The sequence below is a fragment of the Lampetra planeri genome, chromosome 27 (assembly GCF_965212315.1).
Source record: "Lampetra planeri chromosome 27, kcLamPlan1.2.h2, whole genome shotgun sequence".
Classification (NCBI taxonomy): Eukaryota; Metazoa; Chordata; class Hyperoartia; order Petromyzontiformes; family Petromyzontidae; genus Lampetra; species Lampetra planeri.
The window spans coordinates 5,499,910-5,571,998 of record NC_136133.1 but is presented as its reverse complement, the minus strand read 5'-3'; the positions used below and the strand labels follow the sequence as shown (position 1 = coordinate 5,571,998).

The following is a 72,089-nucleotide window of genomic DNA, read 5'->3' as shown; positions in this document are numbered from 1 at the left end:
ACGGCTGACATCGACGGCAAATGATATCTGACCCGTCCCTGACGAGTCTCCCCCCCCCCCACATCACCCATCTCCCATCATCTGTGATGGACATCTATGAAAAACAGCTTGATAGCTCATCGGATTCCTTCAGGATCAACAAAGACTCTGATTCCGATCAGGACACATTGACCAGCGTGGTGAAGTATGGTCAAACAACGTCCACGACCAAGACGAGGGGAATACACCTTCGTTTGTGGTTTCGGTCGATGGGTGACGTAGCTTTTTTGCCGTGGAGCTCCCAGGCTATGGAACTTTATACCCATACTCTTTGGTTCTTTCGGTAAAGTCACGTAAGTATAAAAAAAAAATCACGACGTTTCGGGCGCAACACGGACGCTTGTGTTGCGCCCGAAACGTCGTGATTTATTTGATTCTTTCTCCCTACGCGACTTTACCGAAAGAACCAAAGAGTGGATTCCTGCAGTCACGAAAGCTTCAAATCAAGATCGTAATTTCTAGTTTACGGTTCATAAAGCGTTAACGACAACCGCGCAGTTATCTCTAAACGTAAAATTGAAATTGGTGATATGCTTGAATAATAAAATGAGGCAATTAGGGCAAGTAATATGAATGTTCACAGCACAAAGGTAGTGTGACAGCTGATACAAAGGAATATGTAACAAAATACAATAAACGTTAACGAGATCCTGATACTTGCGTTGTGGCCGAAACGTCGTGAGAATTATTTTATTATGTTTTATATTTTATTATTTCCATTCTACGTGACTTTACCGAAAAAAACAAGAAAATGAATCCCTACAGTCACGAAAGCTTTAAATCGAAATTTAAACGTTAACAACTTTAATCTAGGATTGAAGCTTTCGTGACTGTAGGAATTACTATACTCATTGGTTCTTTCGGTAAAGTCACGTATGGAGAAATAAAATAAAATAATTTAATTTTTAATTTTATTTTATTTCTGCATAATTTTATTTTTAATTTTGTTTTATTTCTACCTACGTGACTTTACCGAAAGAACCAAAGAGTATGGATTCCTGCAGTCACGAAAGCTTCAAATCAACTTTATACCTCTTCCACGAAGTATCAGAGGTCAAGGTCTATCTCAGTCTGTGGGCATTTAAAAAATGCGCCTTGAAACTTATTTGTACCCTATTCTTAGGTTTTTTCGGTAAAGTCACGTAGATAAAAAAACTTAAAATTCATAAAAGTAAAATAAAAAAGAAAATAAAAATCGCGACGTTTCGGATGCAACACAAGCTTCCGTCTTCAGGTGGAACCGTCACAGCACGACTGCTGAATCAAGTAAGTAAGTCTTATTTTATATTTTATGTTACTTTTATCCATTGTAATTTTATTTTTTTACCTACGTGACTTTACCGAAAAAACATACGAATATGAATCCTTGCAGTCACGAAAGCTTCAAATCTAGACTTATTTGTACCCTATGAAACTTTCAGTTCATTTCGTAAATTATTCTTTAAAAAAGTATTTATAATATTATGTTCATGCTGAGTGACTGCTGCTGCCGCTGCTGTGTCCTGGACAGCGCTTTGAGATCTGTGATATCATGCGTTCACTTATAATAATAATAATACGATTATCATCATAGTGATCTTATCCAACATTGTATTCAACTCTGTCTCCTTTATTGGACCCAAGGCAGATTCCTTTCACTTTCAATTCTGAGAAGGCGACCGGATGGTCTCGGTATTCAAGGGAATACATTTGGAATTTTAACATAAATAAGCAGTGTCGATCCATTTATAGATACCGTGTTAAAAATAAAAAAGGGGGAGATCGTCCGAAGAAAAAAACCCCGCGTTTTAATTAAAAGCCTGCACGTGTCCTCCACCAATCTCCATACACTTCATTGAATCTCTAACACTCGTCGCCTCCCCAAGATATGCAGAGCCATTGCGTTCACGAAACTGAGAAGAGAAGGGGGGGTCATTATAAAACAGTGGGGTATCTATAAATGGACCGGCTTGGATATTTTTTTTCATTTTGTAACGGCTCATGGACACCGGGCGCACAACGGCTCAAGTTTTACGAATGACGCCACGTGCGTTGTGATCTTCTCACGTTCACCGTGCAAGCGGCGCGGTGAACGCTGCTTTGGCAATTTCTCCGCCCTCTATGTATCCCTACATCAACATCGGCCATTCCCTATCCACTGCTGGATGGCCGGTGGGGGGGGGGCGTGGGATGGGGTCGCGTCGCAGCCGCGTGCGGCTGTAGACTGCGGAGAGGCGGGGGTCGTGGTGGTGCGTCTGGCTTACAATGTCCACCCCCTCGCTGTCTCGCCGCCACCAGAAACAAAGCTCCCCCGTGTAGCCTTAACAGACTGTTGGGGCACGTGCTGTTAGCGAGTAGCACCTATGAAGACCGGTACGAGGGGGTGGGTGGCCACCACCACGCCCGGCCCCCTTTGTCTCCCCCAGTGGCGATGTTTAGGCAATCGCACCAGGTACTCATTTGAGGCTGGTGGTGTTGGCCGTGAGCGGGAATCGAACCCGGGTAGCCAGGTTCGTGCGCAGTGCGCGAACCGCTACCACCAACACCATCAACCACCACCACCAACCACCACCACCACCACCGCCACCACCACCACCACCGCCGCCACCACCGCCACCACCACCACCAACCACCACCGGCAGCCTTTCTTAATCCGCTCTTCCAACCCCCCCTCCCCCCGCAGTCTGCGATGTCGAACGCATTTAAAGAGCGGGGCATGAAACGGGCGCGGCCGATAGAATTCAACTTAAAGGGCGAGAATTTCACCGAGGATTCCAAAAAAAAAGTAGTTTTATTTTTTTTAAAAACATGTATGAGAGAGAGAGAGTGGGGGAGAGAGAGAGAGAGAGTGAGAGAAGCGGGAGATGGCGAGAGGCAGGCGAGGAGATCAGGGGGCATGCAGTTTGCAGGCCTCGCTCGCACGAGGCTTTGTAGCGGTGAAGGAGCAGCAGCAGCGGCGGCGGCATCTTTCTGAGAATTTCCAGGAACAATGGAGGCGCCACCAAAGCCCCCTAGGGCGTAAACGTGCACCCTGAAAATCCGGGCAGCATTTCAATTCGACTTTTGTACAATGTAATTTATTATTACTATTATTATTGAAATACTGTACGCCCCCCCCCCTCCCCCCCTTTGTATTATGTAGTCTCGTTACAATTTAGACGGGGAAATGGTGAGCCTGCTTCGGGCGCTGGTGCACAAAGCACAAACTAAAATAAACTAAAACTAAACTTAACACTATGTCAATGAACCATTCCGCTACCTTAAAGTATGAGTGGGAAAAAAATGTAATGATCGGTCGTGGTTTCTGTTCTATGGCCCCGCTTCATTAGCAGGCATCAAAATCCATTGCGGAAATATTATAATTAGTATTATTTTAATAATCTGTATTATTTTTATTGCTGCTGCTGCTGCAGAGACATGACGGAAACTCTCTGCCACGAAGGCGGACCATTTTATAAAAAAATAATCACCGCATTTCGTTTTCCTTTCAGAGCACAGGAGTGGAATTGAAGAAAGTTTCTATGAGCGAAAAAATAATGACGCAACATTGCCTTCATTTGGACAGCTCGAAAGAAGAACATTGCACACGAAAAAAAAGGACAAAATTCCACGTTCGATCTTTCCATCGATTTGTGTTTGTTGACGCGAGTAGAGAATCATTCAGCCGCACGCTGTCGTGCAGCAATGTCCCGGCGCAGACATCGCCTCGATCTCACCCAGGTAAATCCTACCGATGATCATACCTCGGTGGGATTTACCTGCTAAAATGACAATAGTTGCTTTGATGTCGTTTGAGCGATGCGCTTACCTTGCCTACACTTCGCACTCCTATCGTATCGTTGCACTGTTTGTTGTTGCTGCAACGTTCTCACCCCGTGCGTCCCCCCACCCACCCACCACCTCCACTGCACATCTTTAAAGAATAAAAAAAGAGTTAAATTTCGATTTAAAGCTTTCGTGACTGCAGGGATTCATCTTCTTGGTTCTTTCGGTAAAGTCACGTAGAAGGGAAATAATAAAATAATAAAACATAATAAAATAATTCTCACGACGTTTCGGCCACAACGCAAGCAGCCGTCCTCAGGTGAAGAACAGGTCTGTCGGAAAAACCTGAGGACGGCTGCTTGCGTTGTGGCCGAAACGTCGTGAGAATTATTTAATAATGTTTTATTTTTATTATTTTATTATTTCCCTTCGACGTGATGACTTTACCGAAAGAACCAAGAAGAAGAAAAAAGAGCTTTATAGCTCATCGGATTCCTCCAGCATAGATACATATTTGTGTTCCTCGATGGCACTCACGTGCCCTTCACACTGCGCTGTCCTCTTTGACGCTCACTGCCGTTCTGTGTTCGCGTGGGCAAAGCGCAACCACGGCTCCGAAAAGGGGCCACTTTAGCTGGGCAGATTTACGAGCTCCCCCCACCAGAGTTCAATGCCTCTGGGGTCATGTGTGAGAGTGTGTCGCACTCGGTGGCAACGATTAGCGAGTACTTCAACAGTGCTTGTCATGTTCACATCACGGGGCGGTGACGTCGCATGACGAACCGTCAGAGACTGCAGCGACTTGGAGAGGCCTTCAAAGCCGGCCAGCGAATTTGTTTGTGACCGACGATAAATATTGCTCTGGTCCGCGCCATAGGAACGTGGAATTGGCCAATTGTCGCAGTGCGTCCTTGTTGCCGATTCCAAGCGAGGACGATGTGTGTCTGTCTAGCGGGGAGCGGTGGTGCAGCAGTTAGCGACACGGTGCGCTTCGAACCCGGCGACCCGAGTTCGATTGCCGCTCACGGCCACCAACACCGGTGACGATTATCTGAACCGGTCCTGGGCCTCCCTCAGGGCGACTCAGCCTCAAATGAGTACCTGGTGCGGTGTGTAAAACATCGCCACTGGGGAGACAAAGGCGGTCCGGGCGTGGTGGTGGTGCCCCCCCCCCCCCGTGCCGGGCCTTCATAGGTGCTACTCGCTAACAGCACTTGCCCCAACAGTCTGCTAAGGCTACATGGGGGATCTTTGTCTTGTGTGTAGCCTCACGGGTGTGGGCTGAGTTGAAGTCCGGGTTAAGCGCGACCTCTCCTTGTCGCCCTGCCCCCCACCCCCCATCTCCCTCACTCCCCTCCTCTGCATTCCCAGCCATATATTGGCTCAAGAGACGTTGCCCTGTGCCCAGCATCGGGAGTTTTAGAATGTTGGACGACACCCGCTTTGTTTACTTCAACAACAACAACAACAACCAAAAAAGCAATCAACGACAAAAAATGGTCACATTCGACGCCACGATGTCAAAATGGTCGTGGCAAGGCCATTGTTTCCCCCACCGAATGCTATTTATCAGCCCTCGTCCCCCACCCATGCCACCCTCGCCCCCTTATTTTTCTCTCTCTCTCTCTCTGGTATCTCTCAAGAGAGCTCTGGGCACACACAAGTATCTTCAATGAGCCATTGTTTAATCAGGTGAAGGTCCATTGAAATTTCAAATCGGCTGCGACGGGAGGGCAGGAAAACAATGGTTGTTGTTGTTGTTGTTTTTGTTGTTAGTATTGTTGTTGGGGAGCGGCAGTGTAGCGGTTAGGGCGGTGCGCTACGAACCTGGCCACCCGGGTTCGATTCCCGCTCACGGCCACCAACACCGGTGACGATTATCTGAACCGGTCCTGGGCCTCCGCCAGGTCGACTCAGCCTCAAATGAGTACCTGGTGCGGTGTGTAAAACATCGCCACTAGGGAGAAAAAGGCGGCCGGGCATGGTGCTGGCCACCCACCCCATCTTGTACCGTGCTGGCCTTCATAGGTGCTCGCTAAACAGCACTTGCCCCTACAGTCTGGTACAGGCTACACGGGGGATCTTTGTCATTGTGGTTGTTGTTGCTGTTGCCTCCTTTGCATTTAAAAGCAGGTAGGCGACAAGCCCCAGACTGAGACTCACCACCAACGCGCTGTTATTTCTGGGTTCAAATGATAACGCATTGGACGTGACTCAAAAATGCCGATTAAAGTTTATTTGTCAAAATAAAGAAAAGCGTTTTAAGTATGTGTATCTACATAACTGGGTATTTTTGTTGTTGTTGAAAACATCTTCAAATCACGTTTTTTGGAAGTTTAACTGCATTTTGTTTTATTCGAGGAAAGTAAATTACACCCAACTCCCACCCCCAACCTATTTGAATGGAACTGGTGAAGTTAGGGGTGGTTGATTGTGGAACATGCTCCAAGGATCGTTGGGTCAGCTCTCAGCGGTCGCATGCATCAAACAACTTAAGTGGAACATTTCACTCAGACGCCCCATTCGAAATTGAGTGGCGATGTCCACTCAAGGTGCGTTCTGCGTGCATGAATGTGTGTTGAACTTCTTTCGCACCGTACGTAGCCAATCGTGCGGGGAAGGACGACACACCAAAAACAAAAAAAGCAGTTAATAAAAAAGAGTTCGTCAATGTCGGTTACTTAAAAGTGCATAGCACCAGTGGCTTCCTATTATCGGAAGGAAGAGCGCTGTTATGCAACTGACCATTAAGCTAGGAGTGAATATTCCACATGAACCAACTACGCTCTCTTCTCCTATAACGCGGCGTTAGTTGCATTCCTGAAGCATCTCGAAGCATCCAGCAGCATCCCGCCCTGTGAGATGCTACGCCGAGGCAGCCGGACAACCGCTCATTACGACCTCGTGCAAAAGTAGTTTTGTTCACTCGATCGCGTTCTATCCGGTGGCTCGGAGAAGTAAGGACGGCCGATTAGCACGGCCGGATACGTACGGTGCGAAAGAAGTTCAACATACACACGTACATACGGCCAAGACATCAGCGGAACGAATGGATTGTTAGGTTTTCTGGAGGCGATGATGAACAGAGGGTCGGGCGTGAGAAGGGGGGCACATTCGGGCGCAGCAAGGTGCAGAAGTCGAGACACGGGAGACATGGAGACAGCCAAGAAGACACACACTGAGACACAAAGACAAAGCTACCTCGTATAGGTAGCTTTGTCTACCGCTCCTCACACAGATACAGACGTGGAGACAGACACACTGAGACACGGAGAGAGACACGGAGAGAGACACACACTGAGACACGGAGACAAAGCTACCTCGTGTAGGTAGCTTTGTCTACCGCTCCCCACACAGATACAGACATGGAGAGACACACTGAGACACTGAGAGAGAGACACACACTTTAGACATGGCGAAACACACAGATGTCCAGTCGCAAGAGCTTTATAGCTCATCAGATTCCTCCAGTATAAATAACTATTCTGATTCTGATGTCTCCATACCTCAGTCTGTGTCTGTCTCCGTGTCTAAGTGGGTGTCTCTCTCCGTGTCCGTCTCTCCATGTCCAGTAGACATGGAGAGACAGACACCACCACCCACCCACCACACCCCACACCCACCCACCAACCCCCCACACCCACTCACCACACCCCACACCGACCCACCACACCCCACACCCACCCACCACACCCCACACCCACCTACCACACCCACCTAGCACACCCACCACACCCCACACTCACCCACCCACCACACCCACCCACCACACCCCAACACCCACCCACCACACCCCACACCCACCCACCACACCCACGACACCCCCACACCCCACCCACACCACATCCACCCACCACACCCACCCACCCCCACCCCCACCAGGCCACCACCCCCACACCCACCCACACCACACCCACCACACCACACCCCCACACCCCACTCCCCACCCACACCACACCCCACCACACCCACCCCACCACACCCACCCACCCCCACCCACACCCCACCCACCACACCCACCCCACCACACCCCACACCCCACACCCACCTACCACACCCAGCACACCCCACACCCACCCACCACACCTCACATCGACCCACCACCCCCACCCACCTACCACCACACCCACCCACCACACCCCCACACCCCCACCACCCCTCCCACACCCACCACACCCACCCACCACCCACCCACCACACCCCCACCACTCCCACCACACCCCCCACCTCCCTCTCCACGACGGCTCGAGCGGTGACCGCGTCCACAGGGGTCGCTGTGGCGCCGCCGCCGCCGAGTATCGCAAAGTCAGCCGCGGGCACCAAAGACAAAGATCCCCCGTGTAGCCTGTGAACAGCGCGTTGGGGCAAGTGCTGTTAGCGAGTAGCAGCTGGGAAGGTGCGACACGGCACACGAGGGGGGGGAGGTGTTGGTGGCCAGCAACCACGCCCGGCCGCCTTTGTCTCCCCGGTGGCGATGTTTACGCATTGCATTTGAGGCTGAGTCGACCTAGGGGGAGGCCCAGGACCGGTTCAGATAATCGTCACTGGGTGTTGGTGGCCGTGAGCGGCAATCGAACTCGGTTCGTGGCGCTAACCGCTGCACCACCGCTCCCCCCGGTTACACGCAAGCGGCAAGAGAGGACTTTTAGAAGGCCAATGAGTCGATATCAGCGGTTCTTCATGTCTACTGCAGCCTCGTACCCCTTTGATTTTCAATCGTGACAAAAAAATGCACGATGTTGATAAACACGGAGGGGTTTCATGAAACGAAGCAAGTTGTCATTTACGTGGGCCGTGCTTACGTTGTGTTGTTTCGATGATTTATTTTCGAAGCAAAAATCGGGCCCATGTCTCGCACCCCCCTGGAAGGGCATCTCGCTCCTCCATCGGATGCGTGCACCCCCAGGTCAAGAAGAACCACAGCGGTGGACATAGAGCAGCGCTCTTCATGGCAAGGCTCCTGGTGGCCTTCAGTGCGGCCCGTGACGCGAGGCCACCCCGTCAAGACACAAAGAGTGACAACACCACCCCACATCGTCGTCGTCGTGCTGCTGTAAAACCCCATACAATGGTTTACACTATACACTACACTATACACTACACTATACACTACACTATACACTACACTACACACTACACTATACACTACACTATACACTACACTATACACTACGCTACACACTACACTATACACTACACTATACACTGCGCTACACACTTCGCTACACACTACACTACACTACACACTACACTATACACTACGCTACACACTACACTACACACTACACTATACACTACGCTACACACTACACTAAACACTACACTATACACTGCGCTACACACTTCGCTACATACTACACTACACTACACACTACGCTACACACTACACTACACACTACACTATACACTACGCTACACACTACACTAAACACTACACTATACACTGCACTATACACTACACTATACACTACACTATACACTACACTATACACTTCGCTACACACTACACTACACACTACACTACACACTACACTATACACTACGCTACACACTACACTATACACTACACTATACACTACACTATACACTACACTATACACTGCGCTACACACTTCGCTACACACTACACTACACACTACACTACACACTACACTATACACTACGCTACACACTACACTACACACTACACTATACACTACGCTACACACTACACTAAACACTACACTATACACTGCGCTACACACTTCGCTACATACTACACTACACTACACACTACACTATACACTACGCTACACACTACACTATACACTACGCTACACACTACACTACGTTACACTATGCTACACTATGCTACACTATACACTGCGCTACACACTACACTATACACTACGCTACACTACACACTACACTACACCAGTGTTCTTCATTGCAAGGCCCACGTGCCCCCCTGGTGGCGTTTAGCGCGGCCCCCCGACAAGACGCAAAGAGTGAAAATACCACACCACACCCCATCATCACACCACATCACACCACATCATCACCACACCACATAACACCACATCATCACCACATCACACCACGTCACACCACACCCCATCATCACCATCAACGTCGTCGTCAAGCTTTGGAGGGGGCAGATCACGTTAAACACCTGGGACACGTCCAAACCACGTGGGCTGCGAGGTGGCGAGGGGATGGCGGTACAGCGGGTGGGATTGGGAACCCATCTGTACGGAGCGTTGTCCCGTGCCTGTGCAATGAATGTTGTTGTTGTTATTGTTGTTGTTGTTTCTTACTGGGGTGTCTCCAGTTTCATCCCCACCACTCAAAATATTTTTATTCTTATTATATTTACATATTTTCTCCGACATCTCTTTCGTTAAATGGGAAAATAAAGACAAGTTCCAGGAGCGCGATTGTGGCCATGCAACTCAAACTATGGACCGATATAGTAACCCCGCATACAAACACACACACGCACAGATATTATAGAGACACAAAGAGACGCATGGAACGCATGAGACTCATCGAGATACACAGAAAAGCTCACGGTGGCACATTCAAGGCAACCCGCAGGAGCGCGATTGTGTCCATGCAAACCAAACTTTATGCCCGCATCGTAAACCCACTGCGATCTGCTCTCCTTCCACGGCGGCGGAGGAGGATGAGGAGCGGCGACACGACACGAACTCTCTCTCTCTCTGGCTCTGATGAAGCCCTCGCGTCGTGATCAGCAGCAGCAGGACCTCGACATTGGCACTTAGCTCCTGAACCGCATTGCTGCTGCTGCTTCTTCTGCTGCTGACATCGCGCGCGATAATAGAATAATGAGCGCTATTAATGCACGAGGATCTTTCCAAATTGTCGCGTTTTAAAGTTCCACGTCGCGAAGTCTTCGGCGCGCGACAAAAGGTTTAAAGCAAACACTAATGGATCGTGGGGCAGAAGGGGGTGGTGATGGTGGTGGTGGTGGGGGGCTTTTGGGGTGGGACATTGTGAACAAAAGGAAAACAACTTGAAAGTGGGGAAATGTCATTGCGGGCTTGCACCCGTGCCGCACACAGAGGATTATCCTTCTGATGTCCCAGCCCTGTGGACACTGCGCACTGTGCGCGCACACACACGCACACGCGCGCGCGCACGTGAATATTCGCTTACTCGTTAACACAAAGGCAGGAACAAAGGTCCCCCGTATAGGCCTCGGCAGACCGTTCGGGCAAGTGCTGTTAGCGAGCCATCTCGGCACGGGCCACACAGCCGGGGCGAAGTGGCTAAACACCACGCCCGGCCGCCTTTGTTTTCTCCCCAGAGTGCTTGGTGTTTCATACGCACCGTGACAAGCAGTCATTTGAGGCTGAGTCGACGTAGGGGAAGCCCGCCCCCCCCCACCCCCCCCACTCCCGACAGGTTCAGATGCTCTCCTGCGTGATTGTTGATCGTGAGCGGGAACGGAACTCGAGTCACCGAGGTTCGTAGCGCATGGTGCTAACCACTCCGCCACCGCTCTCCACATCACAACGACAAAGATCCCCCGTGTAGCCTGTAGCAGACTGTTGGGGCAAGAGCTGTGAGCGAGTAGCACCTACGAAGGCCGGCACGGCACGCGAGGGGGTGGGTGGCCAGCAAACGCGCCCGGCCGCCTTTGTCTCCCCAATGGCGATGTTTACGCATCGCATCAGGTACTCATTTTAGGCTGAGCCGACCTAGGGGAGGCCCAGGACCGCCTGGGGAAAACGTCACCGGTGTTGACCGTGAGCGGGCAATCGAACTCGGGACGCCGGGTTCGGAGCGGAGCGTAGCGCTAACCGCTGCGCCACCGCTCCTCACACCACACCACACACACACCGACTCTCAAATACATAGACTCACAACCCGCCTTTCCCAAACCCCGTTGCGGCAAGCGCTGTTAGCGAGCACCCATTAAGGCCAGCATCGTGCACATCGTCACATAGTCACTTTAAGATGTTTTCTTGTTCATGTTTTTGTTTTTTGTTTGTTGCGGTTGCACCCGATTCAAGAGCCGAATGGCTCACAGGGCTATACCTAATAAATGAAACTGAAAACTGAAACTGTGTGTCCGTGTCTTCCCCAGAACTGCGCCCTTGATTGCACATCGCTCCACGTCCAGAGGCGTAGCTAGGGGGGCAGGGGGGTACATATGTCCCCGGGCGCCAAGGTAAAGGGGCGCCAAAATGAGGCTTACAACGTCACATTATAACTTATTGCGGCGGGCGCGGCAGCCTGAAACTACTGCACAACCTAAAAGTTTATATATCCTGCCACACACAGCCTACATGTCATGTAATTACATTTTGGTATGTGATTAAACGGGGGGGGGGGGGGGGTGCCAATTTTATAGTTCGTCCCCGGGCGCAAAATATCCTAGCTACGCCTTTGTCCACGTCTCTTGCTCCGAGTCCGAGTTGGACCCAGGGAATTCTCCAGGAGCGGTGGCAGACGATTTTCGATGTTGACCGCGGCCGGGGAATCGAATTTGGCTCGCCGCATTTTTGTGCGGCCTCTAGTTGCGAAGCAACTCGCCACCACCGTGAGCGTCAAACGTGAACGGATGGGCGAGTTAACGAGTGAGAGCGGGAATGAGTGGATTTAGAGAATGAGTGGCTGAGAGAATGGAGTGAATGAGAGAATGGAGTGAATGAGAGAATGGAGTGAATGAGAGACTGAGTGGCTGAGAGAATGGAGTGAATGAGAGAATGGAGTGAATGAGAGAATGGAGTGAATGAGAGAATGAGTGGCTGAGAGAATGGAGTGAATGAGAGAATGGAGTGAATGAGAGAATGGAGTGAATGAGAGACTGAGTGGCTGAGAGAATGGAGTGAATGAGAGAATGGAGTGAATGAGAGAATGGAGTGAATGAGAGAATGGAGTGAATGAGAGAATGGAGTGAATGAGAGAATGGAGTGAATGAGAGAATGGAGTGAATGAGAGAATGGAGTGGATGAGAGAATGGAGTGAATGAGAGAATGGAGTGAATGAGAGAATGGAGTGGCTGAGAGAATGGAGTGAATGAGAGAATGGAGTGCATGAGAGAATGGAGTGAATGAGAGGTGTTTAGTTTGTTGTCCTTTCCGTGCAACTGCAATGAGCACGGTTGGCTATGGACAGTGCGAATGAAGTTGAACATAACGTACAGACACACACACACAAAGCGAGAATGAGTGAATTGCGGAATGAGAGCATTAGATGAGTGGATAAGAAAACGAGTGAATTCGAGGACGAGCGAACGTCGTGAGCGAGCCAGTGTATCGGTTGAACAAAGAACGAGCGACAGGATCGATGTATGACGGAGTGAACGACAGGTCACTTGCCTCCCCACTCTTTTTCCCTCGCCACCCAACAAACTCCACCAAAAGAAAGACGCAAAACGAGAGAGAGAGAGCGAGAGAGACTCTGCCGTTTGTGGCAATAGGAAATGTGCAAGCTGTGTGGTCTTATCTGTTCACGGGAAAGTCAAACTCGGCGAACTGGAGTGACATGTCAAACCAAACAGCGCGTCTCCCTCTTAATCTCCTGGCCTGTGTGTGCCAAGCCGGAGGGGGGCTGGGCTGGGGGGGTGGTGGTGCTGGGGGTGAGGGTGAGCTCAGAGGGACCAGGGTTGAGAATTGTGGACTCGAGGTGTGTGTGTGTGTGTGTGTTGGGCAGATGCGTGGCGAGAGAAAACATTCGCTTAGTGCGTTCGCTCGCTGTGTCTCCCCCCCTCCACACCAATAATTATATTTTACTTATTTATCAACACACTCAGTCGTACGACACTTTTTCAAGAGGCTCCTGCTGCTGCATTGGGTTTATTTATTTTAAGACGTTCTGAGCCAATTGATGATGGTGAGTTGCGTTTATCATTTTTATTATTCTACGAGCGGGGAGGAAACCGAAGCACCCAGAGAACACCCCACGCATTGCACGAGGGGACAACACTCAATCCCCGCTCAGATTTGATAGCGATTAGTCCACTTGCCGTGCCGCCTTCTGCTGGCGAGCCAGGGTAGGGTGGCACCTCCTCAACGCCCACGGAAAGGGAGTTTTACGACATATGTGTGTGCGGAGATCCACCAACTCTCGCTGTTGCCTCCACAGTTCCGATCAGAGGCAGCGGCCACGTGCATCGCCTACGCCGCTTGATCATCTGGGCTGAGACGTTCATCATCATCGGCGTCGTCGTCGCGATTCGTGGGTGCAGACAGCCCCCGTAGGTGCCCACTGCACATTTCGTCGCTTTGTTTCCACTTTCCTCTCTGTCTCGTGGTGCCATTGTGCTCAAGAAGCGGCCACACATCTTTCTGGTACCAAACTCTTCACGTCGTCCTTGTCGTCACGCCATTCTCCGTTAGGCCTTCGTTTAGTTCCTGTTCCTTCTATTTTTCTGATCCAAAACACTTTACATTACCCCGTTGTTATCCATCCGACGTAATGTGTCCAAACAGTGCCAGTTTCCTTCTCATCACGGGGTCTCATTCCTCTTATTCTCCTGTGTACAATCTTTTTTTTTTGGGCTCACTTGGTACGAAAGAGACGTTCTCTTCTTCTTGGTTCTTTCGGTAAAGAATGGAAATAATAAAATAATAAAAATAAAACATAATAAAATAATTCTCACGACGTTTCGGCCCCAACGCAAGCAGCGGTCCTCAGGTGGAGAACAGGTCTGTCGAGAAGACAGAGTCTGAATGATTATTATGTTTTATTTTTATTATTTTATTATTTACATTCTACGTGACTTTACCGAAATAACCAAGAAGATGAATCCCTGCAGTCACGATAGCTTTAAAATAATTTTATTATGTTTTATTTTTAGTATTTTATTATTTCCATTCTACGTGACTTTACCGAAATAACCAAGAAGATGAATCCCTGCAGTCACGAAAGCTTTACATCGAGACGTTCTCTTGTTTCGTGCCCACCCCCAAAAAAAATAATCTTCCCGATCCCTTCTGTTTGCCTCGACGGCTGCACGAAAAAAGAACACGTGCGGGGAGGGGCGGAGTTGCTGGATCCCACGAACATTCGACGGCCCGCGTGGTGCGATCATCCAGTCCTCGAACGCCGAGGTCAGGATCGCTGGCTCGGCATTCGCAAGAGGTCTTTGGTGGAACAATTTGATGCAAACAAAAAGGCCACGCTTAGTTTTTAATCTAGATTTAAAAGTCACGTAGAAGGGAAATAATAAAATAAAAAAATAAACATTATTATTTTCCTTCTACGTGACTTTACCGAAAGAACCAAGAAGATGAATCCCTGCAGTCACGAAAGCTTTAACTCGAAATTTAACAACAACAACGCTTTTATTTTTGTTTATTAAATAAAGCACGTTGCGGTGTGCTCGGTCCGACCACATCATTCAAACGGTTACCGTTCACGACGCGACTGGGACATTTTTATTCGGAGAGGGGAGACACGAAGGGGGAGTGAGCCCGCGTCCCCATGAACGGGGGGCGCAATGACAGAGGGGGTAAAGCGGGTTGCTTAAATGGAGGGAGGGGAGGGGGGTAGGAAAGAATAACCAAATGCCCCTAAAATATCAACACACACGCAGCCGGTGTGCGTTCGTATTTACCCTCCGAACAACACAGTTTAAATTCTGGGCCTGTAGGGATATTTATTTTAAAGCAGTGGTTCGTTACCCGGGGTGCAACACGCCACCCCCTGGGGTGTGCGTGATGGCCTTTCTGGGGGTGCGAGACACGGACAGATTTTATTTTTAGAAGGTAAATCATCTTCAACACAAATTAATCACGGGAACGTAAGTACAACTTACTTTGTTTCATCAAACCCCTCATGTATTTATGAACATTATGAAAACATCTTCTTGGTTCTTTCGGTAAAGTCATGTAGAATGGAAATAATAAAATAATAAAAATAAAACTCTTTCTTCTCGACAGACCTGCTCTCCACCTGAGGACGGCTGCTTGCGTTGTGGCCGAAACGTCGTGAGAATTATTTTATTATGTTTTATTTTTATTACTTTATTATTTCCATTCTACGTGACTTTACCGAAAGAACCAAGAAGATGAATCCCTGCAGTCACGAAAGAAGCTTTACATCGAATTTTTATTACGTTTTATTTTTATTATTGTATTACTTCCCTTCTACGTGACTTTACCGAAAGAACCAATAAGATGAATCCCTGCAGTCACGAAAGCTTTAAATCGAATTTTTATGATGTTTTATTTTTATTATTTTATTACTTCCCTTCTACGTGACTTTACAGTCACGAAATCTTTAAATCGAAATATTATGAAAACATGTCGATCGAGAACCCAAGGGGTGCACAGGCTGCAGTAAAGGTTCAGAACCACCGTGACCTGACCACTGGGGTCGATTCGTTCACGACATCGCAGCCGGTGGCTGATTCAGGCATCACCCTCCCTGTCGAATGTCCTCTCCTCCATCAAGACCCTCCTCCCCAAACCTCTTTCTCCCTGGCCCCATCCTTCCCTCCATCCCTAGCTACCCACCGTAATTCCCGTACCCACTAAACCCGTACCCCATCTCCTATTCACCGAATCACTTTTAGCTGCCCTCATTGTACCACTCGTAACCCTTGTAAAGCGCCTTGGATAAAGACGCATTATAAATGTAAGATCAAATAAGATCACGATACAGGGAAGGGTCCCCAACAAAAACTGAGGTCGTTGCATCTCAGGACAAATCGGAAACAAACACGAACATCATTTTGCGTCTTCTAATAATAAAATAATACAAATAAAACATAATAAAATAAAATAATTATTATTTTATTATTTCCCTTCTACGTGACTTTACCGAAAGAGCCAAGAAGATGAATCCCTGCAATCACGAAAGCTTTAAATCGAAATTATTTAGCGTACAACACTTTTTTTGCGTTACGGGCTGATGGAGAGATAAACACTAAAAACAAAATCCTCGACTCAGAATTCACACTGTGGGTGGCGCGCAAGTTACTTTACGGCTGTAGGACACCACGGGCGGGGTTTAATCTACCCGGGCAGTGCCGGATTATCCTGGTAGCAAAAGTAGCTACATATGTAGTAGCTACGGGCCCTGCACTTTCAAGGGCCCCGCGTTAAATGCTTTCAAGCTATCAATTCCGGTTCAGAGATTCTGCACTTACTCTATTACTATAGTACTATACGGCCTTCAACTTTTACGAACGACTGGGTGTTCAAGGTTAGCGATTTGTCGTATTTTCTGGCTGTATAGCAAATGAAAAAATACAATTACTTCACTATGCAAGCAATTTTTTTTATGTTTATGTGTTTTTTCAATTAATTTAGGGCCCCTTTATAACATCAGCTACAGGCCCAGTACTAGCTTCATCCGGCGCGGCACCCGGGCAACTGTTGGTCAGAGCTTTCCGGTGAATTGCAAAGCTTCGTTGAGAATCCACCCGAATTGGACGATCCGCCGCCCTCGGTGCATTGACCACCGCTGCCCCGGATTCTAAAACGTTGCTCGACCGCCTTGCGATGCCGGTGACCTTTACCGAGTGTTGAGTTTTTCGTCGAAGTCACGCGGGTTTAACAAGGCACGCGCTCCGTGGTGAATTAACGAAGGCTTCTTCTCAAATGTGTGTCTCGCGTCAAGCTAGAGCTCGTCGTTGATGATTAGCGGCGTATCCACGCGTCCAGATGTGCGTGAGAATACGTTCACAGGCAACAGCGAAGCCGACCAACTGTCCGATCATGATAGAGGGGATGTATGTAGCGGCGTGTGAATCTGTACAAACTTATATATCCGTCAAGCTACTGGATTTACACCACTGGAACCTCATTTGCCAGTAGCAAAATATGATAATTGGTTTTTTTACCCTTTTATCTGGCAACAAAACTGACACCTTTTTTTACAAGGAGTCATATTTGCATTGACCACAATACCTGCAGTCAAAATGCAAACAAAAAACATAACGCTGATAATGTATGCACTGTCCTTGAAATTGATTGGTCCACACCCGAGACAGCGTTCTTTAGAGCCTTTGGCGTCATCTGGTCCAACACCATGTGAGATTGTTTAAATGAATAAATAAATGCACTTGCATTGTTACGTGAAGAGAGCGATATGCCTATAATGCAGCTTTTTTAGGGTTAGATCGCGTAAATATATTAATGTGTCGTTAAACCCGCCACCACCCGACACAGCCAATTAGTAAGGTTTGTCACGTAAACAGAAAGTGCCAATTCGTCACTAGTACAGCACACCGGTGTGATGGAGAGCAAAGCCACAACATTTAGAATCTCAGTACGACGTTTCGCAGGTAAATACAACTAGCATCATCAGGCGACAGCCAGATTTTTGGAGAAGTCCACCTGTTTCGTTCCTTAAATAGAGACGTAGATGTGATGACGTCACTTGTGCGCTCTTCTTCAGCGAAGTGTGGGGGGGGGGGGGATTAATGAAAGCATATCAATGGCCATGAGTATCCATTGCCGTTTGGGTTATCTATATAAGACGAATATGTGGTGACACATTGTCTGCGTAAATTAGCCGTGCGGCGGTGGCTTCGCACGCGCCTGCCTGTAATCCAGCACTGTGGAAGCAGCAGTCAGGCTTGGTGGATCGATCACGCAAATGTGGCGCGACTCCCTTCACCCCGCGAGGGCATCGGAGAGGAGTCACGAACACCCTGGGCGGTACGGCACAACCACGTTGTGCCACCACCGCCCGTTCCATCTGAACGGGCAACAGCCTCCGTCTCCAGCTCCCGCTACCGAGGAGCTGGGTGGAGTTACTGAACCCCCTTCCTCCCCACCTCCCGGCTTCCCTCCCTCCCTCCCTCTGCCCACTTGCTCCTGCCGAAGAGACGCGCGGTGCTGAGTTGAACCCGCTGAGCGGGCGGGCCGCAGGTGGCAGCCACGTGCCACGTTTCGCGCTGCGCTCACATTTTTCGCGGCGCGCAAAGCGGAGTGGGGCGGCGGGCGGCGGTGGGGGGGAGGGTCAAACGCGAGCCGCCAAAAAAAGTCGCACAAAACAGGCAAAAGCGGCGCTCACGCGCAAATCATTGCCCACAGTGGGGAACGACGGTGGGGAGGATGGGCGGCAAAGAGAGAAAATGCGAAAACACCCCAACCCAATTCAAATTGCTTGACCCCATTTTTTTCTCTCCTTTGTGGTGCGGGTGGATGATGGGGCGAGAGTTCCCCGTCTCAAACCGAATTGGGGTTGTGGTTGTTGTTGTTGTTTAGGGACCACATACCACGTTCCCAAGCCAATTGCAAGGGTCCCGGCCCCTGCAATAATGTCTTCGCAATCATTTACACACAAAGTGCTTGCCACAGATGAAACCACCACAAAACCTTGTCAAGGAGCATAAATCCATCACCACGAACTCCGGCTCATCCTCGCAGTGGCATCTTTTTTGGGCTAAGCCATTGCACAAAGACGGTCACCCCATCGTCAGCAATGCTCTTCCTTCCGACATTAGGAATCCACCGGATCTGTGCACTTTCAAATCATCTCGATTGAAAACGCATTTCTTTAGAACTGCCTTTTTGTGTTAAGTTTGGTGTCCTTCCCCACGCATCTCCGATTGTCACGGTGGGCTACGTATGGTACAAAAGAAGTTCAACATACATACATATGTTCAAGTGCCTATGACAATCGAGGCTGGGGTTGCGTGCAGCGGTGGCATGGTGGGTTTTAGCGATCACCGCACTTATGTTGTGGCGACCCAGTCAACTTGGAACATTGGCGTCAACACACACGTGGATTCCAACCGCATGCAAACGTTGGGGTCAACACACACGTGGATTCCAACCGCGTGCAAACGTTGGGGTCAACACACACGTGGATTCCAACCGCGTGCAAACGTTGGGGTCAACACACACGTGGATTCCAACCGCGTGCAAACATTGGGGTCAACACACACGTGGATTCCAACCGCGTGCAAACGTTGGGGTCAACACACACGTGGATTCCAACCGCGTGCAAACGTTGGGGTCAACACACACGTGGATTCCAACCGCATGCAAACGTTGGGGTCAACACACACGTGGATTCCAACCGCGTGCGAACGTTGGGGTCAACACACACGTGGATTCCAACCGCGTGCAAACGTTGGGGTCAACACACACGTGGATTCCAACCGCGTGCAAACGTTGGGGTCAACACACACGTGGATTCCAACCGCATGCTAACGTTGGGGTCAACGCACACGTGGATTCCAACCGCGTGCAAACGTTGGGGTCAACACACACGTGGATTCCAACCACGTGCAAACGTTGGGGTCAACGCACACGTGGATTCTAACCGCGTGCGAACGTTGGGGTCAACACACACATGGATTCCAACCGCGTGCAAACGTTGGGGTCAACACACACGTGGATTCCAACCGCGTGCAAACGTTGGACTCAGCTTTGGCACGTTCACCGGGAAGTAATATCCGAACCAATATATGAGGAACCCCCCCTTCCCTCTATCACTAACCCGCAGTAACGAGCGTGGTGAAGTATAGACACAGCGTGGGGAGGGGAAGGGGGGGATGCATTTAATCAGCAGTGTATTGACGAAGGGCTCCGCAACTGTATTGTTGCGTGTCATTACAAGAGTATCACTAAAATGTTGAGACCCCAGGTAAACTGTGAGTTCCAGTAAATGCACAACACCTTTAACGCTTAGCAGTGTCGACACCAGCGGCGGCTCATGCAAAATCTCTCAGGGGGGGCAAATGTCTGGATGATTGATAAGGATAAGGTCCACCCATGCAATGGATAAATTAACAGCTTAAGCATGTAAAGGCAACTTCACTTCTTTAATATTAATGAAAAATAAAGTGACTCTTACAATACATCTTGTTTGTTTCTATACTCACTATTAATACAATCCACTCAGTTTCTTTAATTAAAGATTCCACTAGGTGGCGACAAATAATATTGTTGGATGAAACGTGCTTACGTATGATGACGTAAGCACGTTAGTGCGAGCCCTCCCGGAAGCCATAGAGAATGCATTGCAGCGCCTGCCGTTCGAAAAAAAACATCTTTGAATGTAAGTCTATTGGACCACTCGGGGCGATTCTCAGCCGGAGTGAAATCGCCCAAAAAGAGGCGGTACTCCACAGAACGTGACATGACGCTGATTGGACTATATCCAGAGGCACAGTAACGGCTCGCGAAACTCTGTGGTTGAATGACATTGGTGGTGCGTCGCCCAATCGCCCTAATGAAGAAACCGCCCCTGGTCGACACAAAGCAGAGCAAACCGATCAACCACCGTGGAAACTACTGGGGGGGGGGGGGGTTATTCTCGTAGTTTTTTTTCCGCCTTATTAAGGATCATTGTCAACTGTTGCTATACACAGCTCGCTAATGATCCCAGCCGGGGCATTGTAAAAATGCGACGTGGGCACATCGTCGCTTCGGATTGGCTGAGAAATCTCCGCGAATCACCCTTCCCCCCTTTTTTGTGTGCTTGCCCTGAAACTTTTTCTCTTGCAATTTTTTGAATCGACGCAAAAAAAATGTTCTGCTTAATCCATGCCCCTCCCCACCCACCGCAAGCTTCGTGGGCAAACATGAAAAAAAATGGAAACTATGACAAAGATCGCCGTTTCGAACTTCGACCCTCGATATTAGTGGCACACTGTGGCCAGAGAGAGGGAGAGAGAGGTACAGACAAACGGGTGTTCGAGTATGTTTTGCATCGCTGGCTAATGCGCACGTGTTTATGGCACTAGAATACGGATATAGAGAGCGTTTCCTTAATTTTCTCTGTTGCTGTCAGGAAACGATTGCTGGGGTCTCTCTACAGCAAGACCAAAATACCAATTCTATCACGACAACATTACGTTTCGACTGTTGCCAGCACCACAGCGGGGTTGTTTTTCTTTCGAATTACATTCCTAGGCTCTCACCAAAGATTCCACGAGATTCCTGATCCTTTCGTCTTGGGACTTCATCACGGTCACACAATGCACAAAAATGTGCTTTGGCTTCGTTTAGCTAAAAACAAGTTGAGTGATTAATTCATTGAAATGACCCAGAAAACCACGTTTTGTATATTAAATATGTATTGTTTATTCCACAGTCATTCCCCAATGTTGATATGAGACTGCTTCCCGGAACATAACTGCCCGTGAAATACAAAATACGCAACATAAACATTATCATCATTATTAGTGTAAGCTACCGTATTTGTTTTGAACACAACCGATTTATTCAAAAGATACTGTAATCAGTGCGGTGAATTCTTGGACATCAACCATGCAATTCGATAGAGAGACACACATTGTTTTACTGATACGGATGGACTGGCGCCTGTCATAGGAACGTGGAATTTCACCATTATCTCTGGGCAGCCAGCAGAGATGAGCACCACCCCACCCTCGTGTCAGTGTCACAGCTCAGAGAGAGAGAGAGAGCACCCCCAAACAAATACAGTACACGGTTAGAATGTCTAATTGAAACTCAATTTGTAGCGGTTTTCAATTAACAGGGAAACTCATTTGTCAGGCGACTTTTGTCTGCGTCGTCTGGAATTTTTCGTGGGTCATTTAGTTACAAAAGCATGACCATCCGTGCCCTTCAAAGCGGATCTTAACGATGTTATGAAATCTTGTCAGTGTGGCAAAACCCAAATGTCCTACTTTGTAAATGCGGCATTCCCCAAACGTATATTGTTAAATAATTGATGTACTTTGGCCACTGTAGTTTTCCCCATTATTGTTTTGGAGAAAAAAAGTATTACGTACAGTAAAAAAACCTGTTTAATTTCACCGAGTTAATTAAAGATTACCAGAATGTTTTGTTGGACATATATTTGAAGTTACACAACTACAGTAAAACACGTTCCTATTTCATCCATTGAGGCGCACGAAATAGATTTGCACATTTTTTAAACGCTTATCGTGTGCGATTTTCCACTTTTTTTTGGTTTACTGGGGTAATTTTACGTGAAGGTCGGATTCAGCATCACACACGCGCCAAGGTGAAAGATATTTCGAGCTCACAGCAACATACAGACAATTCCCAGGGTAGCATGCAAACTCAAGAGAGGGTTTCAATATGCACAGCAACAGCCTGGTAAACATGCAACGTTGGACTGGCATGTGGTTAGAACTGTAGGACCATACGTTTGCTTAACGTTGGCTCAACGTTCCAGGCTTACTTGTGAATAGTCTAATCCGGCTAGCAGTCTGGAAGGCCAGCAACAGGTGAAGGCTCTATGAGGGCTACCTACTGATTATAAATATAAAACGTTTTAATTGAGCCTGAGGATATAAATTTCGATTTAAAGCTTTCGTGACTGCAGGGATTCATCTTCTTGGTTCTTTCGGTAAAGTCACGTAAAAATAAAACATAATAAAACAATTCTGTGAGAATTGTTTTATTATGTTTTATTTTTATTATTTTATTACTTCCCTTCTACGTGACTTTACCGAAAGAACCAAGAACCTGAGGATATATTTTCACTAAGCCGTATTTGCACTTGTTCTTAAGCATATGCAAAAAAACAAAGATAGCCATCAATCACTTTTGAGATTAGATTTTGGAGTTTGATCCGAGGTTACTTTTTTTGGAAACCGTTAATGATTACAACGCGTGAGATTAAACCACAAATTCAACATGTTTCACTTTTTGAACTTTGAACTTTGAATGCACCTTCCCGCAAAACCTCTACGAATAGTCGCTCGAATTTTCTCAGCCTTGTAATTGGTTCACGGTGGCGAGCTCCCTTTAAGTTTCGTCTTATTTTAGCCAATGGATAACTTAGAAATGGTGACACACTAAACGTGAAATGCTGTGGGGAGGGAAAAAATAGTTGCGCTTAATTGAGACTGATGTGTTACTAGGTCACGAGTTTGTCTATTTATAAGTGTTCAATGATTAAAGTGCTGACTGGATAGAGCAAAGGTGGATGCTGGATTTCCAGAAGAATTATCATAACGAGGAATTGGAGTCTTAAATAAATTCATGAAACTATATCCGTATATCTATCAATTCAATACAACATGTTTGAAGTAGCGTCTGCAGTATCTTGTACGAGGAATACCTGGATGATTACAAAATAAAAGGGTTTGTTTTTAGAACTTTTGCAATTTATCTCAAGATTGATTTTGCTTCACTGACCCAGTCGTCTCATTTCCAGTGGCCTGCACTTTGTATTTTTTGTAAACAAAATCAACATTTAAAGAGGCACGTTTATCACCAAAACAACATGCAATTAGAAGTTATTGACAGTAATGACAAGAGGGCCTTCTACAGTTCTGCTTTTGTGAAATGTTTAGCAAAGAAACTCACGGAGTTCTACAATATATTTACAAGGGTCCTACTCATAGGCGGAGTTTGACTTCTATATTTGGGGGGGGAGGGAGGCAGGAGTTCGCCTTGTCCCTCACATTAAGAATCGCGGGTGCATATATTTAATTAATTTTAAATATCGATTTAAAGCTTTCGTGACTGCAGGGATTCATCTTCTTGGTTCTTTCGGTAAAGTCACGTAGAAGGGAAATAATAAAATAAAATAAATAAAACATAATAAAATACAATTTTCACGATGTTTCGGCCACAACGCAAGCAGCTGTCATCAGGTGAAGACCAGGTCTGTCGGGGAGACAGCGTCTGCTAGAGTTGTGGCCGAAACGTCGTGATAATTATTTTATTTTTTTTATTATTTATTTTATTTTTTCCCTCCTACGTGACTTTACCGAAAGAACCAAGAAGATAATTTTAAATATTAATTGTAAACTACTGAAAAATTAGTAATACAGATGTCCAGTTTTAGGGGACGTTACCCCACCCCTCGTGCCCCCAGACTCTGACCAGGGTCCTACTTGAAATAATCAGGTACAGTATATCGTGCTAAGTGTTGTTTTAAAGACACCTGTTGGATCAAGGTGGGCTCACCTGGCTTGTGGTCGTTCTTATTTTGTTAACTTTAGTCAACCAGTCACGAAAGTAGCGTTTAAGAGCAAACAAAAACATTGGCATGAACCCATCAACCAACGGTAGTCTGTGACTATACAAGGCAAATCCCGAATCGATTTAAACCCCTCTTGATCCTCATCAACAAACTGTGGACAATTAATTTTACTTTAGAAAAAATAGTTTTCCCCAATGTTCTGACTGTGCTGTCATTGCCGTGCAGCCAGACGAAGTCCTCCGTTATTATCCAGCGCAGCAGTGATAGGTCATGCAACCTTTCTTGTTCGAGAGTGGTCTGCAGAAGCGGGTCTCACAAAACTACTGCTAAATGCCCTTCCGGTAACCTTTTTTCCACACATTACTGGGCAGCACTTTCCCATCCTCTTTCTGACCGAGAGTAACGTGTGTCCACCATCTATATTACTATTAATCTCAGATGCCATTTAGATAAATTGTGCACAGAACACATTTTCAGTAATTTTGTGTGTGCAGTCATTGGTGAGCGAGCTTATATAGATGCGTATGTTGGACTTTTTTCGTACCGTACATAGCCAAACGTGCTCATCGGAGGTGCGGGGGGAAGGACAACAAACTAAACACAAAAGGCAGTTCTAAAGAAATGCGTTTTCAATCGAGATTTAAACGTGCATAGCTCCAGTGGTGTCCTAACATTTCACCTCTGGGCCTGTCAGTTGGTCACAATTACCCAAATGTATTTGATGACAACCTCAGATAAGCAGACCACAACGCAGCTATTCCAGAACTGTTGGTGGATGTTTGCATAATGTACGTGAGTCATTTTAGTACACGTTTGTGTGTAGTTTGAAACGTATGGATATCAGGTCTGAAGTATGTTTTTCTTCCCGTCATGATGATGGCTTTTACAATTTTGATCTATAAGCCACAGAATGTCACCTTGGCTGGGGATCATTCCCAGAGCATGCCTTTGGTCGTACCGTGCGACACGCAGCGGTGTTAAGTGTGCCTGGTGGGATGAGGATGGTTTATAGTGCTGTATGTGTGTGTGTTTGGGTGATTTATTTACACACTCTTTGGTTGTTTCGGTAAAGTCACGTAGTTAAAAAATTAATGAAAAAACAACTGAATTAAATCACGACGTTTCGGAGGCAACACAAGCTTCCGTCTTTGGGTGATTTGTTCACCTTTCTTGTACTTTGCACCACTATCGTGTTTCCGTACCGTTTGTTGTTGTAACGTTCTTACCCGCCCCTCCTGGACGTATGTGAAATAGAGCTTGATTATTATTCAGATTTTTTTACATTGCAGGATCACACGGACACCGGTTAACCAGAGGAGTTTGAACCTCTCGCGACTGGTTTGATGATTGACATCGACAATTACTAAACACACCGCAACAACATCTTGGTGCAGGCGTATTCCTGGAGTGAGTTGCATAAAGTGTGGAGGAATGGTTGTTCTAAAATTGTAAGGCTCTTTGCATTACAGCGCCATCTGGTGCGATTTCATCGCAAGTGAAAGAGCAGAGCTCATTTAAGTTTATATTCGGGCACGTTGCGTGGTAATAATGTGACAAAAACTCAACACTTTCCACTTTTTTATTTTACAATGTTATTTTTTTGTTAATTCAAATACCAAATATTATCGATGCAGACTTGTTACAAATTAGACAATCACATCTTTTGGCAGTGGTACACAAGCACAAATTACAAAACAACTTGACAATTTTGTCATTGGCAATTCCCTAGAAGAAAATACATTTGCAGGCGACGTTTCAGGAAATGGCCCTTCTTTTTGTGTGCAAAATTTGCAATGATGAGGGACACCACTCCTCAAAAACAAAACGTGCGAGTATCAGAATCTTTATTTAGCCTGCAGGAGAAATCCGATGAGCTATGAAGCTCTTTTATAAACAGATGACCAGTAGGGGCGGGTCAGAAAGTTACAGCTTCGAGGGGCTGATAAAACAGGACGAGTGATCAGCACGAGACTAAAAGAACATCAGAGAAATATTAAATGCTCCCAAATACAACTGTCAGCAGTAGCAGAACAGGCGTGCCAACAAGGACACTCAATTGATTTTGATAATGTTGAAGTTCCATGCAAAACTAGCTACTACTGGCCAAGACTAATTAGATCATCTATCGAAATTGACAGAAATAAAAATAACTTTAACCGTTCGGATAGCTACCGCCTTAGTGCTGCGTGGAAGCGAATCATCAAATAAGACATTATTTAAATGCATGCCTACAAAGGGCAGCATACTTCAATAGGGATTACCGTTGGTAGGGCTATTTTAATAAACACAATGGACAGGAAGGACATGATCAAAGGGCTCGAATAATGCACATGCATAATGTACGTTGACTCAGTAAGAGCGCAGAAGCGTGGTCACCACATCTACGCCTCGATATAAGGAACGAAACAGGTGGACTTCTCCACAAATCTGGCTGTCGCCTGATGAAGCTGGTTGTAATTACTGGCGAAACGTCGTACTCAGATTGTAAATGTTGTGGCTTGACTCTCCAACACACCGGTGTGCTGTACTAGTGACGAAACATGACAACTCTTACTAGTTGGCTGTGTTGGGTGGTGGCGGGTTTTAACGACACATTTATATATTTACGCGATCTAATCAAAAATAACTCTATTATGAATACATATTCTGTTTAAATCTTGACTTAAAGCTTTCCTGGCTGCAGGAATTAATATTATTTTGGTCTTTCGGTAAAGCCACGTAGATAGAATACAATAATAAAAAATAATATTTTTTTTCGATTTAAAGCTTTCGTGACTGCAGGGATTCATCTTCTTGGTTCTTTCGGTAAAGTCACGTAGAAGGGAAATAATAAAATAATAATAAAAAAAACATAATAAATAATTCTCACGACGTTTCGGCCACAACGCAAGCAGCCGTCCTCAGGTGAAACCAGGTCTGTCGAGGCGACAGCGTCTGAATGAAACAGCACACGTGCTTGGAGCATATATATAAGCTGGGTTGGAAGCACGTGTGCTGTTTCATTCAGACGCTGTCGCCTCGACAGACCTGGTTTCACCTGAGAACGGCTGCTTGCGTTGTGGCCGAAACGTCGTGAGAATTATTTTATTATGTTTAATTTTTATTATTTTATTACTTCCCTTCTACGTGACTTTACCGAAAGAACCAAGAAGAAAAATAATAACATTATATTACACTAAATAATAACATTTGTATTATTATTTTTATTATTTGTTAAATCTACGTGGTAAAGTCACGTAGAATGAAAATAAATGTAATAATAATAGAATACGACGTTTCGATTGCAACACAAGCAACCATCATCAGGTACGAATGAATGCGAAAACAAACATAGCAAACTTAGAAATATAATGCAATACAACCCAGAGAGTCGGCTAACACAAGTCAACATGGTTGATTAACGTTCTTCCGAAGAATGTTGCATTTGAGAGAGAGACAAAACACAGACACACAAGGGGCCGTCCATAAATGACGTCACGCACCTAGGGGTGGGGGTCAGACATTTGTGACGATGTGTGACGAGGGGGGATTTTAGAAATGTGACGTCGCATCAAAATGCGCAACTTTAAATAAATATGGACAACACGTTCTACTTAATTAAATAGACTTTTTAATAAATGTTTTCTCCTACAACATTAGAGTGCAGCGCCACATTAAATACGCACTACAATAACAATAGTTTAAAGCGATTTGAAGCATGTTTTATTTTTTTGGGGGGGTAGGGGGGCAGAGCTTTGTGACGTCATATTTGAGGGCGGGTCTGACTTTTTGTGACGCCGTGTGACTAGGGGGGGGGGGGTCAAAAATCGTCCAAAATCGCGTGACGTCATTTATGGACGGCCCCAAGTAGAGAGAGAGACAACATAGAAACGTCGTATTATATTATTATTTAATTACTTTTATTTCTACGTGACTTTACCGAAAGAACCAAAGAGTAATTCCTGCAGTCACGAAAGCTTCAAATCTAGTTTATATATTTATATATTCTGTTTACTTTCACTTACTCTTTGGTTTTATTCGGTAAAGTCACGTAGGTAAAAAAATGTAATTGAAAACTAAATTAAATACTTTTTTTTTTAAACAACTAAATAAAATCACTTTTTTTTTTAAACAACTAAATTAAATCACATTCATTTTTTTGAAAACAACTAAATTAAATCACATTTTATATTTTTTACCTACGTGACTTTACCGAATAAAACCAACGAGTATGGATTCTTGTAGTCACGAAAACTTCTAATCGAGACTTACTTTCACTTCCTCTTTTTTGGGGGGAAGTGGGGGGGGTGGTGGGGGGGGTGTCACCTCATGCGCATGCGCATACAATTTCCCGCCACGTGACCACCGACAGACGCTTCGACGACCAATAGCGAATCCGTGCGATGACAGAGGGGCGACGGCGGAGGGGGTGGGGGTCAAGGAGGAGGGGGGTGTTCCCTATTGGCCGCCTGCGATGCCACGTGATCCCGAGCTCGCGCCCGATTGGACCATCGGTTAACGGTCGCCGAATTTGAATTGTGGGTGAGTTGATGGAGGCGAGGCGAGCGACTTTTCTCCGTCCCGACGATTGTCAGCGACTCGCGAACACCCCGAGTTGAATGCCTTCGGTAAATGTCACCTCTTAGAAATGTAACGTGCCCACCCCCCTGTGGCGACTGCCGTGTGTTTGCGTGACCGCCGTCGTGTGCGCGACAACGTCGCCTGTAACCCAGCAAGGCTTTGGCCTTCGCCGCCGCTCGCCACCGCTCTGGAGACGATTGCCTTCATCTGGCGGGCGGGGGAGGCGAGGTTTGCTGCTGTTGTTATTGTTGTTGCTTTGTTGAAAGAGCGCAGCCGCGAGCGAGTGGACGTTTTGGCGCCTTTCCCTCGACTGCAAACGAAACGCCGCGCGTGTAACTCGGTGGTTGTGGCGATGTTCTCGCAGTAGGTTATTCGTGTGTGTTGTGTGTCTCCTAATAAATCACCCCGTTACGAGCCGATACTACTGCGTCGGGTTTATCAGAATATTTAGACTGGAGGGGAAATCCGAAGAGCTATGAAGCTCTTCCCACCCACCACGTGTCCAGTGTGACATCCGTGAACCGTAGTGGCTTATCGCGGCCTGCTGTTGACTAGATCAAGCAGTAAACACATGGCACCTACCCGCGTTTTACAGATTTGTTGCAAGATGCGTCGAGTTATTAGTTCTCTTTAAGCAAGTTTAACGATGAGTCAAATCGGTTTCACGTCACCCCGAGTTTATCTTTGAGCTACATCCGTAGCTGTCACCACTATATAGTAAGCTTTGTAGTTACAATGGTTAGTACTGTAGTTTATATAACAGTAGTTTAAGAGGCGGGTTGCACATGCGGCTCTGTGTAACCACTACTACCGGTATAAAGGGGTACTATACTCGCTTACCTTACCGTCTATACGGAGCGGTGTTTGTTTATGCAGTGAATATATTTGCATTAGTGCCATATTGGTTATGCCTGCTCTACAGGCCTGCTTAGCTTAGATTCCTCGCCATAACTCTTAATACTCGGCCTAAAAGAGTACCCAGTAAAGGGCGTGCGGTGCTGTCAATGCCAACACGTGCTCATTAGCGTCGGAGAAATAGTCAACAACCCTGGGCTGTCACGCACTCTGCACCTTTAACCCTCCCATCCTACGAGGGAAAGGTGTTGGCTGTGATGGCGAAGTTAAAACTATGAAAGTTTTTTTTTTAATTTGTACTAGATAAGGCCCACCTAGCTATATATAGTTCTTTTTCAGAAGCGACATGGCCACAAATGATACGCAGCGAAGTGGTTTATCACGTGTAAATGTATAGCAGTCAAATACTCCAAACAAGTTCTAAGCATACCCGAGGGGAAACCTCTAGAGTGCGTTGATACGTCTCATCCATCAGGAGCAATAGTCCCTGGTGAGAAGAGACAGCCTGATTGGAATATTATAATCCTCAACCACTTTGTGATCAGATCGTAGTCCAAAGGTCGGGTGTGATACCTTGCCCCTTGCGACATCTCTACTGTTGTTGGCACGGTGCGAAATAGGTTCAACATACATACCTTGCAGGTGAAGGATGTGCCTGGCACAGAACAATTGCAGCTTGGTTACCCATTTTTTGAAGTTCGTGAGGACATGAAAAAATAAAAATAAACTAAGAAGAGCAGATGCTGAATTAATATTTCAGGCATTCATATGGGTGCTTAATGCAGCTGCCCATGTGCACTGGCTTAATTTGCGTCTCACTCTATTCGGGTGGTTAAAATCTCCTTTTTTATTACTTTATGGCCGCATAAAAAACCCAGTAAAAACCATACAATGATTTTCGCACATATCGATACGAATGGCAATATACGTGAAATGCTATCCGTTGAACTGAGAAACAGAGTTATGGTTGGCACATACAGGACTTGCAATCCACGTGTCACCGGTTCGATCCATTCTCCCGGCATGGTGGTTTGTGCACTTTAATTTCAGAAGATTTGGTTAAACCATTCATGTGAAACTAGGTTGAAATAGTTCATCAAAACATTTCAAACATCTTCTTGGTTATTTCGGTAAAGTCACGTAGAATGGAAATAATAAAAATAAAAGAATTCTCACGACGTTTCGGCCACAACGCAAGCAGCCGTCCTCAGGTGGAGAACAGGTCTGTCGGAAAGACAGAGTCTGAAATGTCTTCTCGACAGACCTGTGGACGGCTGCTTGCGTTGTGGCCGAAACGTCGTGAGAATTATTTTATTATGTTTTATTTTTATTATTTCCATTCTACGTGACTTTACCGAAAGAACCAAGAAGATGAATCCCTGCAGTCACGACAGCTTTAAATCGAAACATTTCAAACAGTTTTTAATTTTAGAGTTTGGTCAAAGTGCTTCTACGAGAATGCCCCCCCCCATCATAATGAGGGTTATGAACCGTTAAAGCCACTTATTAAACCCACGTGACTTTTTTACCACCTGTTCTAACAGCACCAGCAGATCGCAGCCCTGAAACCCCACGTGGACAGCAGCGGCGATGGACAGGGGGCGCCCACGGCCACTCATTCTTAGGCGGAAGCGTCCGCACGACGGGGAGCAATGCCCACCGTCCAAGGGGGCCTTGCTGCAGGGGGGCATGCGAGACGACGTTGCCACGGCTGGCTCCCAGGTATTGGTATATCCTTCAAAAGTCAGATATTTAAAGACGGTCACTGCGTTGCGCGCTTTCAGATGCGCTTCTGCGGCCGGCTGAAATGCCTGTCCTGATATTAGGAAGCCGCTGGAGCTATGCATTTTAAAATGTGAATTGAAAACTAATTTTTTTTAACTGCTTTTTTTTGTTGTGATTCCCCCGCGTCTCCAATTATAACAGTTGGCGACGTACGGTGCGAAATAAGTTCAACATTCTTTTGCAGCTGTTACGGAGTTTGTCTTTAAATGCAACATATAATTTACATACTTACATCCAAACTCTAGAGTATTAGACCTTGATACAGTCATGGTCACCAGAAGCCAGAATACAGAACAACTTATGACATAGTAATATCCTAAGTTTGATTCGAGATTTGTCGTAACTGAGCAAGTATGAGAGAGCGTGGTCATTGGGTGTCAAAAAGTTATGAGAATTATAATGAGTGGTCAGAACTACAAGTCGATCATAACCAATAATAATTAATACAATTACATCATATATTCCAAAATCAATGATTAATAGCATTAATAATAATATTAATATAATTAATAATATAAAGATACCTCAATCTCAGACCAGTTGAAGCACACGGATTGAAGACATAATCCCTAGCAACAACTTTTTTCGAGAGTGAGAGTTACACAGTAGCTCCGACACCTGTCTGCACTCTTGACGTCATTTAGGATTGTACCACAATCGTAGCCTGCCGAACTTAACAAAGTGTAAGAGGCATGTCTGTGTTCTGGCACAGGTGCCGATAGTGGCGAGAGTCGCAAGCGCACATTGCGGTAAGGCGGAGTTCGCACGGCGTCAGCAGCACAACCGCACGGAAGAAGATTGCAGCGGTGCCGGCTTGAATCCACCGCCGCGCAAGGCCATCCTCCTCGAACACCCTCCTGTGCCGCGCCACGCAGGGCGGACCTGCTTTCCTGGAAAGGAAAACATGGCAGCTCCAACCGCGTGCCCGATGAAGTCCGCCGACCACGCCGCGAGCTTTGTTGCAGCGCCGAAGTTGCCGACGCGTGCCTTTGGGACAGCGACTGTGGGCAATTGTGGTGCAGGCATCGAGAAAGGTACGTCATAATGCGGTTATTATATTTGAGCGATCCAGATGTATGTATCATCATGGGACCTCCTTTGCCAGTACCAAAATATACTAATAGGGTTTTTCCCCTTTTTTCTTGCAACAAAACTGACACTTTTTGCTCGGAATCATGCTTACATTAACCACAATACTTGCAGTCAAATGCAAACAAAAAACAATACTCTGATGATTTATGCATTTTCTTTGAAACTCTTTGGTCCACACCAGAGACAGCTTTCTTTAGAGCCTAGTCTCATGGTGTTCGACCAGATACTTGCATTTGACTGCAAGTATTGTGGTTAAGGTAAGCATGATTCCTTGCAAAAGTTGTCAGTTTTGTTGCCAGAAAAAAGGGGAAAAACCCTATTAGCAGATGTATGTATGTTGAACTTGTTTTGCGCCATACGTAGGCATCCGTGCCTATCGGAGGTGCAGATGAGAACTTGCTGAGATTCATATTAGTCTTGGAAGCTAATTTGGGTACCTGCTAGTGGGTCAGTCTGCAGCCGTAAATGCAAACAGATCGACTGTGATTTGAGGGGAAGGTGCAGTTTAATGAGTCTGAAAGGGCATACATTTGTTTACCTGGCGCTGAGAGTGAAGCAATGCAAGTCTCACCGGCAGAGTTTATCAGTTAATTTGATTTTTAACCTTGGACCTTTTTGAAAGATCGATTGAACATTGAACTGATGTTTCATTATACAAGTGAACATAAAATACACTACCAACAGTGTCTCCAACACGAGCCGGTTTCAGTTTTTTTTTTAAGTTGAATTTCTCACATGAAAATGTAGTAAAACCTCTTGAAGCCAGACTAATTGGTGAGAGATTATTTTTGGCGATGGAGAATGTCAGGCACGTTGCAGATAAGGATATAATTACAGTATCACTAGATCACAACAAAATGTAATCATGGTTAAAGATAATGATGATTATATGAACCTTATGTCGGGACCCTGGGGTCCCATAAGCCCCCGGCTCTCGCATAAACTGCGTTGCGACGTCATTAAATTTCTGTTGAAGGCGAACGATACGGCAATCTATTCCTCTCGACGAGCTCTACACGATGCGCTAATCTAAATTTTGTTTCTGCTGCGCATTCGTCCTCGCTGAGCTTGGACGACATGACAACAGAATGATCCGCGTCAAGTGGGTCGCGGCGTTTATGTGCGCGGTGGGACGGAGTCGCCAAAAATAAATAAATTAATTACGATTTTGACTGGTTTATTCGGGACCCCAGGGTCCCGCCATAAGGTTCATATTCAACTGTCACAATAGCAAGATTCAAACGTATACTGTGTTAGGTTTTTCTTTGATACCCTTCGTCGTTCAATGTCGAAGATGCCGTGATGAACAAAAGCCTAACCAGCATACAGTGGCTGGGTCGACTCGAGGGAGATCGTCTGCTGCCCGGTGTTGCCGAAATCCACCCCGCCGTGGACAGGACAATAAAGCAGGAGCAGAGTCTGAGCTCGTGCAGTAGAGCAAAGGTGGCTAACGACCAAAAGGGCAGGGGCGTGGAGAGCTGTGTTTTCACCGAGGCCACCGATGCTGCCACTGCCAACAGCAAAAAACAACAAGATAATAAAAAGGTGGGGTCATGATTTTTATATATATATAATTTTACAAGTGAAAGTTATTGTTTGAATACATATGCTTTTCATGTCATAACATCCATGAATTGACCATTGCTATATGTTTGTTACCGAAATCTGCATATATAAAAGGGAAATTAGGTAATGTGTGTCCGTTCGAAATGTTTAGCATACGTCCCAACATGCAACAAACTTGAAATTTGGCATATGGGTAGCTTCCAGACTGTACACAATGCAAAAAGTATAAAAATAGACTTTTGCCTGGCAAGTGAGCGGTGACGTCACATCTGTGATGTCACCCGCATGCGGCAGCGTGACGCAGTGTGCCTGCTGACGTCACACATCCCCCCCACCCTGCGCGTAGGCCGTGTATTAAACCAAGACAAGAATACAAGTCCCGGGCGAAGCCGGGTAGTAAAGCCAGTATTACATATATGGGAGTTTACCACGTGGCTTAGCTGATTCCCTGGTCAGGGCAATGACCCACCTCCACTGATATGCTTTGTTCAAGTTAAATTGTAGAAATGAATGCACTGATTGGGCACACGCAAACATTCAAAACGCATGGTGATTTTTGTGTAGTTTTCAACTTAAAGTCAATCATTGCTTTCAGACCTATTTCTCTCGCTAAAGATTATTATGAAATATGAGTGCACATTTTGAAATTATTGATATTGTTACTGAAATGTGCGTTTTGGGTTTTCTTGTTTCCTCCCCCCCCTCTCTCCCTTCCGGTGTTGGGTTGATCAGGACAACCACTCGAACCTGGAGCGGCCGCTCTTCTCTTACATGGCCATGATCCAGTTTGCGATCAACAGCAGCAGCAACGGGCGAATGAGTCTGCGCGAGATCTATGCCTGGATTGCACACCGCTTCCCGTACTTCAGACATTCAGCACGGCCAGGATGGAGGGTAACGCTCACTTTCTGATGTTCGGGTATATTAAATAAATGAAAATGGGTGCCACGGTGGTGAGATGTTAACTACCTCGCCTGGTATACAGGAGGTCGTGGGTTTGATCCTGACCGTCATGACGTCAGTATATTTGGAGTTCGCATGTCTCTTTCCCCGTGGTCGCGTGGATTTTTCTCCGGGTCCTCTGGTTTTTCCCTCCACATTTAAAAAACAATGTACTTTTAGAATATTTGCTATACATTTCCACATGATAAGCCATTTCGTTGAGCTATCATTTGTGGCCAGGTCGATTCTGAAAAGAGCTATATAGCTCAGCGGGCCTTACCTGGTACAATAAAATAGTTTTTAGCTTAATTTTGCAAGTCAAGTTTTGTTTTTGTATTTTAAGTTTTTGCCTCTACTCACAGTGTTTTTCCCCTGTCACCTGCTCTGCCCACAGAATTCAATCCGACACAACCTGTCGCTGCACACAATGTTTGTGCGCGAGACAGTGCCAGGAAGCAAGGAGTCCTTCTGGACTGTGTCCAATGAGAGTACGCACAGGCGGCACGCCTCGTTCAGAGTAAGACAGATGCTTGGCTTTGTCCACATGTAACCTGTTTTATTCCTCTTTTAAACTAGCACATCCATGCCGAGCCAACATGGAACCCTCAAAATTACGGGTGATTTTTTTTTTTTTCCCACGCCATGATCCAAACCGTGCCACGCTGGCCCCACAAGACATTTGAATCTAGCTGGGAGCCCAGCAGGGCCAGGGCCAGGATTAATTATGCATTTATTGCGTCTCGCATCTTGACATGAAGAATTTTGATAAGGCATTCGTTCACAGCCTTGGGGTGCTGAAAGAGTGTGCGTGTGAAAGCGGTTAGCGCGCTGCACTATGAACCCGGAGAACCGGGTTCGATTCCCGCTCACGGCCAACACCAGTGACGATTATCTGAACCGGTCCTGGGCCTCCCCTAGGTCGACTCAGCCTCAAATTAGTACCTGGTGCAGTGTGTAAACATCACCACTAGGGAGACAAAGGCGGTTGGGCGTGGTGCTGGCCACCCACCCCCTCGTGTACCGTTGCGGCCTTCATAGGTGCTCGCTAACAGCACTTGCCCCTACAGTCTGCTAAGGCTATATGGGGGATCTTTATCTTTGTGTATAAATGTGAGCGTTTTTGTGCCACTATAATGTCGCCAAACTCCGGCCACACTTCACTCGATGCAACCCCTGCTCAAAATAGACGAATGGCGTGTGGCACACTTGTTATTTTCCTTCTCGTGTAATGTTTTATCTTGGGTTGCGTTGACATGTTTGACATTTCTGCTTCAGCGGCCTATCCCCTGGTTCTAAGTGAATGAATAATCGAGCCGCATGGCTCCCATGTGTTGCAGGATACATCGCAAGGGAACCACAGTGCACTCATAGGTATGGCAATTGTTACCTCACCTCTCGTACACCATTTGTTCAACGGTTTCTTAACTATTTATTTCAATTGATCATGCGTTGAGCCCTTAGAAGAGGCTGTCTGTTGTATGCGCTCATTCAGAATCAGAATATTTATTCATACTGGAGCAATCCCATGAGCTATGAAGCTCCTTTCCACAGATGTCCAGTAGGGGCAAGGGTTAAGAACGTTACAACAACAAACAGAACAAAACCACGATATCTTCTTGGTTCTTTCGGTAAAGTCACGTAGAAGGAAAATAATCAAATAATTTAAATAAAACATAAAATAATTCTCACCACGTTTCGGCCACAACGCAAGCAGCCGTCTTCAGGTGGAGAACAGGTTTGTCGAGAAGAGTCTGAAAGAAAAAAACATGATAGTCGCGCAGAGTACAAGAAAGGTAAACGAATCACCCAAACACATACAAATACAACTAAACCATCCCCATCCTACCAGGCAAAGCCCACTGAGGTATGAACTTATTTTTCAGAAGCAACCTGGCCACAAATGATAGCTCAACAAAGTGGCCCATCATTTGGACATTTATAGCACCAATATAATCTGTATAATCTCACTGCATGTTTCTAAAAGTGGAAGGAAAAACCGGAGGACCTGGAGAAAAATCCACGTGACCACAGGGAGAACATGCAAACTCCAAATTTACAGGCGTTAGGGTCGAAATCGAACCCCTGACCTCCAGCATACCAGGCGAGGATGATATCATCTCGCATCCATGGCGCCCCTTTAATTGATAAAGGCTCCCACGGCAAGTTATAATACACGATGCTGGCCTAGCCCGTACAACCTCTGTGCTCACGTGCAGTGGATCTGTTGTGTGTCTGTGCGTGCGTATGGAATCCCAGCACCAGCACCATCGTCAGCTCGACGGGTCCAGCCTCTGCTGCCTCGCCCACCCGAGCCACAGCCCATCAGCCTCCTGCTGACGCCTTCCTCATTGCACTTTATTCAGCCCACGCTTGTTGCTGCCATAAAGCAGGAGCAGCAGCAGCAGGTCGCAACGGCGTTGAACCGTGCCGTGAAGGCTCAACCCATGTCCACAGCGCCAGCAAAAATTATGAAGCAGCAGGAGGAACAACAGCAGCCGCAGATTGTAATGCAACAGCAAATGGTGGGACAGATACTGCAGCCCCGGCAGATACAGCAGCAACAGCAACCGGTGAAGGAGGAGCAGCAGGAAACGGTGCATAAGTGGATTGTACGGGATGAGAGTGTGCTGCAAGTTGTCCAGCAAGAGCAACAAGTGAAGGAGCATTTGGTGCGACAACTACAAATGATGAAGGAGAAGGAAGAGAAGCCGACGCTACAGAGGGTGCACGAGTGCCTGGCCTCCAGCACGTCAGCCACGGTGAGAGGCATCCCTTCGAAATACATTGACATCTTCATCACCTACATTGTCTTCAGCACCACTGCCGTCGTGATCTATACCACCACTGTTGTCGTGACGTAGCCTCATGAGTGTGTGTGGGATTGTAGTCACTGGAATGGGTGCTTTTTTTAAATCCTTTATATTAAGTTCGCTTGCTTGCTTGCGTGCTTGCTTGCTTGCTTACGACCGTGCAAATCTTTTGGTCGTTTTTGAACACACTTCCCGTGATCCAATCGAGCTGACATTTTCCACACAGACTCGTTGTGCGTGACAATTAATTTTCGTGAAAAAAAATGTCCAAAGTTTTACACTGTTTAGGGAATTTTTTTAAAATATTTAATTACTAATTGCTTAATGCTGGCAGACAATCATCTGACCCATAGGTGGCAGCCATCTCAAGCCAGAGGACGAGAGGACTCTAGCCGCCACGCATATAAAGGATTTAGAGTGAAAAACTTTGTTTTTACGGGTTAATTTTTCACTTTGTGAGCTTGTATGTGCGTACGTACGTTGAACTTCTTTCGCACCGTACATAGCCAACCGTGCTAATCGGAGGTGCGGGGGAAGGTCAACAAACTAAACACAATAAGCAATTTCGAAGGGAATTCGTTTTCAGTCTGGTAGTGTGATTGTATAATGATAGACTTCGGGAATCCGTGCGGTGATGTTAAGTTATTTCCTCTGTATTTTTAAAAATGCGTTTTTCTTTTATCCACAGCCGTCGGCGTGCACCTGGCAGCGCAGCGAAGTGGGCAGTGATGGCGAGAGTCTTGCCCTGACTCCAAAGAAGCAAGCGCTCTACCGTACCCCAAAGTGCAGGCGTAAGCAGGGTCACTTGCGCAAGCAGAGCCTTGCGCACCAGCATCTTACACCCGCGTCAGAGTTCCTGTTCATGGAGGAGTCTGTGGTCAAAGATCCCTCTGGAACCGAATGGGGAGGTAAAATTGGCTGCACGACCAGCCTCTTGTATGTGTGTGTGTGTGTATATATGTAACTTCTTTCGCACCGCACGTAGCCAAGCGTGTTAATGTGGAGGTGTTGATGCTTGCAATGCGGCTATGGATCAAACACATTACATGCTCAACTATAATCCTGTCCCAAATCCACAGCCACTCTTAGTCACTAAAGACTAGGTAGTACTCTTTGTTTTTTTCGGTAAAGTCACGTAGGTAAAAAATTTAATAAAATACATGAAAACAACTAAATTAAATCACGACGTTTTGGGCGCAACACAATCGTCCGTCATCAGGTGGGAAAGCGTGGCCTACTGCTGATGCAGACTAGGTAGTATCTGCAGATTGTGAATTGAGCGCAGTAACCGCGTCACCATCCGGCAAGATCTATCTTCATAATTATCCTGAGTTGTACTCCATAGCCGAGCCAAACTTATAGTTTTATCCACAATCCAAACCTCAACCATCATTCCTTAACCTAAACCCAAACATTATACCTCTAACTTCCAACCCAAACCTTAGGTCATACTTTCAATCCTCAACCAAAGCTTAATCTTAAACCCAAACATAATTTTCAACAATCTTTCGCCTAACTTTACATTAAACCATATGTTTGACGCGTATAATATGTTGCTTTCATATATCGATTGTATAAAAAAAATTGCTTCTAGATATTAATTGTAGAATGATAATCTTACATAAATCAATTGTATCAAAATTAGCTTCAAATACAGTAGAGCCCCTCTTAACGATGTTAATTGGTCCCACGAAACGGTCGTTAAGTGATTTGGCCATGAAGCGAGCAGAGGAAATACACGTTAAAGGCTTAATTCGTTCCGATAGCACTGAAAGTTACCCTTTTCACCCACAAAACGTACTTAATAATATTAATTTAAACTATAAAACGTACTTAATAATATTAATTTAAACTATAAAAAAATAAACTTAATTAAACAATGGATATTAATACAAAAAGATACTAACAACGTAAACACATGACGATTAAAGAAACATGGTTAATACATGCTTTAATTAATATTTACTGTACCTACAACAGCTGTTGTTAACAGGAGGAACGGTCAGTAAGCGAACACACTGAGCTCTATGGAGGCACTATACTACTGTACACTACACTACTATACACTACACTACACTGCTATACACTATACATTGGGCTCTATGGAGTCCTGTCGTTAAGCGATTAGTTGTTAACAGGGGTGGTCGTTAAGAGGGGTTCTACTGTATTAAATTGAATGTTCACATGGTCTCCTTTGAGCATAAGGATTACCGTTGAAGAAGGCACGTCCGACTGATTGCGCCATCTCCTCTCGCGTGCAGACCCTGATGGACAACAAGCCGCGGAGTGCGCAGACTTGGCGCTGTTTGCCACCCCGACGCGGAGGTTCAGCCTGACCACTTCAACGCCGTGCCACCTGACGGAGCCGCCCACGTGCCTGCTCTCCCCGTGGAGCCCCCCTTTCACTCCGCCACCGCTGCCATTCTCCTCCTCGCCGTTTAGCCCAGCCACCGCCACCGCCGCCATGGCCTACCACCACTCCCCTCGCACCCCGCACCGGCTGAGAGGCGTCACGCCAAGCTCGTGGACGATGCGCGCAAAGGGGGACCGCGTGCCCAGAGTCAGTCTGTCATTCACCCCAATAAAAGCTGGTTGCGTTGCAGAGAACAAAACAACCTCTGCCGCTGCACCATCAGCGCCGTTGGATATCGTGTTGGTTAAGATAGAGAAGGAAGACGCAGACGTGGAAAATGACAGCAAAGGGATTCGTGGTTCCGTGTTGGCAGATGTGGATACCGTGGCGGAGGTGGCGGCGATGGTGCCCAAGCGCAGCGGTGCAGAGAGAGCCGGGGCAAGCACCTGTGGGGGCAGCGGTGGGGGGGAACTGGCAGCATTGGGGGTGGCGGAGGCTGCGAAGGAGGCCAACGGTGGTGTGGATGGAGCGAGCTGGACATGTGGCGAGGACAGCTTTGAGAAGATTCTGCATGAACTGAGCCTGCCCCAGCTGGAGGAGAACTGGACCGATTCAATGTTGGACATGAATAATATAAACTGGACGCTGCTCGACACGCTGCACGCAGGCGTGCCAGGCTTCTAGGCGGCGGCGCAGTTTGTACGTTTCGATAATCGTTCGGCTTTAATTACTGTACACGATTTTCGATCTGCGGCGACACTCGCCTGTCCTGGCACAGTGTTAGCGTCGTTGCCCCACAAACCCAGTGAGTTGAGTTCCTGGAAATGGTTAGCGTCATTTGGTGAGCAATACGTGATCTGGTCCCATATAATCAACTCGCCATGATCGGCATGGTGAAGTATGGTTAAGCAATCCATATGACACAACACAGCATGGGGATGCCTGCATCCAGCAGTGATTTGCCAAAGGGTGGTGTACATTAATCGGGCAGTTTCAAGGACAATTAAGCACACATGCCAACTCGGATTTCTGTATCTGATAGTGCGTTTTTCCCCATTCAAAATTATTTCTGAAGCTTTTAACCGCAACATGTTGGGGATGAAGAAAACCATTGCACGCCCCTTGTTTTCATTTGGGTGGCTTGTGTTTAACTTGTCGAGGCTGACCAATTCCACCGATGCAAATTCTCCACCTGGTCAAGGAAACCATGTCTTAAGTACTGTAAGCTTTCGTCAAGGGTTAAATTATTTGGTATTTTCCGCAAATCAGCTTTTAGTCAATTTGGGAACTACTTGGTTGTGGGAGTTTTTATTAAAACACATTTTTAGGTTTAAAGAGTTAATATATTCCCCCCCTCTATTTGTATGTCTGTTTTGTGGTTTCATAAAGATAATCCAGTGTGATTAAAATTAGGTTATGAAGTTGTGTTGCTGTTCAAGACTCATCTCAGAGAAAACCCGGGCAAAATTGATCAGTTGCTAAGCCGCTTAAGCCTTGCGAGGACGCCACAGCGTCCGCCTTACACAGTTACCAAGCCTTGAGGCACCAGTCCATGCTTTGCTGATCGGGATCCCATTGTCCTGCCTGACCTGGCACAGCCAGGTGGCACGCTGAGCTTGGTCGCCTCCATGCTTGAGATGCAATGCAAAGGCCCAGGATGGTGTCCCGACACGGCTTCAGCAGCAGTGTGTGTGTGCCTGCAAGCCAGGGTATCTGGATCCTCCCGCACGGTGCGGCCAGCCAGCATGCACATCTTTGCTGCGGAAGCATTGCAGCCGACGTGAGGAACGCCCAGTCTACAGCGTTTAAGTTCTCCAGCTGTTCCTGGAGAATTTTAAGAGCAGAGGTTTCTCAATAAGTGGAAGAGGATGGCATCTTAGCATTTGGATGGCGCCGCGCGAGCTGGCTGCCATCCGACTGCTCCAGCGCCGCGTCTTCTCCTTCCCATCGAGCTTAGTTATCCAGTCTTCCCTTTCTTCTATACTCCCCTCCCCAGTATTTATTTACCTGTTTCGTTTTCATCTCCTGTTCATAACTCTATTCTATTATTTTCTTGGCCGCACGTGCGCTGCCAGCACCCACCGCTGCCCAGTTGTTGTCGGCGTGAATCGGACGCGGCCCCAACCGTCCATGGAGCCGGACTTCCACTACCTCCGTGCAGGGAAAGTGGCGTTGCGGGCTTGGAGCCCGTCCTGGCCATGATCACTGGCTGTCCGGACGCTTTTCCCCAACTGACTATAGTCACTTTTTCGGCATAAGCAATTACGAAATAACACTTACTACCCAGGAACAAAAATTGTGTTGACCTTTTGTATTCCATTCCCATTTCATCCCATGGGTTCGTACTTCCCGGCAATTTCAACTGCCCGGGAACGACCCAATCAAGCATTGACGGGCGCCTTGCCAACACTCCCACTCCCCTCGGGAATCTCAATCACTGATTCACCGATTCATTCGTTCTGTTCGCTGACCATCTGAGATTTCTCGGCGTCACTGGATCCCACACTCTCCTTCGACACCCATGTCAACCGCGTACTCAAGTCCTGCAACTACCACATCGGGGCCCTCCGCCATCTACGTCCACTCATCACCTCCAACATCACAAATACTCTCGCCTGCAGCATCGTTGGGTCGTGGCTCGACTATTGTAACTCAGTATATTTGGGTCTCAATTGGTCATCAATAAACAATAATGGGTAAACTATATTTCTGTGGTTTTTTGTCATTCTTTTCTTGTGCACGCTCTGCGATAGTTCACGTTGTTGCTGTTGGTTTGCATGCAACGTTTTGGTGAATGAATTTCCCACTTGTGAGGAATTATCTTTAAATTCTCAAAAGGCTTGGGTGTCAAAAAAACGTGCAACACAAATTGTGGTAGCCTTGGAGTGACAAGTCTGTAAACTGTCCAACATGAAGTTGAAGCTCGTTGGGTGATAAAAACATTTTTTGTGTGAAAATGTTTAAAGCGTCAGCAAGGCCGCCATCTGTCAAAGCACTACCTAGTGCAGTGGTTCTTAACCTTTACTGCAGCCTTGCACCCCTTAGGTTCTAAATCGTAAACAAATATATGTTTACTAGCCTTTTGCCCGTCCAAGGACGGGTGTATTTCAATAAATCTGAAACTTGCAAGCCAAAAGCAGACCGCGACGTGATATTCATTGCATCAATTCGTGTGCAATTTGTAAGGCCGCGGTGACAGACTTATTTCATGTAAAGGTCATAATCCCTTGTTCATCACGACCTCCTTTTTACTTCAATGTCTCAACAGCGTTACGGAGATCACGTGACGTGAGGGTTCTGCCTTTGTCGTGAGGGTTGTAAGTTGACGCCGAGGAGGGGGGAGGAGGTGCCTCGTCCCCCCCCCCCCCCATGTGAGTGACGTCACCTAATTAATTGCGGGGGGGGGTCCATTTGGAAGACGTCACCTCTTTATTATTGTGGGGGCTATTCGATGTGGAGTGACGTCACCTGCTCATTATTAATGAGAGGGGGGTCCATGTGGAGGACGTCACCTGTTCATGAGTATTAATGAGGGGGGCTGGCCGACGTGGAGTGACGTCACGCGCGGGACACACGGACATTCTTGGCTCATCGTAGTAAATAAATACATCGGTGTGACGTAACAAAGTAGTTGTACTTCTGTTCCCGTGCTTAATTTGTGTTTCGATGATTTACCTACGAAAGACATGTGGTCACGTTTTTCACCCCCAGAAAGGACATCTCGCACCCCTTGGGGGTGCGTGCACTCCAGGTTAAGCACCACTGTTCTAATTGAACTGTCTTACATCTATTAGTGCAATATTACTGAAGGGCAATCCATCCTACAGACATGGTACGTTCCCCACCCATCATCATTTCTGTGTTGGCCACACAACTCGACCAGTGACGCGCGGTGAGGTCAACGGCTGGGGAGGCGCTGGCTAGTTATTTTCGTTGAACCTATCTACGTGATAGGTGCAAAGAAAATAACAAAAAAAACTACGACGTTTCGATCGCAACACAAGCGGTCGTCTTCAGGAATCAGAAGGGTCAAGATCTATCTACGTGACTTTACCGAAAGACCCCGGGAATATGAATGATTGCAGTCACGAAAGCTTTAAGTCGAGATGTTACGATTACCCATTGTTATGGTAATCAGCTGTTTACGATGACAGGGGGAGGGCAGGAGGGGAGGGGAGGGGGAAGAAGGAGGGAGGAGGGGGTGGAGGAGGAGGGGGAAGGCGAAGGATGGGGGGGAGGGAGGATGGGGGTGGGGGGAGGAGGGGAGGGGCAAGAGGGAGGGTGGAGGAGGGGGAAGGATGGGGGGGAGGAGGGGAGGGGCAAGAAGGAGGGGGGAGGATGTGGGGAGGAGGGGAGGGGCAAAGGGGATGGGGAAGGATGGGGGGAGGGAGGATAGGGGTGGGGGGATGAGGGGAGGGGCAAGAGGGAGGGTGGAGGAGGGGGAAGGATGGGGGGGAGGAGGGGAGGGGCAAGAAGGAGGGGGGAGGATGGGGGGAGGATGGGGGGAGGAGGGGAGGGGCAAGGAGGAGGGTGGAGAAGGGGGGGGAGGAGGGGAGGGGCAAGGAGGAGGGGGGAGGATGGGGGGGAGGGAGGGGGGAGGATGGGGGGGGAGGGGGGAGGATCGGGGGGAGGGGGGAGGATGGGGGGGAGGGGGCAGGATGGGGGGAGGAGGGGAGGGGCAAGGAGGAGGGGGGAGGATGGGGGGGAGGATGTGGGGGAGGGATGATGGGAGTGGGGGGAGGAGGGGAGGGGGAAGGAGGAGGTAGGAGGGGGTGGAAGGAGGGGGATGGATGGGGCGGGAGGGGGTGGGGGAAGGAGGGGAGGGGGAAGAGGGAGGAGGGGGGTGGAAGGGGGTGGGAGGGGGTAGGAGGGGGTGGTGGGAGGGGGTGGTGGGAGGAGGAGGGGCTAAGCAGGTAAGATGGGGAGGGGCTAAGCAGGGAAGATGGGAGGGGCTAAGGAGGGAAAATGGGAGGGGCTAAGGAGGGGGAGGGGCTAAGGAGGGAAGATGGGGAGGGGCCAAGGAGGGAAGATGGGAGGGGCGCTAGCAAGGCCCCTCCCCCGCTGTCTGTACTGAGGGGGCGGCCCCTCCGCTTCGAGGAAGTCGGCAGTCGGAGCGCGGCTCGAGAGAGACACCATCGCCCGGTCCGCGCCGCTGTTCCAGCAGCTCCCTTCATCCTCATCCTCCTCTCTCCTCCGATGGTTCTCGTGTCCACGGAGTCTGAGAGTCAAACACAGGTACGCAGCGAGCAGCAGCAGCAGAAACAGTACCGGCCTGAGCGACGTTTCGTTATTACGACACCTTTCGAACACTCCGGGTGTAGATTGCCGCCTTCATATCTCCGCCAGCCGATTTCGAATCGTGCCGTGTCATTGTTCACAACACGCCCGGACTATTGGGGGGCTTTGTTTGACGGCAGGTGTCCTCGCACACCGCTGGTGGAAGGGCCTCCACAAGCTGCCGAGAGGAAGCTCCGTCGTCCTTCTCATGGAGAGGCCAAACGTTTTCACCCAATTCTCCCACGCTCTTAACCATGAAAAATTGCAGTGTTCATGTTTGTTCGTGAAATTAGTGATGAATATATTCGTCAATGAAGTGGTGGAGTTTTTGTTGCTGCTGTTGTTGTTGTTGAGGTTGTAAGATAACTAAGAGTGGAGGAAAATCATTAATCTTGGTTGGGACAACCCACCAAACACAAGAGCACACCGAGACATACAGGGTGCATCAAAAATGTTCTAAAACTTCTGAGAATACCACAGGTAAGATGTGCTTCCTCCGAGCTCTGGAAATCACCTGGAGAAGATTCCAGGCATCTGTTGACAATGATGGCGAACAAGTAGAGACTTTTTGGTGACTTTTTGAAGCTATCAACGTACATGTTACAGTGAATTATTCATTTAAAACGGTAGTCCCATAAAAGTTTTAATATTTTTTAAGCACCCTGTATTAACGACTGCAATCTAAATGAAAACGCACACTCAGTAAGGTTATTAGCGGCAGGCGGAAGACGAAACGTGAAGATACACAGTACAACCCTGGCTAGCTGGACTGAGAGTTCGCTACAGAGGAGGCATTTGGCCTACTTTTCCATGGCCATGGTCTCACGTAATTGATTATGAAATGAAGTGACGAAAATATTGGTCGACAAAGTTTCGATTGAGTTAACGATGGATGATGAGCGGACGAAAATCATGAATCGGCTACGACTTACCTTAACCCGAGTATTGCCTCATGACGAGACAAAATTAATTACTTTGAATGAAGACGTAAAGATAATTCAGTAAAACCCTGGCTAGCTGGACTGAGAGTTCGTTGCAGTGTTCGTGAAATTAGGTGTAATTCCAATGGATTGCAGGCGGTGGTCGCGGATTCAGTGCAGACTGCAGCTGGCAAAACATCAAAGGCAGGGGCTGGGAAGCTTTTTTCTGCCAAAGGCCATTTGGATATTTTTTAACATCATTCGCGGGCCATACAAAATTATCAACTTAAAAATTAGCCCGTGAAATTTGGTCAAACATTTAATTTACTCACCCCTAATGCGATGGCAGGAACTGTTTCTCTTTGGCGAGGCGTGTGATGTTAGCTGGTATTGATGATGTTGCTGCTACTCGCAACTGCTTTTCCAGGTTTGCGCCTAGATTTGTTGAATTTCGAGGCCCGCCTGCGGTTGCCTTGGCAGGGCCACACCAAATTGGCAGGGCCACACCAAATTGGCAGGGCCACACCAAATTGGCAGGGCCACACCAAATTGGCAGGGCCACACCAAATTGGCAGGGCCACACCAAATTGGCAGGGCCACACCAAATGATTTCGTGGGCCTCATGTGGCCCGCGTGGGCCGGACGTTCCCCACTCCTGATCCAAGGGGACGCTCTCTACCAAGGGGGGTTGTTCCACAATGAGGGTAGCTAAAGAGCGATGCGGTGAATAATGGGGGGGGCGGGGGGGTGGTACGGAGAGGGAGGTGAGTGGATACGGGGCATTGTGGGGGGGGGGGGGGCTAGGAATGTAGGGAAGGAATGGGGGGCCAGGGGGGGAGAGAGGTTTAGGGGGGGGGGGACACTTGAGGGAGGAGCGGAGACTCGACAGGTAGCAGAGTGCTTCTCGCTGCTTGACGTGGAGGGGAAGTTTGTTCCAGTGGTGGGGAAAAGGAGCGGAGATGGGGGGACTGTGCACAAGGAGACCGGTGGGGGGGGTGAGGAGTAGCGGAGAGAGATTGAGAGCGTCGCGGGGTGGGAATGGAGGGGGGGTTGGCACGGAACGAGACGGGGGAAGCGACTTCCAGGGGGCCTCCAAGCCTCAGGCCGCGCGTGGTGCGTGGCCCAAGACTTTCGAAGGAAGTTGAACGCCAGGGCCCTCAGTGCGCACAGCGCAAGCTGACCACGAGGCCCTTGGTGTTTAAAGAGTAAGCTGACCACTAGGGCCCCCAGGCCCCGCATCGCTTACAATGTGAGGCGCCTCGTGCTTCAAGCGTGAGCTGACAACTAGGGCCCCCAGGCCCCTCGGTGCTTACATTGAGCGTAACACCTGGGCCCCTTGGTACATATAGAGTGCATGCTGAAAACGAGAGCCTTTTGGAGAGTCCAGTGCTTCTGTACAACAGAGCCACTCGTTGACACGCTACAATACGCTGTGACATGATACAATATTCACCAACAAGTCAGTTCATTCTGCATAACAGGACAGTTTGAAGGGCGTCGTATTATGGCAAGCCATTCGTTATTTGACTTACCGTAACTAGCTATCCCTTTATTTTAGCTAGCTGCGCATGTTCCCTAGTTAGCTGCCCATGTGATTCAGCTTGTTAACAGAAATTAGTTCGCTAGTTATCATTTTTGCCAGCTAGCTGCGCTTAAACCAAATTAGCTGCACTAAAAAGCCAGCTAGTGAGACTGAGCGCTTGTTGTTTGTTGAGAACTACTGGTAGTAATAATGATGACAGCAGCACTGTTGTCAGCTGTGAGGAAGGAACTAGCACTATTTCAGTTTCAGTAATGTTGTCATTCCCCCAGAGCCATTCTTTGAAAGCAAACCCTCAACAGCTAATGGTATCCAATAACCATCATTTCCACCTCAGGAGCAGTTGGGCGGTTTACAAGAATCAAATCAGCAACAAAGCCATTCCTGGTGCTATGTGGTCACTGACCCTGCATTATGGAAAAGCACTTCCAGTGACATTGTTAAGTCGGTGCTTATTGAAAGAGGAGCAGTCCCCTTCCAAAACCGCAGTGAATAGTACCTAGCTTCAGTCCGAGATAGAGCGTTTGGTGGAAAAACTAGAAATTTCAACAATGAACTTCTGAACTGTATATTGCCAAATGGGCAGACGGTTTCTAGACAGTGGCTACTGTACTCACCCTCAAAAGGTGGCTTTAGTCAGGGGTTTAGTGACTGGAAGAAAGAATAGGGAAACGCGAAAAGAGTGCAGAACACAGATCATGCATGCATCTTGCACCAACGGACAAAGGGCAGTGCTATAGATTAGGCCTCGGCAAGGTAAGGTAAAAGGTAAAAACAACGAGGCTACCTTTATCCTACCTTTTATCTTACCACAATACAATCACTGTGTCCTTACCTTTTACCCTTTAGTGAGGAAAGGTAAAAGGTCAAAAGCAACGAGCCTACCTTTACCCTACCTTTTACCCTTACCCCATACAAATTACCCGATTACAGGGTAATTACTGGGGGGTACTACACATGAAAAAGGTTTATAACAGGTAAATGCTAGGTAGAGCGCTTTATTCATCTATATATATAAAATGGAAATTTGTGAATATGTGTGTCTGTTCGAAATCTTTAGCATACTTCCTGACATGCAACAAACTTTAAATTTGGCATGTGGGTAGCTTCCAGACTGTACACAATGCAAAAAAGTATAAAAATAGACTTTTGGATATTTTTTTGGGAGGGGGCACAATAATGGATATATTTTGCACAACAAGTGAGCGGTGACGTCACATCTGTGATGTCACCCTCATGCGGCAGCGTCACGCAGTGTGCCTGCTGACGTCACGCATCCCCCCCCCCCACCCTCCGCGTAGGCCGTGTATTAATCCAAAACAAGAATCTAAGTCCCGGGCGAAGCCGGGTAGTAAAGCTAGTATAGAATACTCTCGATGATTCCAATTTTAAATGGAGGTCACAGACTGCGCTTTTAGCGAGCGGTAAACAAGGTGTTTACCGGGTAATACTTCACGCTACCTTTACCCTACCGGGTAATTCTTCCTCGCTACCTTTACCCTACCCTTTACCTTACCCCTTGGCATGTCGACACCTTTACCCTTTTACCCGGTAAAAAGGGTAAATTACCTCACCTTGGCGAGGCCTCCTATAGATGCAGATCTCATGCAGAAACTTGATGCGGAATGTAAATACTGGAGGGACATTTTGAAAAGAGTTGTAGCAGTGATCAAGTTCTTGGGTGAAAGAGGACTCGCGTTTAGGGGAGATGGGTCAACCCATAATGGTAATTTCCTTGGCATCCGAGAATTGCTATCACAATTTGACCCATTCTTAGCTGAACATATTAAAAAGTTTGGCGGAAAAGGAAGAGGCGCAGTGTCCTATTTGTCATCGACAATATGTGAAGAACTCATTGAGCTAATGGGTCAGAAAAACTCTCCAAACAATAGCAGATGAGATTCGGGATGCCAAATATTTTTCAATAATTGTTGACTCCACCCCAGACCTGTCACATGTGGACCATTTGACGTTCATATTCCGGTTTGTCAACAGCAGCAGGAATGTGGTGGAACGATTTTTGGGTTTTGAGCCAATTGAGAGTCGCACTGGTAAAAGTTTAGCTGACTGTGTGACTTTGATGGTGGAGGGCCTTGGGATGGACCTCTCAAACTGTAGAGGTCAGTCATATGACAATGCAAGCAACATGTCAGGAAAATACAATGGGCTATAGGCCCACCTGAAACAAAACAACTTCTGATAAAGTATGTGCCTTGCGCAGTGCATTCATTTAATTTAGTTGGTGTTAACACCTTAGACGGCAGTAGCCCCAGAGGCTGACGGGTCTTTTGAAATGTTGCAGTCACTGTAGACATTTTGCTCTTCATCCACACACAGATGAGGGAAAGTCTTTTGGAAGACAGATGTCAGACTGACATTAAAATCGCTGTCCAGTACTCGGTGGAGTGCTCGGGCAGAGTCAACCAAGGCACTGTGGAGAAATGACACCCCCATTAGAAAGGCCTTCGGTGGTTTGTGCAATGATGATAATGAGAAAAGAGATACTCGAATTCAGGCCGCTGGATTATGTGCTAAATTGGACGACTAAATTGCTTGTATATGTGTTCTGTAGAGGGACGGATCACGTTATGGATGCTTCTTGTCCTGCTTATTTAAATTGTTTAATATAGGCGATAGAAATTCCTGCAAAATCGTTACTTTTGGACCAATCTTAAACAACAACAACAACCAACAACAACAAGTATACAAAAATAAGAATCGGTTTTTACCCTTTCTGACAATAAAACAGGCGTTAAGATACTCTTTGGGTCTTTCGGTAAAGTCATTTAGATAGAAAAATGATTTTTAAAAATCACGACGTTTCGATCGCAACACAAGCAATCATCTTCAGGTGAAAACAATGTTCAAACACCAAATAGAAACCTTTTGCTAGGAATCAGGCCCGCATTAACCACACTCTTGAGAGCCGGCGGACACCGTGCGGTGTGTTACAAGTTGAAAATGATTGTCGTCGGGTTCACGGTTAAAAGTTTGGCCCATTATTTTGTTCGAGCTATTTGTCGGCACGCCCTTCACGGCGTCTCTGTTGGCGACTTGAGCGAGCGACCGTGAACGGCAGTCGTGTTTCCGGCTCAAGTCGCCGTGGTTACAGGCGTCGGGGATGCTCGCGGCGTAGCGTCAAAGTAAATGTGTACAGGTCCGGTCGTTTATGTACCGGGCGTCTGTTAAAAAGAGGTTCATAGCTCATTGGATTCCTCCAGTCTAAGTAAAGATGCTGATTGATTATGAAGTCCAGCGCCTAACCGATATACCTTGAACCAGAGTAAACCCTACTTTAGCGGTATACAATCAATTGTACAGGCATGCGTGCGGACTCGTGTGTGCAGGATGTCAGTACGTACGGGCAGGGTTGCGTTTACAACTTTTCAGTTTTTTTAAGAAGCTGCCGGCACGAGCGAAAGGTCAGACGTGGGGTCAAGAGCAACGCGCGGGTGCAACCCCGTAAGCGTGTGGCGAGAGCTTTACCCCACACAAACTGCTAAAACCTACGAAGTAGTACAACGCCTCCTATCTACAGGCATCAAACCCCCGGTGACTCCGTGTGGGCGACCTATCGCACAAGTGCCCCATTATTGCATTGGGAAACGATTGCATTCCCCGCCCCTGCGCTAAATAATGCGCGGCGAGACGCTGCATGTACGCATTCGTGCGCCAGTTCTTTGACAACTGCTTTTTGTGTTTAGTTTAGTTTGTCGTCCTTCCCTGCCCCCCCGCACCTCCGATTTAGCACGGTTGGCTACGTACGGTGCGAAGGAAGTTCAACGCACGCGCGCGCACAACGTACGATCGCGTCGCATCGCCCTGCCACTCCCTCCCCTCGCACAGACAGCCATGGAGGACGATAGCGGTGGCGGCGGGAGCGGCGGCGGCGGGTGCGGCGGTGGCAGTGACACCGGCGAGCCCGGTGGCCCGGGGGACAGCATCCTGTCGTTTAAGGACGAGACCAAGAAGGTGCTCGAGATGTTCCTGCGTCGCAGCCTGAGCGCGCCCGAGGAGACGGCGGTCGGTCGCGTCGGTGGCTGCTACCACTCGGATTACGACCACCGGCACCAACGGTGCCATCGCCGGCGGCAGGGCAATGGCTCCGTCGTCAAAAGAGGTGGGCGGCGCCGGCGGCGTGTGCGCTCTCCGATCGCCGCCGGGTTACGGTAACTCTGCTGTGCTTGCGGGAGAAGTCCCGGAGGATATGATTGTCGACAAACTTTTGCATTTGGTCGTCGCGTTCAAACGTGTTCCTCCCGCCGTTTTGGGACCGTGAGGCGGAAGGGTGGTGCGAGTGAGGCCGTGCTTTGTGGTTCTTCTCACGGTTGTCATTATTATTTTATTCTTAAAAGGCCATCCTGAGTGCGATCATCTTTTGACTACTACACTAGTTGCTAAGGTGCCGAATTCGGAAATAAACGACAGGGTGTACGTACGTGTGTTGAACTTCTTTCGCGTCGTACGTAGCCAACCGTTTGCTTAATGGGAGAATAAAGTTCGACTTGAAAGTCGACGTCGCTTTTGCGCTCGCTGGTCCACGTTTGTGTTTCCCATGGTGTGGGTTTATTGGGTTTGCAAGTCCAGCTTTGTGGGTTCGTGGCCGAGGTCTATGGGTTGATAGTCTGAGCGTCAGGATTCTCAGTTCGGTGTCTGCAGCGCCTAGGGTGCGTTTATGGTGCAGCGTGTGCCGGTCGACCCTGTGTTCATGTGAAGTGCACCATGAACACCCGCCTAATTTAAAGAAGGTGCTGTCGTTTTGAAAATCGGGATAAATATGCATTTAATGTTTTGTACCGTGGACACTTCTTACTGGTTCGTCCATCTCAAAATTGTATTGATGTAATAACGTCCTGTGCTCCCTAACGAATCGTATTGTGAAGAGCGCTATATTAAAGAGAAGTTTTGATAGATCGGTTGACACTGGGAAGGTTTAAATGTCTCTGTGCATGGCTCTTACCACAAACGTCTTTTTATATGAGAAATTGTGAATAGAGACAGTCCCCGATTTATGAACACCCAACTTAGGAACCGGCCTTCCATGAAATATATTTTTCAACGTTGACTTAAAACGCGAACTCACAATTGAAAAACTGTGGAACTATTTTGTTCAGCGGAGCGATCCTCCGCGAGGTGTAGTGAGTCGGCCTCGCCCTGGGATTGAGCGTTCGCGTGTGTGCGTGTGTACACAATCAGTCCAGGACACGGTGGACGGCGAGCGGAAAGACGAATTCTACGAGAAGGTGGCGCGGCAGCTGGAGCGTTTGGCAAATCAGCATCAGCTGCGCACAGCACAGTCTCACGACGTGGACTCGTGGGTATCGCCCGATGGGGTGCCCAGACCCCTGCCAGGGACTCCCATCGAGGGGTGGAGGATCACGCCTGAGCCTGGCCCACCACCAGGCGAGCCACTCGCACGCACGCGAGTGGAACGTGTCGCGAAGCCCACCCCGTCGCCGGAGAGGACGCTCTCGCGCGTTTCGGCGAAGGATGACAGCAGGGTGCCGAGGAAGGACCACAAAGTGCCTGCCGGTCAGTGTCTGGTGTTGCTTTCGCCCGCGTGTGTGTGTATTTTTAACTTCTTTCGCAACGCACGTAGCCAAACGTGCTAATCGGAGGTGCGGGGAAGGACAACAAACTGAACAGAAAAAGCAGTTCTAAAGAAATACGTTTTTAATCTAGTTTTAAAAGTGCACAGCTCCAGTGGCTTCCGAATATCAGAAGGAAGAACGTTCCAGACGTCCTCAGAGGCGCGTCTGAAAGCGCGCGATGCAGTGACCGTGTGTTTTCGACGGCTTAGCCAAAAGCCGCCGGCTGCGAGGATGACCGGAGTTCGTGGTGATGATGGTTTCTGCTCCTTGTCGAGATCGGCAAGGCATTGTGGTTCGTTTGTGGCAAGCGTTTTGTGTGCGTGTGCAATGAGCGTGACCTTGTAAGTGCGACCTTATCGGTTGTGATCGGCGAATGCGATGACGACGACGTTGCAGGCACCAAGAGCGGTTCCACGCCGAGCTCAACGCATCGCGATTGCGTGGAGGTGGACCCCGATTGGATGGAGACGCACGAGAGGATCAACAACGCCGAGGAGAAAAAGCACGGATTCAAAACGCGCATCAAAAAGCTCATCCGGTTCGTGGTGGGGCAGGGGGGGTGGGGGGTCAATAGTTGACGATTGTCTGGGAAGGTCAGGAGTTCGGAGGCCGCCAGAGCGAATGGTTAGGGCCGCGAGACGGGCTTTGTAACGTTTTAATGATTGCGATCAATTGTTACGCTCCCGTGTTAGATTTTTTTAAGGCGTTGTGCATCGTTTAACTGTTCATCGATTCCAACGAAGGTCGAAACTGCAGTGTATTTACCTTCGATGAGTATCGCCAGCGGGTTGTCGCACGCTTACTACAACCGCCGTCTCTTGTTGCCCGCATCACGTTGGCACGAGCCTTGGCGAACGCGACGGTGTTCGATCGGACGCAGGCGGCAGTTTTTCGCTCGTGTCCTCCCGGCAGCTGGGAAAGTTTCAAGCACGGCAAGAAGAAGAAGAAAAAGAAGGAGGAGGAGGAATCGGCGGACATGATGGTGGAGCAGGGTTGGTCCGACCGTGACGAGGAGATGCTGAGGGGTCATGCTCGCCGGAGGGGGGTGCCCCTCGGCGAGGCGGAGGGCGAGGTGGAAGAGGAGGAGCGGAGGAAGAGTCCGCCGTGGCCTGGCACGCCGCAGCAGTCCTTGAGCGGCAGCGGCTCCGGCACCGGCGTTCGCAGCGGCAAAACCAAGTGGTGAGGGTGAGGCTCGAGAGACCTGGAGTTGAGCAGCGGTTATTGTACGAGTATACATTGCCGTGTTGAATGCTGCCACCACGGTGGAGTGGTCGGCACGCTGGACTTGCAGCAGTACGGAGGTTCGTCGGTTCGATCTCCCGGTGTGGCAGGTGGAACGACACACGCCTGTAATCCGGCACTGGGGAGGCAGCGAGGGTTGGTGGATTGCGGAAAACCCTCATCCTGTCTAGAATTTCATAGAGCGCTTTTGTCAAAGCGCTTTACAAGAATAAAAAATGCTACATTAGTCTTGGCAAAGGGATGGGGTTTGAGCTTCAGGGAGGGTGATGAGAGCGAAAGCGAGGGGCGAGGTTAGGAAGGGGAAGGTGGAGGATGGTTAAGGTTTTAAAGATGGGGACAGGAAGTAGTAGAGGGATACGCTATTAGTCTTAAGGGAGGAACAAAAACTGGTGAGTGCAGTTGCCTGTTTTGATGTAAAGTGGAAGTTCAAATCCAAATGGAGGGGGGAGCCAGGAGGGAAATGAAGCGGAAACGTGACTGAGCACGGGGGGGGTGGTGGGGGAAACGCGTAGTGAGGGATAGCAGATCGTCAACGCAGGGGTCAAGTTTGGACATAATAAGAAATAAGAGAGACGCGAGATCGGGTGGGGCAAAATGTCGCGAAGCCTCTTCCGGTGGGGGTGTCGAGGAGATGGCGGTGTAGCAAGTGCACAAAATTGCCATTTGGTGTCAATTGGGTCCACTGTGCTCGAGGGTTTTTTCTCCGGCTCCTCCGGTTTCCTCCCACGCGCACAATAAACAGCTCATCCATTCGTTTAACTTCTGCGACCGCAGTAGAGGTTTTCGGGTTAGATCGCGTAAACGTAAATGTGTCGTTAAACCCGCCACCACCCGACACGGCCAACTAGTAAGGGTTGCCACGTAAACAGAACGTGGCCAATTCGTCACTAGTACAGCACTAGTGTGTAGTGTATAGTGTAGTGTATAGTAGTCTATAGTGTAGTGTATAGTGTAGTATACTAGTACAGCACACCGGTGTGTTGGAGAGCCAAGCCACAACATTTACACACTCTGATTACGACGCTTCGCCAGTAATTACAACTAGCTTCATCAGATTTATGGAGATTTTCGATGTTGTTATCCACTCAATCGTCTGTTCAGAAGCAGAGTGGATCTCATCCGTTCCTCCTTTAAAAGAGTGAAGGCGGCAGCGGCTGCTGGGTGTTTACGACGTGGGTCGACGGTTTGGCATTCGTGGCCGCAACACTCTCAGGCGCCAGTGCATCCAGTGGCTGCATCGGCCACGCGGCCCGGTTCCCCGATTCGGTTGATAGTCGGTTGATGGGGGTCGGGGGCTGTGGAGTTGGAACGAGGCGAGGGTGGTCACGCGCGCCGTGCAAAACTTTTCACAGGATCGGATTCTTCTCGTTGAGAAGGAAATCCAAAGCGGCCGTTCCCTCTGGTGAGCCCGCCCCGACGTCCCCTCGGCCGTCCACGCTGCCGCTGAAGAACATCTTCCGGCCCAGCAAGAAGAAGGGGCATAGCGCTGGTAAAGGCCCCACCCCCCCCACCACCCTCCCCCGTGTCTCTTGTCAACATACTCTTCCGAAGAGATAGCTGCTCGAGCCGAGCTCTAAATGCTCTGATACTTTGTACCGTCTTTGTGCTGTTCGCCTTTTGGCATTCTCTGTGGTCTGGCACTGGCTGATAAGACTAGGCCCTAAAGAAGGCTGCTGTCTCAGGTGTAGGCCAATCAGTTGAGCGTGTTTGTTCGCATGTTTTGCCGCAAGTGCGTGTGGTTAAAGCAGACTTGCTGCCGGGCAATAGGTATCTCTTTGGTGCTTGAACACCTTAACGGCTACTGTTTTATTGCCAGGAAGGATAACGCCTATTCTTATTTTTTCATCATTTTGATACTGGCAAAAAAGTCCCGTAGACAAACCACTGATATACTTTATCATTTATCTGTGTGTGTATATCTCCACTCCCACAACCCCACATTGGTGATGGGGCAGTTGTGGAGAGAGTGGAAAGTTTTCCATACCTGGGCAATGTGCTCTGACCGGCTCCATTTTGACAGCAGAGGTCTAACTCTGAGTCAGTCGAGCGGCATTATATTTTAATCGGCTGCGTAACGCTGTGTGGAAGCTCCCTGGCCTGTCGCTCCACACGAAGCTTCGGGTCTTCTCGGCCACGATCATGCCCTCCTTTATGCTTGCGAAATGTGGACCCCCCCTAATGGAACATCTTAGCCGGTTAGAAATAATAAGGCTGGCCTGCCAACGATCCATCCTGGGTTTAACCAGGCTGGATTGTGTGAGGCGCTCACAAATCCTTGAAAGATCTGGAAAAAGTCTCATCAGTGAGCTCCTCCGGCAGGCAAAGCTGCATTGGCTGGGTCATGTAGCCCACATGCCCAGCCACCACATGCCTAAAAAGCTTTTGTTCGGCCAGATAGAGGGGGCTAAATGGGCGCGGCACGGGCTAGAGAAGAGATGGAGTGATGTAGTACAGGAGGATGTAGAGCTGTGTGGACTTGCCGATGACCGGTACCAGCGGTGTCAAGATCGGCCTCTGTGGAGGAGGTTCGTGAAGGATGCTACTGGGAAGTTCGAGGCAGTCGCCCTCCAGCAACAACGGAGGGCAGAGGAGCGACGCTCACAACAACGAGCTGAGCGCCGGGCGGCTAAAACACAGCAATTTGGCACAGTGGAGGGCACAGGTGGTGCATCGGCTAGTCATCTCAGTCAGTCGAACCATGGCACCTGGGTCTGTCCCGTGACCTCCTGCCAAAGGGCGTTCAACACTTCACGTGGCCTCAACGTGCACATAGCCTGGCACAAGCGCCGTGCTGACGTCCCCGCCACTTAGTGGCGAATGGAAGTTGTTGTGTATATCTGTGTGTGTGTATATAGAACACACAAACCACCACGATAAGGTTATGATCCTTCGGTGGGGTATATATGTATCTGATGCGTGTGTGTGTGTGTTTATGTGTGCGTGTGTGTGTGCGTGTATATATCTGTGCGCGCGCAATCAGTCCAGGAAGCGGTTGACATCGAGAAGCCCGAAATCGACGACAAAGTGACGCGGCAGCTGGAGCGTCTGGCAAACGAGCTGTCCACGGCACAGTCCTTGCACCTAGAATCCGATGGGGTGCCCGGACGCCCGCCGGGCACTCCCGTCGAGGAGCGGAGGAGCACGCTCGAGCCTGGCCCACAGCTCTCCGGCCCCGTACAATCCGTCGAGGATCCCAGACCGTCGCCGGGAAGGACTCTGTGGCGCGCGTTGGCGATGGATGGCGGCAAGGAGCCGAAGACGGACCACAAAGCAGCTGCCGGTCAGCACCCGGTGTTGGTGTGTGTTGGTGTGTGTGTTTGTGCGGTGTTGCTGTGTGTGTGTGTGTTTGTGTGCGCGCGCGTATGTCCATAAATGAGTGCGGCGCTCGCCAGCCAATTCGGTGTTGGGAGTGCAATTGCCCCAACGTTTGCGGATCGCTCTCCAACGTACCAGTGTGATGCAGCAAACAAAACTAATTGTTTGTGTTCGTTCACCTCATCTGGCCTCCCTCCGTCTCCTTTCACGTCCCCTCTCGTCCGCTTCATTCCCAATCTCCTCTCTGTCTCTGTCCTTCCTTCTCCCTGCGCCCAATCCCCGTGTCTGGTCCTTCCCCCTCCTTGCGTCACTCCACTGGAATCAACTTCCCCTGTACGTTGAGCAGCACCGCCCATAGACTCAGCACTGTTCATATACTCAACGCTGTTTTTTCCTGGATTTTTCTGTTGCGCGTAGTCAAGAGCCGCATGTCTCACAGGGCTATACCTCATAAATGAAACTGAAATGAAACTGCACCATAGACTCAACACCACCCATAGACTCAACACTGCTCGTAGACTCAACACTGCCCATAGACTCAACACTGCCCGTAGACTCAACACTGCCCATAGACTCAACACTGCTCGTAGACTCAACACCGCCCATAGACTCAACACTGCCCGTAGACTCAACACTGCCCATAGACTCAACACCACCCATAGACTCAACACTGCCCATAGACTCAACACTGCCTGTAGACTCAACACTGCCCATAGACTCAACACTGCCCATAGACTCAACACTGCCCATAGACTCAACACTGCCCATAGACTCAACACTGCCCATAGACTCAACACTGCCCATAGACTCAACACTGCCCATAGACTCAACACTGCCTGTAGACTCAACACTGCCCATAGACTCAACACTGCCCATATACTCAACACTGCCCATAGACTCAACACTGCCCATAGACTCAACACTGCCCATAGACTCAACACTGCCCATATACTCAACACTGGCCATATACTCAACACTGCCCATAGACTCAACACTGCTCGTAGACTCAACACTGCCCATAGACTCAACACTGCCCATATACTCAACACTGCCCATATACTCAACACTGCCCATATACTCAACACTGCCCGTAGACTCAACACTGCCCGTAGACTCAACATTGCCCATAGACTCAACACTGCCCATAGAATTGTAGAGGTGCTAGACACTCTATTCGGTAACCTGCGGGGCCACTATGTATTCGAGGGGCAATGCAGAGTTACCGCTCTGGGACCAACGGCCGGGGTCAGGGAGAGGTGAGAGCGGATCGTAAACACGGATTCCTGCCAGACCAACGGCCAGGGGTCAGATTAGGTAAGAGGATCGAAAACACGGTTTGTAAAGAACCAATCGGAGGGTCCCACGAGGGAGGTGTGATTGGATAAGGACCGTTACACACGGGTATAAAAGGGCGAGCGCGGGGACGCCCGCCAGTGCTCCTCACACGAAGACAGAAGCCCGGCTGAAGAAGCTAGGACCCTGGACCAAGCCTTCCAGCTCTTCTAAGAGCTGAGGCTCAGTGTCACCAGTGAGTGGTCAAAGGGGAGAATAGGTTCTGGCAGGCAGGACCCTGGCTCCCCAGCCGTCCAGCTCTTCTAAGAGCTGAGGCTCTGCGCGACCAGTGGTCAGGGGACCCACCGAGCCAGCGGTGGGTCAAGCTAGCCTCCCCTAGGTCCCAGCCAGAGGACGCTAGGGTAGCGGGCAGACTGGGAATAGCTCCCGCCAGTTTGGAGGCTGTACCTCCCTAGGCTAGCAGTCAGAGCCGCGTAAAGGCCCCGCTAGGTACGGAGGCTCTACCTCCTCAGGCTACGGGTGAGGGAACCGTATATCCCTCTGTGAGTGGATAGGGACTGTGTCGGAGGAAAGACAATAAACCAGTGTGTGCCTTAGAAGAAGCTTATTCATCTGTTATTTACAACACTACAGAATCAACACTGCCCATAGACTCAACACTGCCCCTGTACACGAAGCAGTCCCTCCCTAACCTCTTTTAGTTCCTCTTTTAAAGCCTCACCTCTTCTCTACTGCCCATTCTCTTCCTCATCCCTCCCCTCGCCCCTCCACTCCTTCCCGTCCCTCCCCTACCCTCTTGTAACCCCTACGTACCCTTCTATCCTCAGCCCTTGCATGCCATCTAAATTATGCTTTTATCATAACGTTTTTTTTAAATCTATGTTAAGTACATTGAGTAAAGGCACTCTGTAAATATGAAAAGACAAGCTAAGACGAGATCTATTTGGCCGTGTCAGGCGTGCAGGAGGTCAGGGGTTTGATCCCGACCCTGACGCCTGTATGTTTGGAGTTTGCGTGTTCTCCCTGCTGTCGCGTGGGCTTTTTTCTCCAGGTCCTCCGCGTTTTTCTCTCCACGTTTAGAAACGTGCATTGAGATTATTGAGATTATTTTGCTGCTACGAATGTCCACATGATGGGCCACTTTTTGTGGAGCTATCATTTGTGGGCAGGTCTCTTTTGAACAATAAGTCAATACCTCGGTGGGCTTTTGTCTGGCAGGATGGTTTAGTGTTGTATTTGCATGTGTTTGGATGATTTGTTTACCTTTCTTGTACTTTGCGCTACTATCGTGTTTTTGTACTGTTTGTTGTTGTAACGTTATTACCCCTTGCCCCTACTGGACATCTGTGGAAAAAAAAGATCATAGCTCATCGGAGGCCTCCCCCAGTCTCAATAAATATTCTGATTCTGACATCGGCGTTGTACTCGCACGGCCATCTCACCCCAACGCATCCATTACGTTCGTGTGCTTTGCGTGTGCGTTCGTGTGCTTTGCGTGTGCGTTCGTGTGCTTTGCGTGTGCGTTCGTGCTTTGCGTGTGCGTTCATCGTTGCGCGTGTGTCTTTGCGCAGGCTCGGCGGCGGCGGCGGCGGCAGCGAACAAGGCGGAGCTGCAAAACGAGACGGAGCTGATCGCGGAGCTCGTGACCCTGCTCGGATTAAGTGGCGACGCCCTCGAAAAGCAGGCACGCACGCGTGCGCGCACGCGTGTACACAGATCCCACGCACGTACTCCCGCCACATGGAGTATTCCAGCACGCACGCGTGGCTCCCGCCAGCTCCTAAACTGCTCTGTCGTGTGCGGAGGGGCGGTTGTTATCGCCACCCCCCCCCCCGTATTATTAATGCGATGTCGGAAGAAGTCGATCTGCACTCGGGCCCTTGATGACCATGACTGTGTCCGGATCACCCTCAAAACTCAACACCATCGAATGGCATTTTCAGACAGTCTCCGAGTTACGATGGTCCGACTTACGATATTTTGATCTTACGATAGCGATACGACAAAATTGTTAATTATTTAAAATTTCGCGCGGCAGGCAAACGCAGCAGCGTACGAGGTACGATACTGTACGTTAGGAAGCTGCCGGGATGTACGCATCTCCCGCCTTGTGTGATGCAGATAGAAATGTTTCCTGAAAAAAACTTTCTATTAAATTGCAGTTCATATAGGTAGGCTAAGAATTTACCTTGTTTTTTTACCTTACATTTTACTGTGCAATACAGTATTGTAATTAATAAATACATACAGTATATAGTTTATACAGTACGGTACTGTAAATTGCTCTGTTTTGCTAAATTATCACCATTCTTTAAGACTCCTGGGTAGGCGAGGCCATCTTCGACTTACGATGGGGTCATCGTAACGCATCTCCATCGTAAGTAGAAGACTGCCTGTAATGCATAGAGTTTGGATACAATTCTGTAAATTGTCGCATTTAACAACAAATTCCATTACAGCTACAAGAACATATGTATGCATATTGAACTTTCGCACTGTACGAAAGACGCGTATGAAAGAATTTCAACATGGATACACGCCAGAGGTCGCAAACGGGTTTTGATTCCTTACCCGTACCCGGCCGCACCAGGGTCGCAAACGGGTACCCGTACACGTACCCAGCCGGGTAAGGGTAGCCGGGTATCGGGTAGGGTACGGGTATCGGGTACCCGGTTGCGGCCTCTGATACACGCGCTTCTATGTTTTGTGCAGATATATTTCATGAGCGGTTTCCGTGTGGTCCTCCATTCATAGGTGACCATCGAAATATAACTGAGAAATATAGTGGCCGATTGACGGCAGTGAGTGATAGAGATGGGCATCCGTAGAGCTGCCTGCCGATCAGCTAGACACATCTGCTCACATTTACTTTGTGGCGACCTAAATCAAGAAGAGCCCAAATGCAGTCCTTCCAAAGCTGGTGTTTTTTTGCACAACACACGCAGGCTGAGTTTGTTTTACACGTGTTAGTCACGTGCTTTTATGGTTTTACAGCCTGCACTTTTCTTGTCACAATGGGGTCTTATCGTCATCGTTTACAGATTTGACCTACATATGTTCAAGTTTCAAGTTCATTTCAAGTTCATTTATTAGGTATAGCCCTATGAGCCATTCGGCTCTTGAATCGGGTGCAACCGCAACAAACAAAAAAACAAAAACATGAACAAGAAAACATCTTAAAGTGACTATGTGACTAAGTGCAAACAGAAAATCCAAGAAAAGACAGCAAAATATTGCAGAAAAAACACCGTACACCAACGCTGTGTGCACAAATCCCAGTGGGATGCAAGTCAAACAACAACAACCACAAGACAACTTAGATTAAGGCCATCAGTCTAACTCTGTACTACAACAAACAAACATGGCCAAACCAAAAAACTTTTCGAAATCACCAAAATAAAGCCATGAAAGCAACGAATGTGATCATAGGAACTGTGACGGAATTTTCACAATTAACGACATAAACAACATGTACTACCAAAACCCTGCAGCCATAGCTGGCTGCATGAGTCACTCCACAACAGCAGGAGCATCAGTCGGAGTATCATAATTTTTCAATGCACCTTTAAGATCAGCACACTAAATCAAAACACAGGTCATATTTTGCAGCGATCATCCGGAGCGAAATATTTTATTTTAGGCCACTGAATAGCACTGGCAGCTAGGGGTGTAACACTCCTCTAGAGCAGTTTTGAGTGAAGATCTCATAGGTAGTGACTCAAGTTGCAATTTATTGGCAATAGCATTCCAGACCCTGGGGGCATCAATAGTGAAGGCCCTTCCACCGTGCTAATCGGAGGTGCGGGGGAAGGACAACAAACTAAACGCAAAAAGCAATTCTAAAGAGACGAGTTTTCAATCTGGATTTAAAAGTGCATAGCTCCAGTGGCTTCCTCATCGGAAGGCAGGAGCGTTCCAGAGGGCCGCAGAAGCGCGTCTGGAAGCGCTGCACGATGCAGGTGATCGTCTCTGTTCGATGGCTTTAGCCAAAAGCCGCTGCCGCCGCTGCAAGGATAACGACCGGAGCGTCGCGTGGTGATGGTGGTTCCTGCTCGACCAGATTAGAAAGGCATTGTGGTTGATTTGTGGAAAGAGCTTTTGTGTGTAATGAGTGCGACCTTTTGTCATGTATTCGTTCGGACCTTCTTTGTTAATGGCTCATGTTTATGGAGAGCGGCAGCTACAATTTTACATTTGAGGTGGTTGTTTAGCAAGTTAATTGCGTACGGAGTCGTGGAGTGTAGACAAATGGCTCCTTCGTACGACATGATACATGATGAAGGCGTACATTCTGCCTGTTTTTGTTACGTGTATTCTCCACAACGACGCTCGTGATTTACGTATTGTAATAGGGAATGTTTCGAACATGTAAGCCGTAAATATGGGCAATAGTAGGCCGTTGTTTTGGCGGTGGCCTTAGCTCAAGTCCCAAAAGCTGAGACGTACCCACATTTATATTCATTATAATCGTACACAAAACTTCATTATCATCGTATCCAAAACTTCAAGGCAGACAACAGCAACAGCACATGGTGCAGAGGATTTTGTAAATGTGAAGGGCGTTGGTGAAAAAAATGGGGCAATGAATGTGGCTAAACAGGAATGATTGGCTAGTGTTGGAAAACCAGTTTCATAACCTAGCTCGGGTGGATACAGTGCAGGAATGCTTCATGAATATATAAAGATGTGTATGTCTGTGTATGTCTGTGTGTGTCCGCGTGGGTGGGTGGGGAGGTTGTGGAGCGGTTTTAGCGCGCTGTTATGAGCCCGCCAACCCGAGATCAATTCCGGGCCTCGACTTGGTGGAATCATCCTTAGACGATTACCCGATGGTGTGCTGATCACCTCCACCTCGCGTGCCGTGCCGCCCTGCGCAGGTGCCCTCTTATAACAGCACTCGCGTGTGCGGTAGTGCAGCGGTAATGCAGCGGTGAGCGCGTGTGCGGTAGTGCAGCAGTTAGCGCGCTGCACTACGAACCCGGCGACCCGGGTTCGATTCCCGCTCACGGCCAACACCGAAGACGATTATCTGAACCAGTACCTGGGCCTCACCTAGGTTGACTCAGCCTCAAATTAGTACCTGGTGCGGTGTGTAAACATTGCTACTAGGGAGACAAAGGCGGTCGGGCGGGGTGCTGGCCACTCACCCACCCCCTCCTGTACCGTTCTGGCCTTCATAGGTGCTCGCTAACAGCACTTGCCCCAACAGTCTGTCTAGGCTATACGTGTGTTCGGTTTGTTGGCCTACACCCGCACCTCCGAATTACCACGGTTGGCTACGTATGGTGCAAAAGAAGTTCAACATACATGCATGCAGGTGAAAGCTGGTGATACAACCTCAGGAATGTATTTGTGCTGCCACTCGGAATGGAACTCCCTCTCCTTTGTGCCATCTTCACCCTCAATGCTGCGCTCGGAATGCACTAATTTTATAGCCTATGAAACGAATGTACTTAGGGGGGGAACAATATACGTACGTTGAAATTCCTTCGCAACGTACATAACCGACCGTGCTAATCGGAGGTGCGGGACAAGGGAGCGAGCTGCACTTAACTCTCGTTGCGTTGGCAACATTTAAACCATGACAATCATAATAAACTTCCACTTCTCTCTTTCCCGACGACGACTACCGTTGCAGATCCAACAGGACGTGGACATGCGCAGCATTTCCTACATCTTTTTCTGCAAATTCATCAACGCGTACATCACGGCCGAGACGCAGGACACCACCCCCAGCCCGGAGGTCTGTCGCCCGGTCCACGTTCGCGCCGCCGCCGCCGTCGCCACTCCCAACAAATCTCCCGCCACGGACGTCGTCGATTCGAGCGTCGTCGCCGCCCCGGTGGTGGCCCCCGTGGTGGCTCCGGTGGTGGCCCCGGTGGTGACCCCGGTGGTGGCCCGGCAGCCGACGCCCGGTAGCGACGCATCGGTGCGGCCGCCGGAGGTGTTGCAGATCGCCTTGGCGATGGACCTGACCAAGAGGATGGCTGGAATAAACCAGCGGGCGGTGACGAGGATCATGGGCTTCGGAGCTCAGTACCTGGAGGAGAGGTTTTCGCCGTGGATTATGAAGCAGGGCGGCTGGGTGAGCCATGTGCACGCGCGCGCACACGCGTACGACCAACGTCTAGAAAGTATTTATCGATGTCCATTATTGAGACGCCCTCCCCCACGACCGTCCCCCACCACCACCCCCCCACGGCACGTGCAGGGTGGCCCAAATGTCAGGACAGCCCTAAAGATCCGGCGTATATCCACCGTATAGCCTTAACAGGATGTTGGAGAAAGTGCCGTTAGTGATCAAGGGGGGTGGGTGGCCAACACCACGCCCGACCGCCTTTATCTCCCCAGTGGCAATGTTTACACAGTGCACCAGGTGCTCATTTGAGGGTGAGTCGACCTAGGGGAGGGCCAGGGCCGGTTCAAATAATGGTCACTGGTGTTGGCCATGAGCGGGAATCGAACTCGGGCATCTGCCTCGCACCTTCTTGAATTGCTTAACCCGATTCCCAAAAATATAACGAGAACATTATTCTTCACATCTAGCATAACTCCAATAGCATTTATGCAAAGTTAATAGCAAATTTAGTACAAGAAAATTCAATTTTCAGGTATGTGGATTTTATTCTGTTTGTTTGTAGGGCATGCCGTGCCGGTGTCATGGTCCAAACTTGCTAAGCAAATAAATAAAAGCCCCACAAATTACTCTATAAACTTTATAGCAATTATTGTCCTCCACTGGGGGAACATTTAACAGGCTTTCCTGGGTAACGAAGCGTAAATAACACAAATAATACGTCCACCTGTCATCTAAATCATGGATCTCACTCTCATTGACTATGGTAGCAAGTTCATCAACTAGTCCATAACTAGGACATCTTATTTTTGTAGGAGGTACATTGACGGTGTCGATATATTGTACATCGGTGTTACTTAGCGTTATTTCTCATTAGCAATGCACCCTTCACATTTTTGTCACGTAGTCGCAGACAAAGTGGAATTATTACACCACTAGCTTGTTTGCCCGTCCAAGGACGGGTGTTTATTGCAGTAAATCTGAAATAATAGAAAAATTGTTCAGCTCATGATTAATTATTAAAGAGCGGGGTTGCCCCATGTGGAGTGACGTGACCCGCTAATGGTTATTGGGGAGGGGTGCGACATGTGGAGTGACGTCACCCGCTCATGATTATTAATGAGGGGGGGGGGCTCATGTGGATTGACGTCATGCGCAGGACACACACACACACACACACTTGGCTCATATTAGTAATTCCTGTTGCGATGCTTCCAGAATAATCGATGCTAATGTCAGCCGACCAGCGGAACGGGCCAAGTTTGGTGTTGATCACAATTTGAACGTGCTCATTGCCAAACGGTGTGAAAAGTTGTAAAGAAATAATAATCCAAAAAAATAAATCCGTTTTTCTTCCCCGCAGCACAACATTTTGGATCCCGACAGCGTCTCGGAGTACGAAGTCGACTGAAGTTTTCACAAGTGGGATGAAAACACTCCTGTAATTACGAAAAGAAGGGGGGGGGGGGGGTCAGGTGTTTGTTAGCGCACTGTATGTATGTATGCATGCCTTTGTCGGAGGGAAAATGTATCACTGGTGATGGGAACACCGAGGTCAGATGCTTTGGCACCTTGGTGTCTCCACATGTTTGCAACGCCCCCGCTGTGCCGTTCTTGCAACGGTTAGCGATGGACGTACAGTCTGTTCTCCTGTAAACGCGTGTTGTTTTCACCACGTGAATTGGGTATCACGCGATGAATGTACTCGGGAACACTTTTTCACAACGCGGATGCGAATTGGATCTAACGCGAGGTTGGAGTAAGCGGTTGTTCGGCTGCCTCGGCGTAGCATCTCACGGGGCGGGATACTGCTGGATGCTTCTAGATGCTACCCACGCTCCTCAGTCTTGGCTCGGCCTGCGTATGCATCCCGCACGTCATCGCCGACCGTGCTTTACCCTCTGACATGTGTTTCGTTATTATAACGCGAGATTTTTCCATAACGCGCGGTGTTCCTCAGGAAACGGGACCACCACCGCGTTCTAGGAGAACAGCCGTGTCACTCCGAGTGCCGATGCCACGTGCCAGTGAGCCGCCGGCCATGGCGGTGCTGAGCGTTGACAAATTTCTTAAGTGATGGGACGCGCTTCACGGATATGCGGCACATTGACCGGATGTGATGAGAGAGGACCCCCAATTATTTAAATGCAAATCAACCTGCTGCTGTGACAATTTTTTTGTTTGTTAGATAATTATAATCGAATTTTGTGTTCACTTGGGTGCATTTTTTATGCCAAGGCTCCTACATAATGCTCCGAGGGAATGAACCAAAGTTTTGTCAAACTTGTATTTTGTAATTTTCTTTTTACATTCACGGGGAAGCCATGTTTTTACTAAAAAGTTCAAGTTAATTCCGACCAGCGCGTACCGAGTTGCCGCGCCCTCGGTGATGTCCACGGTGCGTTTGTGGGAATTCTTACATCGATTTAATTTTTCTAAAGGAAAAACTGCTGCAGGGACAGAGGCCTTTTTACTTGAAATGGTTTTCAACGGGACACTGTGAATGCACCACGACTGTTTGCGGATCATGCCACTGAAACTCGTAAAAAAAAAAACTAATACAGCCTGTGTTTTGAACGTTGTTGGGATCTTCCGTGCTATTAGTCGTCCGTGCCTTAATACTACGTTTACTACTGAACATAATGTTTGAATGCGTTTGTACGTGGCATATGGGTGTAATATAATTTTAAAATAAATACTGTATTGCACGGAGCAATGAGATTGCAAACTCTGCGACGCTGCTGTCGGTCGTATTTTTGTTGTTTTACATCGAGGCTGCGACGAAAGACCCCAAAAGTGACAATCGGACGTAGGTTTCTGTGGCACGGAGGCTGTGATTTATCCATCACCTCCGGTGGTCGACGAGACCAGCGTTATAGCCCGCCCGAATCCATCGATGAGTGGAGCGTTTTTACGTTGCTATTTTCTTTTCCCCCACCACCATGGCAAACACGGCCATGGGAAATGCCTTCAATTATATTGTGATTATCGCTGTTTTATCAAAGCGTTATTTAAATATGACCACCTGTTGCTTCAATTTTCAGGAGTATAATTGGGAACGTAGCCACCGCTATTTCGGGTTAATTCGCATCCGCAACGGTGAGGCGAAATATCCCGAAACGCTGATTAACGTGTTTCTCGGCATACTTCTTGAAGGGCTGTCAGCTTTATTATTAAGTCGTCAAATTCGCTCAAACTTAACCGTTGACTTTTATCCCACAATGGCGATGCATATTTAATTAGCTTTAATTGGTGTGGGCTTATTAAATTATTTCTCTCCTCGCTTATCAATGCATGAAGGTTCCACTTTTGTGTTGGGTAATCGCGCAAGTGTTTGTAAATGTTAAAGCTGGATTACGATGTTGATGGAACGTATGTTCAACCAAAAAGAACGGAAAAGGCAACTAACAAAAATGAACTTTACACGTGCTTTAATAACCCAGTGGAAGAATTTCTTTTTTAAATGTTGATATTTTTTTTTAATGTTCAATTTTATTTTTTTAAATGTTGCTTTTTTTTAAATGTTGATATTTTTAATGTTGATATATTTTTTTTATGTTGATTTTTTTAATGTTTTTTAAATATTTTTTTATGTTGATATTTTTTTAATGTTGATATTTTTTTTTATGTTGATATTTTTTTTATGTTGATATTTTTTTTCCACACAAACTTCACGCAGCGAGCTAATTGCGTGTGACGGCGAAACTGACGCGAATTACGGTTAAAGGGACTCGACTCGACACGAATGTCAGTCCAACTTTTGGTCGAGCAACCAAACACGGTGAAAGCTTCCAGAGTCGATTCACGCGATGCGAACGACAAACGCTGAAATGCTACACGTGTTCAATTTCAACGCATTGCACTGCATTGGTGTAAAGTGTGTTGGGCATTAATGAGGTAGTCGCGAAATTGTTGAGCTGAATTTGCGATCTGTTTTACATGTGTGAATTGTGTTGAAGTAAAATGTGACCCCCTCACCGAGTAGAGTTTGCTAAGAATGCCCTATTCCATACCTGTCAACCCCTTACCAGTGCTCTGCCTTATTACAGACCAATTCAGACCTTATTGGTCACCACGTGACCCTTATAAATCTCAATGTTCATCCTATAAAGTCCCATCACGAGGGAGAAACACAAACAAATCGATTTTTTTTGCACGTTTTGAAACGGCTGTACGCCGTATGGACCTGCAAACTCAATTTCCCTGTACTGTACAAGAATATGGGGTAAACCGTATGGGTTGACAGCTCTGCTCTTGCTACCAGACTAGTGGATGAATGGCTTGGAGTACACGTTCAACCTCCATCCACCTCGTATATAAAACTAGAGCATTATTCTTCTTCACATCTTGCCCAACTCTAATAGCATCTATGCAAGTGAATAGCAAATTTAATACAAGAGAATAACATTTTCAGGGATGAAGACTTTTCGTTTATTTGAAAAGTACAAAAAAAAGAAAACTAGTAATGTTTCATATCGAATGTTTAACTTAGTTTTTACCTAGCCAATGGACTCAACACGGGTGACAAATTGGTGAGAATGTCATTGGTATGTTTTACACTTGAAAATGTGAGCATGTTGAAGAAGAGTGGGTGGTGGTTGATGGTGAATGTGTTTTTTTACGATTATAATTTTTCATGCTTTTATAAAAAATAACATTTATATTAAAAAAATGCCTTCTGATTCAGAGGCACAAGTACAGGGTGTGTACGGCATTTCCAATTAAAATGCATCGCGTACAAATGACAAACTGTCGTGCTTTTTTTTCGGAGTTGACTGCGAGAATTTGGAGGCACAACGAGCGAATGTCAAAAGGCCCACACCCAAGTCTCTCCGTTACTCGATCTACGGATCCATTGCGGGTCCGTCACTTGAGAATGAAAGACACCAAAGCCTAGTCTCGGAAACCGTGACAGTGCCTGAAGTTCACATCCAGTCGATCATCGATTGACAGGCACAGCGATTATCCGGCGGTCACGGGCCGATCCGGCTAAGCCATTCCAAAGGCTGTGGCACGGTCCGGCGATCGGCACCGTGTGTGCGTGACAATAAGCACATTCCTGCGGAGGAAGCTGGTAGGAACGTTGGGTTGCTCGGTAAATGGCCAGGGTCAACGGCGGCGTGGTGTATTCCGCAAATATGGCCGACTGTGAGGGCGGGCACAAGCCGGCGTGAGTAGGTTAAACGTTGAGTTTTATAAGGGCACCACGGGATGACCAGCCCCTCTCCACCCAGCCCCACCCCTCCCATTTTTTGATGCACGACGGACGGACACAATAATCCCCTGTGGGCTGGTGGAACTAGGTGGTTCCTGCCAGTAAAAAAAGTAGCTACGCTTGATTTCAATGTCAAATATATACGCTGCATTATACACTGCATACATACAGCTTAAACAATGAAAATACTGCACGTATATATGTCACCCCATATAGTCTTCGGGATTGGAGCGGTAAATACAGTAATAAAAAAAATGTGATATTTATTTTCGTCTGTGTACGTTTGTTTATGGAAATTTCAGAGAGTAAACAAAGTTAACACTAAAAAACAATAAAGATGCTCACCGCATCGCGCACTTTCAGATGCGCTTTTGCGGCCGTCTGGAACGCTCTTGCCTTCCGAGCCACCAGAGCTATGCACTTTCAAATCTAAATTCAAAACTCGTTTCTTTATAATTGCTTTTTGCGTTTAGTTTGTTGTCCTTCCCCCGCACCTTCGATTAGTACGGTGCAAAAGAAGCTCGGCATACATACGTCAAATCTGTAAACGATGATGATAAAACCCCATTGTAACAGAACAGGAGTGCAGACTGGAAAACCATGAAAACACGTGAAGAACACCTGTGTAATGACAGGGTGACACCTGCCGGCCGTGAGTGGTAATTATGGTCATAGCTGCATTACATAATGCCTGATTATAAGGAGGGCGTATCTGGGGTAAAGGTTAAAGGCAGAGTCGGTCGAGAAGCTTTGGGAACAAGCTCGAAGGTTCTGGAAAGGGGGCGTGGCCAGAGGTGGAGCTTGGCCGCGCCGGGACAGATATAAGGGGGACCGAACCAGAGGTTCGTGGCTGTTACGGGTCCTGGGTCCTGGCTGCTTCACTGTTCGTCGTCATCTGTTCGTCTCCGACCACGTGGCTGATCTTCTGGAAGACTGTCCGTCGCTGTCGCTGTGCTGGTCGAACAGCTTGCGTAGCGTAGCCGGAGATGGGGCTACGTGTTAGGATCGCCTCGGTGGAGCTGTATTA

General features: G+C 48.0%; 2 protein-coding genes across 3 annotated transcripts; both read left to right on the top strand.

Annotated features, from left to right (window-relative positions):
- Positions 1 to 29,078: 29,078 nt before the first annotated feature.
- Positions 29,079 to 43,299, top strand: LOC144728064 (uncharacterized). 2 transcript variants are annotated; one of them, XM_078607347.1, is made up of 10 exons: positions 29,079 to 29,151; positions 31,590 to 31,767; positions 32,543 to 32,864; positions 34,217 to 34,467; positions 35,221 to 35,382; positions 35,825 to 35,947; positions 36,768 to 36,801; positions 37,687 to 38,189; positions 38,929 to 39,148; positions 40,502 to 43,299. In XM_078607347.1, exons 2-10 carry the CDS (start codon positions 31,636 to 31,638, stop codon positions 41,275 to 41,277), a joined length of 2,523 nt encoding a protein of 840 aa, XP_078463473.1. In that variant the 5' UTR covers positions 29,079 to 29,151; positions 31,590 to 31,635; the 3' UTR covers positions 41,278 to 43,299. The 2 variants fall into 2 exon arrangements, with proteins under 2 accessions (XP_078463473.1, XP_078463472.1); XM_078607346.1 differs by having other exon boundaries at positions 29,120 to 29,237.
- A 2,259-nt stretch (positions 43,300 to 45,558) lies between these two features.
- BCL2L14 (BCL2 like 14) lies at positions 45,559 to 70,589 on the top strand. Its single transcript, XM_078607036.1, has 10 exons — positions 45,559 to 45,828; positions 52,177 to 52,450; positions 53,527 to 53,862; positions 54,318 to 54,459; positions 54,834 to 55,100; positions 56,516 to 56,652; positions 58,144 to 58,443; positions 61,343 to 61,455; positions 65,410 to 65,856; positions 67,211 to 70,589. Exons 1-10 carry the CDS (start codon positions 45,559 to 45,561, stop codon positions 67,256 to 67,258), a joined length of 2,334 nt encoding a protein of 777 aa, XP_078463162.1. The 3' UTR covers positions 67,259 to 70,589.
- The last annotated feature ends 1,500 nt before the right edge of the window (positions 70,590 to 72,089 follow it).

What these genes read in the sequence shown, in the direction of transcription:
- LOC144728064 (XM_078607347.1), top strand. Translation starts at nt 31,636, where the DNA reads ATGGACAGGGGGCGCCCACGGCCACTCATTCTTAGGCGGAAGCGTCCG. An exon ending in AACAACAAGATAATAAAAAG is followed by an intron (nt 34,468 to 35,220) that starts GTGGGGTCATGA and finishes TGGGTTGATCAG; the next exon opens with GACAACCACTCGAACCTGGA. An exon ending in GGCGGCACGCCTCGTTCAGA is followed by an intron (nt 35,948 to 36,767) that starts GTAAGACAGATG and finishes CATGTGTTGCAG; the next exon opens with GATACATCGCAAGGGAACCA.
- BCL2L14 (XM_078607036.1), top strand. Translation starts at nt 45,559, where the DNA reads ATGGGAGGGGCTAAGGAGGGGGAGGGGCTAAGGAGGGAAGATGGGGAG. An exon ending in CGCATCAAAAAGCTCATCCG is followed by an intron (nt 54,460 to 54,833) that starts GTTCGTGGTGGG and finishes TCCTCCCGGCAG; the next exon opens with CTGGGAAAGTTTCAAGCACG. An exon ending in GGACCACAAAGCAGCTGCCG is followed by an intron (nt 58,444 to 61,342) that starts GTCAGCACCCGG and finishes GTCTTTGCGCAG; the next exon opens with GCTCGGCGGCGGCGGCGGCG.